The sequence below is a fragment of the Argiope bruennichi genome, chromosome 4 (genome assembly GCF_947563725.1).
Source record: "Argiope bruennichi chromosome 4, qqArgBrue1.1, whole genome shotgun sequence".
NCBI classification, from domain to species: Eukaryota; Metazoa; Arthropoda; class Arachnida; order Araneae; family Araneidae; genus Argiope; species Argiope bruennichi.
This window is the reverse complement of record NC_079154.1, coordinates 45,995,980-46,068,068: the sequence shown is the minus strand read 5'-3', so window position 1 is coordinate 46,068,068 and position 72,089 is coordinate 45,995,980. Positions and strand designations below refer to the sequence as shown.

Below are 72,089 nucleotides of genomic sequence, written 5' to 3'. Positions count from 1 at the left end.
TAGTCAATCGCGTGCTTTCTCCAGGATTAAAATTAATGTAAAAAAATTACCTCCGAAATAGGATGCTCATTGCCACTTTTATCTCATAGTAAATTCGTTTTTTATTTTACAACCCAGCAATTTATTATAGACTAATTTAATTAAATTCATGTCTTTCATTCGTATCAAATAACACATTGAATTTTTTTAAATGCTTCCCATATTAATTATTTCACTAATTAAGATGTCAGTAATGATGGCTAATCAGCTGGTCCAAAAAGCGGCTGGTTATGTAGAAGATGCCAAAATGTTTGAATGTATGAGTTTAATTAGTCATTTTCAGATTACTCTATGATTGGCAAGCTCCAATATGGGTAACACAAGAAAATGTCGCTAAACGGTTGGAAATTTTTGGTGATTTGTCGAGAGTTCGTAAATATATATATGCTGAATTAGTTAAACATCAACAATCTATATTCGGTGCAATGTTTGATTAATCCTTGGAAATTAGGGCGACTATTTCTTGCAATTAGCTTAGTGTTGTACTCATTTTCTATTTTTCACATAGCAGTTCTTTGATGCAAGGGCTTCTGTGTCGTAGATTTGCAGCCTTGAACCCTCAGATATCGGAGGGGAGATCCTGAGACTGAGATTGGAATTATATTCTAATCTGAATGCTCATTTTTCTTTCTGTCACATTTCAAACAGTTTTCTCTCTCCATTCAGAAAACAACAACAGCAATGCTCAGTTTAACATGTTATTGTTGTGTCGTGACTAATGGCACTTTACAAGCCCACTGACAGTTATCTGTCAGCGATTTAAGCCGAGTGCGCGTCTCTTGTTTTTTCAGTAAAGCCAACTAGGGCCAAGAGTACGACTTAGCTACTTCATGGGCTTGAACAACCCCTTTTTAAGAGGGGGGGGGCGCATTAACACATCTCAAAGATAGAACACAGAAAAAGAACAACCATGTCCGAACCGGGATGTCCAAATCACTGGGAAGACTCGCTACCCCTTTACCAGGACGTCGGCCAATTTAACATCTTCAAATGGTTTGTCATTTTCAATTCTTCTTAGTAAAAAGATGATCAAAAAAGTATTGAGCAATTAAAATAGTCTTTTTTCTTAATACACAAATTAATTTTACTTGCACAATTGCTGAGAATGTATTATGTGATACATGTTTCTTGGAGGGTTTTGATCATCAAAATGATGCTGAGTAGACCCTAAATTAAATGATGATTGTGCTTTTGTTTGAGTTCTGTCTGTAGCAGAGATCAACTCAGTTGCAGTCAACATAAAAACGCGCATTTTTTTTTTGTCAGAAAGCCTTCTCTAATGCTTGGTAATACCGAACGAATACACAAAAGAATTTTGAAGAAATATTAAAATAAAGCTTAATTTTCTATAAGCTGAAATCAATACATGGATCCATATTCTATTCCACAAACGGTAATACGACTTCGATTTAAAAATAATAATAATAATCCCTTACTTTTTTTACAAGTTAGAAATGCTTTCCTGTGACATTTTTATATTTCTATGTTAAAGAAAACATTATAGATGTTGGTTTGGTGCTGAAAAACAAAAGTTTTATGCAATGTTGGCAATTTAAAAAAAGATAAATTCAAGCATACAAGGGGTGGTCAAATGAAAAGGTGCGAAACAACACTATGGGTATAAATGAAGAATTTATTCTAAGTATACACCATAGGCCTGAGCACAATGACTCCATTAATTAACGAGAAGAAGGAATCCTTGTTTCCAGAATTTCTGTGGCCTTGACCTTATTCAGTCCTTCACAGCGTCGTTCAGTTCGTCGTCCGAGTTGAAGCGATTCCCTTTCGGAGGTTTTTTCAGGGAACCAAACACATTAAAGTCGCGGAGCGACATGCCGGGGCTGTAGGGCGGATGGCTGAGCTGCTCCCACTTGAACTTGGCCAGTTCCGCGTATCTGACCTTAGATACGTGTGAAAGCGCATTATCATGTAGCAGAACCACACCATCCGGGAGTAGCCCAGGTCTTTTGTTCTTGATGGATCTGCGTAGTCTTCGGAGTGACTCACAGTACACATAAGAGTTAATGGTTCTGAAAAGGAAGAGATTCAACTCGGACAGCGAACTCAAGGGCATTGTGAAGGTCTGGGTCTCGTCACAGCCACAGGAATTCTAGGAACAAGGAATCCTTCAGCTCGCTAATCAATGGGATCGTTGTGCTACGGTGTATACTTTGAATAAAGTCTTCAATTATACTCTCAGCGTTGTTTCGTACCTTTTCATTTGAACATCCCTTGTATTAACCAAGCTTGTCAGATTTGTGTATTTCGCTGAACGGGAGTATATTGAATAGAATAGAAGTCTTAATGAAAATCTTTCAAAACATAAAATTTTCAGAATATGTCCTCAGTATTTATTGAAAATTCTTTACCTGGGTGCAGAATTACAGATGTTCTTAAAATATTCAGCAATACATCGAACCTTAGTACCAAACATACATATTTGTGAATGGTAGTAATAGTTCAAAGATTTTAGTTTCAGGCAGAAATTCAAATCGGAAAATTTCTTCAAAATTTGATGGAATAAATCACAACATATTTTATTTGTATACAAAACGCATAAACTCTTTAATTGTAATATATACTTTGTGGTTTTCAGGATTAGAAAATATATTCTGGGCTATTTAAAATGCGATTAAATTTGTTCCAATAATCTTATCAACATTTTTCTAGAAAATACACACATTTATTCAACAAAGGTTTTTAATAATATTTAGAAAAAATAATTTTATAAATAATATTAAGAATCATAACAAATAGAATGAATAGTAATTAGTATTATCATCCTAATCATCATATTTGGCTGGAAACCCACAGTGGGCCAGTCCTTTCTCTGAATTCTGTTCCGCCGCATTCTATATTTGACACTTGTGTACCAGTTTCTTTCCTGGATAGATAGGAAGTCTGTCTACACTTACTCCATCCATCTCATTTTGGGTCTACTCCTTTTCCTACTTGTTAGAGGTTTATGTAAAGGAATTTTTTTAATATAGAATCATCATCCATTCTAAATATATGAGGCTCCCAATTCATACGATTTATTTTTATGAACTTTATAATATCTGGCTCTCTATAGATTTTATATAGCTCAAAGTTATATCTTCTTCTCCAAACGTCGTTGATTTCTGTCCTAACAAGAATGGCTCCCAGAATTTTTCTTTCGAAAATGGCTATTTTATTTTTTCTAGCTTTGGTTAGGGTTCAGGTCTCTGAGCCGTAGGTAAGTATTGGTCTAATTAAGGTTTCATATAATAAAAATTTTGTATTTCTTGATAGTAGTGAAGATTTAAAAAATTGTTCTTGTCCGTAAAAGGCTTTATTTGCATTCATTAGACGACCTTGAATCTTCTCGACTATGCTATTGTCATCTGTAACTGTAGAACCAAGATAAGTAAAACTTTGGACAACCTGAAATTCGTGAGAACCAGTATCTAGGTGAGATTCATGGGAGGTTCCATTACTTATTACAAGCATATATTTCTCCTTTTCTCTGTTTATGATAATGCTATGCTATTAAGAGCATTCTCTAAAGAAAGAAAAGCATCTTTTAATGCGGAAACAGTTCTTTAAATGATGTCAATATCATCCGCATAAACAAAAATTTGTGTTGATTTTGAGAATATATTGCCTCTGATGTTAATTACTGAATCTCTTACGACTTTTTCGAAAGCAACGTTTAAAAGAAAACAGGATAAAGAATCACTCTGCCTTACTCCATTATTGATCCTAATTTCTTCTGATAAAGATCTTAAGAATTTTACCCTGCATGTGGTATTAGATATACTTGCAACTACTCGTGTAATTAGTTTAGGCGTTATTTGAAATTCAGCCAGAGTTTCATACAAGCGATTTCTATTAATACTATCAAAAGCTCTTGGAAGTCTTTAAAAAGATGATGTGTAGTAACACCAAATTCTCTGGTCTTTTCCAGAATTTGCCTAAATGCAAAAATCTATCTTTAGTAGATTTTTCCCTAGCGAAAACCACATTGATAACTTCCAATTTGAGGGTCTATATATTGTGCAAGTCTTTTGTTTCAGATGTAAGACAAAATTTTATAAGTGGTACATAACAAACTGATGCCTCTATAATTAAAACAACCATTGTCACCTTTTTTATATATTGAGCATACAACGCTTGCGTTCCAATCAGAAGACAGTATTTCAACATTCCAGATATTGGTAATAAGATTATAGATTAACTTCAGAAATACAGTCCCATGACGATTCAGCAGCTCTGCTGTGTTGTGGTCATACCCAATTGTTTTGTTGATTTTTAATTTTTTTATAGCAGTTTCAATTTCCTCAAGTTCAGGTGAAGGTACTTCTTCACTATTTTGGTTTTCAAAAACAATTTCAGAAATGCTGGTTCGATCATGATTACTGAATATTTCATGGAAATGTTCACAACTATTAAAAATAGCCAGTTTTTCAGCCAAAATTAGACTATCTTTACCTTTCCGGAGGTTAGATGTTTGTTTAAAGTCCATGCGACTTCTATTAATACTACCGTAGAAAGCTCTGCTTTCATTTGTCTTCAGGCCCTCAATATTTTTAAAATTTCTCATCTCAAAAGCTTTTTTTCTTCCTCTTATGTAGTCTTTTTCCCTCTCTCCTGCGTTGTCTATATTCATCAGCATTAAATCTAGTGTTCGTATGAATCATTTTCTTGTAAGCAATACTTTTAATATTCGTAGCTGTAGCACGCTCATCATCAAACCAATTCTTATTTGAGCTCTTTTCCTTTTTACCAATAATGCTATCAGCAACATATGTTTTTTTTCAACTGTATCCAATTCGTCTCAACTGAGTCATTCTCATAATATATATTAATAAGTGAATTAGTATTATCAGCAGAAGGAAAATAAAAAAAAATATATTATTTTACATGTTAATAGTCTCAATAAAGTGCTTTATAGACTAGATTTTTTTCATTAATTAAAATTTTTATGATATTTCACAAAAAAATGAAGTGCATATTGATCTCTTCATTATAATTTACTTAAAACAACTTATACTCAGATATTTTTCTCAGAATCAGCCTAAATATACGTGTATCAAATTTAAATTCACATTTAAATTAAAGGAAAATGGTGTTTTTGTTGTTGTTGTAATTGGTAATTAAGAAATCCAGGGACTGATAATGATGATTCTGTTTTCAAAAATCTACGTGTCTGGTGCTGAGGTCTCATGCATTGCCGAATTATTTCAAAAAACCAGTGTCGATCTGTCTGATGAAGCATTGTTATTTGTTAAATACAATGAATTAATATAAATTTTTACTTTCCTCTTAATAACAGTTCGTATAATTTCTTTATATGTTTTCCAATGTGGCATTTCTTTTTGCGACTTCTTTGATAAAGCCAATAAGTAATGTTTTGAATTGTTTCTAAATGCCTTTACTTTCACATCAGAGCAATTAAATTATTTTTATGAATGGCGGCATTCATCGCATGAAGTGTTACTCAATGATACAATATAACTAATGAATTTTATCATATTTTGAAAATTATTATTACCGGTCTAAGAGTTTTGTTCCTTCCTCTGTTGGTAGAAATCAATCAACAAATAGGAAGCAAACAGTTTCGAATCCAGAAGAAAAGAGTTTTAAGTTAGATCCTTTTCCAAGACTGATTATTTCCTAAAACAATGAATATACAGTAATTCCCTGAGCACCATAATATTTCACAGCCTCCCCCCCTTTTCCTTCCTTGAAAACCGTTTCCACAAATGCAGTTTGAATCATTTTGATCTCTATTGTTGGCACTTTGGTTGGGCCTCATTATCGTTTCCCCTCCCTTCCACACCCTTCTACCCCTTTCTTCACACTTGAACTGTCCCCCACCCCTGCCCAATTCTCCTACTTTTACTTTTTCAAACACTTATAAGCCTCCTAAGTAGCGAGACCGAGACTGAGTGATGATATACATTTTTTTTTTTTTTGCTACTTCTAAGAATTATTTTTTTAAAGTGGGAGAAGTAAATGGGCCCCATAAAAGCTCAATGGGAAAAAACGGCTCTCTCACTTAACTCAGCCGCAGTGAGAAAAAAAAAGATCTAATGCAGTTCTTACGTTCGCTAAATGACTCTTTCTCTGAGATTGTGAAAAGATCTTTTTTTTCTTTTGCTATTATGTTTTTATATTAAGTATATTCCAACAGTAGGTATGAGATATCAACTCAATTTGTGAGTCGTTTCTAGTTTATTAACTAACTCTAGCATGTAACTGTTGGGCAATTCATTTGCTTTAAATCCACTTTGTCACATAAATTGCTTTGCTGTGTATGAAAAATTATTTTACCATACAAAAAATTGCCATCATAAAAAACACAATAATAATCTTTAAAAAAAGTAAAAATTATATCTTTGAGTTAATTTTTTTTCTATGCGAGCACATATATGATTTTTTTTTTTATTATTGTTATGCCTTGATCGACTTCTGAAATCTATATTTTGGAAATCTGTTGCTTTAAAGGTTAAAAATGTATTATTTGTTTCCAATTTATATTTATTTCTCACAATTTTCATATCATCCTGCTGATATTTCTCAGTAAAACTAAAAAAAAAATATCTAATTGAGATTTTATGGGCCATAGTATACTTTCTGAAGACAATAAATTGAAGAAAAGTAAAAATAAAAACAAAAAACAAACTATTTTCTAGCATTCATTCTGTTCAGTCTTGTCTTTCATCATGTCATACAACAAAATGATTTTTGATGAATAACTATTTTTAAAACATTTTTGATATTTTTAATAAATAATAAAATATGTTTAATAAATATTATTAAAATTCTCATCAAGATAATTTAAAGTTTATATATGATTTATTATTTCCATAAGTACTTCTTAGAATTTATCAGTAAATTTGAAAAAAAAAAATATATTTATAAATGATGGTGAACAATGGATTACATAACATTTATCAAATATAGTCATAAATTAAAAAAACTAGCGTGCAATTTATTGTCTAGAGCTCTCTGGCTAAACCCTTTTCTTCATAAATGAGATATATACTTTCTGACACAATTACAAATAAGATAATTTTTCATACATAACAATTTTCAAAACATTTTTGGTGGATTTTTTTTTTAAATAAATAACAAGATTGATCTGATAAATGCTATTAAAAAAACTCTAAGCTCTGGGATTTGAACATTCTCATATTTTTATTTATGGTTTATTTTCCATATCTATCCAATTTATGTTCTCAGTAAATAGTAAAATATATATATATATATATTTGTAATTGATTGTTAAAAATTAACATAATATCTTAGTATATAATTGATTGTTAACAATTAACATAATATCTCAGCATGCAATTTATTGTTAACAATTAACTCTTAGCATTCGAGAGGTGACTCATTGTCACCATTCAAGGTGGTGCATCATTTTGACGTTTTATTTAGTTATTTTTCAATTTTGATTGTTAAAAATACTTACATAATGGTAAAAAGATGCAAATTAACTTTTCGTGAAAATTCAGCTTGAAACAATTATGTATATTTATTTTTAGAAACAACAAAAAAGCCCTTGTATTAGTTGAATAATTTTGCATCGAATTACTTTTCCGATTGCAAAGGGTTTACGTAATATTTTAACATGTAATTGATTGTTAACAATTAATATAATAATCATTTAATGCCCTAGATTTAATCAATGGCCAACCAAAGGTTTAAAAAATTTAGCGGGCAATCTGATGCAAAAATTAATTGTTATTAGTTATTTTTTAATCATGACAATTTATTCCGAATTTTATAGCCAATTAAAAAATCATTTACCAGTTTCCATGATTATTATTTCTTAAATGTAATCTTTTATTACTAGAATTTTAAAAAAATACGGTGAAAAAATTCTTCTAGCTTTCATACATTTTGAATGCTTTCCACTTTTATTTTCAAATATCTTTTTTCGTCATTTTCGGTCAGGATTTCCTATTCCTGTTTTTCTCAATCATCCGCAACTTGTATGAAACGGGGCACAAGTACGTATTTGGGGTGAACCAATAGTGTGTCGCTATGACAACAGACACTTGCTGCTTCAGCGATCCTCTCGATTTTACCACCCCTCTTGAAACAGGGTTGCAGTCACTTCAAAAGGCGAGAGTCATTGTAACTCTCGCCAACATCTCTCTGGGTTTGTTTCGGAAAACAAAACAAAACAAAATAAAATGAAATTAAACGTTGATTTAAGTTTACAGATACTCCAGTATCTTAGCACTCTAAAAATAAAGTAAAAGTTGTTTAAAACAAGAGGTGTTTGGTGTTTAATCATTTTATTGCTTGTTTTAGATCAAATTAGTAGTTCTTTTTTAATTTAACTCTAAGCTCTCAGTAAAGATAATCAAATTTCGTGATTTTATAGCATTCATTAAACTAGCAGGGTCTAAATTGTTTCCATCTTTTTGTATGAAATAGGTTTTTGAAATTTGTTGAAATTCATACAATAAACGCATTTTTTCCAAACATTATACAACCACATTAACCTGATGTTAGAATCTGTTTGAGAACGGGTAATCGCAAATTCGAAAATAAAAGAACTTTTGTGCACGTGGATCTAGTTAATTTATCTTCCAAGAGAAAAGAGCAACCTCTTGCTAGAACTACTTACTATATGTACATAAATGTGGATAAAGGTATCAGATCTAATATCGTCCTCGATGTCGAGTTATGGATCAAAACGACAATGTGCTTATTAAAACTTTCGTCCATATTTCAGTGTTGACTTTACAATGACAATTTAAAAAACGAAAGATTCATAATATTGGAACAATTCAGGGATATCCAGACCAATACCATCATTGCCATGATAAGGAAATTTTCTCTCTTGGTCACAATTCAACTATTATTAGCGAAAAAATCTAGTTTATAACCTAATTGTACTGTACATTTTTTCTGAATGACATTATGTTCGCCTTTTACAAGAATCCGGTTTCTTACATTTTATGCTAGTTCGGCTCAAAGAAAACATATCTTTTTTTTCTGTATTAGCCACCATTATTATTTTTGGGAGAATAATATTTACTACCTAAGAAATAATCAATACAATATGAAGTATTTAAATTTTTAATTATGAGAGGTTTAATTATGAATGTAGATTAACAGTCATTTTTAAGAGCATATTACAGGATTCTTTCCGAAAAGTTTGCCTCCACTTTTCCCAGAAATATTTTCTCTAATTTCTTTGGATACATGCTGAATAGAGTTTTCAATTTTTTTCATTCTGCGTAACTTATTTTAATATGTTTGTAAAAGTGGAAAAGAAGAACAAAGCGAGAAGCAATCCAATTACAGAGCCCAACTTAAATAAATTTCAGGGGCTTATTTACTACAATCAGATGTCTAATTTTTCTAAACCATACGTTCCTCTTACTTATTCCTTGTTTCTCATGTTCTGGATCGAAAACTTTTTCTAAATTATTCTTTTCTAAATTGCAAGTTCCTATGACATCTTCTTTGAAATAAAATATGCTTAAATTACACCATACAATTAATAAATATTGGTTTCGAGGAGGGTTGCTACAAGATATTTTCTTACATTTGGCGATATCCAAATGCACCTGGATATTCTTTACTTTTAATCCGTAATTCAACATTTTCAATTATTGCATACAAATTGTGAATTCATCGTGTTTACAATGAAACAGATCCTTGTCCAGGCAGTCAGTAGATATTTGCAACAAGTCCTTTCTCTTCCTACCAGCAATCAAAGCAATTCATTTCCTTGTTATTGACTGCATATAATTGATACACAATTTTGAAGGATTTCAGAACTTTAAAAATGAGAAAAGCCAAACATTTGAAAAAAAATCATGCATAAATTGAGAAAGCAAAATAACTTTTAGAAAATCTATCACTGCGGAACAACAACAAAAGAATCTTTTGGAAAGAAAAACACAGAAATTCCATAAAAATTAAATGATTCTCTAAATATTTATACTATTTCGTTGGTTGTAAAATATTTTTCATGACGCGTGTAGATATTAAAGACTTCGGCACTTTAATCAAGGAAAAAAATTCTCCGATTTTATACAAACAACAAATAAATGCTTGAAGTATTTGAATTGAACAGATGTGTAGCAAGTACCTAAATAGGAAAATCAGTTTTTCACCTCCTCATCAAGAGTTAGGCACACTGCAATCATCAAGTTTCCATTCGTTTCGGAAAGCACTAATTAGGAAAAGGGTAAGTTTTGAAAGAAATTGACACGTATTGTGTGTTTGTGAAAGAAAAAGTTTTAAGCTTTTGATTACGCTTTCATCATTAAGTGGAGACTAATTGCAAGCACGTGGGCTTCTTTTATTGGTTATTTCTTTGGTTTTCCATGATTCTATTTAATCATCTAGACGGCTTACTTTAAAACTTAGAAAGCAAATAACTGGAATTCCTTTGGAATTCAATGCCATTTTGCAAAAATCTGCATACCTAATACTATCAGTAAATATTACTCGACCTGCGTTAAAAAATCCTTTTTGAAAAGTTATTTCAAAGACAATTTATATATTTATGAAATAAGTTTTCAACAAAAAATTTTAGAGAAGGTTTAGCTGGTTTTAAGACTTAGCAATATTTTTTTAATGTTTTGTTGCGATTTCTTTCCAAGTTACAAGTACAGAAATACAATTCATGTTTACAACTATCATTATTTATTTATTGCATTTTTACTTACTCATTTTGTTGTAGAATGTGATAGAATTTCAAATTTAGTTGGATATCAAATTAATATTTCTTTTATGATATATTTAAAATAATATTTCTTTTATGATATATTTAAAATAATATTTCTTTTGGTGACATATTACTTACATTACTATTGATTTTGTATATTTTTCTGTGTGGCCATAAAATAATAATTATATAAAATTTCATTATTTCCATTGCTACTGCAATGGCGTGAAGAAATTAACCCTTTCTAGGGCTTTGGAAAGTATGCTTCCCACCAAATTTATCAATCTTTGTATGAAATTATGTAGGTTGGCATAAGTTCTGACAAATTTTTTTAGTAAGTCAGAAACTTAGATGCTTCAGTTCTTTATCTCAGAAAAAATGATGTGTCTTGATGTGTTACTCAATTATTAATTAACCAAATTAATTAATTAATCAAATTAAATATATCTAATAAGCTAAAATTAATATATATTAGCTTATTAGATAAATAAGCTAAATATGAAATTAGAATAAAAAAATGAATCCCTTTTATTATTCTAATTTCAAGCTTAAAAATATTTTAACATAATATGATTAGAAAAAATGGCCCTTTAAAGGGTATATGCAGCACAAAATATATTTAAATGGTTTAGTTTATCTATAAGATATTGGTCTATTGATAATAAGTCACTGTCATAAGTCGTACAAGTCAATGTCAAAAGTCGTATTATAGCATTCCACACCAAGAACGAATGTACCAATATAGACTTTAAAATATGTTATGACTTTTTATTACAGTTTTTTGTAGTTGTTTTCCCTAGGTGATTTTTTATAGCTCATCATGCAAAATTCTTATTCAGCTTTAGAACTTCACAGTATTGCATTTAACAAGTTGAATGTCTCGAGATTTGCCCGTGAATCCCATCATTTAAATTCATTAAAACATGATTATATTACAAAACTTACCTCTATATATGATATTTCGTCATTTTATGGATAAAAACTCAAAAAAACTCATCTCGTCGCCTCTTCAAACAAAAGAAAACTCTCGCAGCATTCAACGTGTTAAAATGTATGCCAAGAATCTTTTATGAAGACGGAGAATTGTGTATAAAACATACATTACATAAGAATAATGTATGTACAATTCTCCGCTTTGTATATAAACATACATTATACTTTTTTCAATCCATTTATTGGCAAGTAATAATTAATTCTTTAATTAATTCTTTTTGTCATTTATGTCTTTCCCTGCAAAATTACATTTCTATTCCTAACGATTTAGAAATTAGACTTTGAATGCCGATTAACCCTTTAAAGGTCCATTTTTTTTTCTAGTCATATTATGTTAAAATATTTTTAGGCTTGAAATTAGAATAAGAAAAGGGATTCATTTAGCTTATTACATAAATTTAATTTGGTTAATTAATAATTAAGTAACAACTGAAGACACATCATTTTGTCTGAGATAAAGAACTGAAGCATCTAAGTTTCTGACTTACTAAAAAAATTTGTCAGAACTTATGCCAACCTACATGATTTCATACAAAGATTGATAAATTTGGTGGGAAGCATACTTAACACGGTCTTAGAAAGGGTTAAAGTGAGCATCTTGCATATATATCTGCTTTTTTTTGTATTTAAGGAAGAAGGTATAAAATATTTTGATAATTTTTAAAGCATTTCAAATTGCGCATCAAGCAATATATCCAGCTGGTGCAAGATTTCCAAACCCTTTCTAAGAATTAATATGTTATAAATCTGCTATAACATATTAAGTCATATTATTTCTAAGAATTAATATTTTATAAATCTGTAATACCGTTCATAAATATTAGATTTTCAAGACGGTTTTTGATTCGTCAATGTCCAACACTGAGGCTATATGAGTGTTATAGAGTTAAATTTGATAAATCACGTCATACTTACGCCACCATCATTAGAAAAATCATAATAATAATTGTAATAATAGTGCCCTGTCACTATTTAGTGTCATTTTATTTTTAAAATATGTTTTGGTGCATTGTTTATTAAATGATAAAACATACAGAAATGCATCGGTATCTATGAAATTATAATAAAGATGAATGTATGTGTGTGTGCACATGTGTGTTGGAGCTCAACAGACCGGATTGAGACCGTTGACAAAAGCTACCAAATTTGGCATTTGCATTTCTTGGAAGCCTGGAATGGGCACCTCTTAATGATTTTTTTAAAAATTTTAATGAGAATTTATTTAATTAAAAATTAAACTGAACGTGGCGTTTTTCCTGTAAGGACTTCTAAAATTATTATCTCACAAAACCGAATTAAATTTCAAAATTTAAAAACAACATTTCGAAATTTAAAAAAAAAAATCTTTTAAGTTATGCCAAAATGATAATCCTGCGAATTTTTCTGAATTTCGAAAAATTAAAAAAAAAAAAAGTGCCAAATTTTCAACAATAAATTACATTTTTGCCCTGAAGTTTCATTTAACCGTTTTCATTGTTTCATCTGCCATATCATTATGTGATTTTCTTCCCTTGTTGAAAGCTAACGAAGAAGGATTTTATTTAATATTTTTACAGTTTACGAGATGGATAAAATACTTCAAGGTACAATACCATGAAACTTAAGAGATGACCGGATATTTATGTTTTTAATAGTTTTAGGTTGTTATGGCATTTATCTCCATTAGAAGATTTCGCTTACACATTGAGAAGATCAACTGGTCGCTAAAGGCAGCTAGTATTTTAAAAAATGATTATAAAACAAATGAAGATACTTTCTCAATGCTCTATATAAATAGTTAAGGAAAGCTTTTGTCTCTAAATAAAAGTTTAAAGAATATAACTACCTCTCACAATCGAAAACAGCATCATTTTCTTCGATCGCGAGAAAAAAAAGTCTCAAGAAAGATTTAAATGGTTCTGCTCACAATTATCTCTCCTTTCAAAGGATGAAAAATTGTATTTCTTATCTAGAAGTGTGTGAATTTCCTAAGGGACTAGAACGGAGGAGGATGAAGCGGTGGGGATGGGGAGGAATTTTTTAAAATGGGTTTGTTCCTGAGGCATGTTGAGAAAAGTGTGCGGGAGGGAAATAAAATAAAATGTAGGGAAAAGGGTAGGTGCTAAAAAAGAAAAAAAAAGGGGGGAAGGGAAAAAAAGCAGTTGGAAATATGAAAGCGAAATACGCTGTCATATTCGCTTCTCTCGCTGAATCTCGTTTCGGGTTTTGCGGCCGGAGTGGAAATTACGTGTTTGGTGAGACTTGTTGCCTCTGCCAGTTCTGCTATCTCCTGTTGCCTTTGCATCCCCCTGCTACCACGATTTTATCCGATTCATCGCTCCTTTGGCGACAAATGTTTCCGTGTTTAACTGAGTTATTAAATAAAATGAATAGTAGTTCACTTATTTTGAGTTCACTTATTTTGATTAAAGAATTTCAATTTCCAGTCGATTTCTATAAGTTGCATTCCCTGTTTTAAAAATAAATTTTTAGGAGCTTTCTCTTCGATAATGAGCTTTTATTTGTCGCTTATAAAAAATAATTCAATAATTATTCAATTGATTTAAAATTTTTCTAACTGAAAAGATAGAATTAAATTACAATGTATATGACAAAAACCGCAAATAGAAACCTTTATATTTAAAAGCGTGTTTATTTTATAATTAATAAGTCTTATATTCCCCATTTATCATTTTATGATACATATATATTTATTTAAATGTGCTAATAAATTGTAATCAATTTATTTTTACGCTTTATCTAGTTGTGTACCTAGGCGCACGAGTTCTGAAACATAATTATTCTTTTTTTTAATTCAGTATTCTTTCCCAATCTTTAAAATAAAGGTTCCCAAACTTTAGATCATGACTCACTAGTTAGTCTCAATATTTTTCTTAGGGAGATAGGGATTCGAGATAAGATCTTGAGTGCATTTGTATTTTTTTTTTCAATATTTAAATATATGATGTGGGCCTAAAATTTTCATCAAAATATTCAGTAACAAAACAAAAAGCGCAATACACAAACAGACAACTCGTGTCAGCTCAGGTACCACCCACCGAATCAAAAACTTTTCTTCATTAAGAAAACTGAATTCAGTTTGAATAATTATTTAATTAAAAATGAAAAGATTATACACTATTAGGAAATGCATTATGGAATTGGTTTATAAAAAGAAGCAGGTAGTATATAAAAGTTTGGAACTCCCTGCTTTAAGAGAATTTCAAATTACTCTTTTAGAGCTATTATATGATTAATTTTTAAGAAGCTTTAACCGATTTTTTTTTTTTTTTTTTTTTTTTTGTATTTTTTAGATACTTTGTTATGCTTATAAAAATTAATCTTTGGAATGTATACTGAATTTTTGCGTCGAAAACTTTTTTGAATCACTTCCTTCAAACTTCATCGTTTGTTTTCAAGATAGATAATTACGTGTACTAAAACTTTTGTTCATTATCACAGTAGATTAATTTATTTATTGCAAAAAAATACCGTCAAGAAATAGCTCAGAATGTTCTGAATGAAAACTTTTTCGGTTTTATTTCTGAAATTACGAAAATGCTTTATTCTAAATTTAGCTTTAAAATTTATATCTTTGGAAATAAAATAGATTGATCTTTCTTAATAATCGAAATATGACTATGAACAACACAATATTGAACTGAATGAAGATTAAACAAAACCTTTTGTTTTTGGATTGTATTGGATAAAATGTCATATGACATGCTTCGTCGATGGCATCACTAGGCAATATGAGATATCAAGAAAATTTTTAAGGATCTTAGAAAATTTTTAGAGAAGGATAAGAGCATTAGGTAGTATCCATGTAATTACACTCAAGGGTCCCTAGCAATCAACCTTATAGTTACACGTTTAATTAGTAATCATAAAAATTTCGTTTTTTTATAATAATAACTGTTAGATGAATTGCTTAAACCGTCGGATTACCCAGAATTTTTAATTATAGAATTTCCTATCATCGCCAATAATATAAATCATCTGGTAGTAAAATTCATTTTTTAAAATTAAAATTGGTTTAAAGGCATTAGCCCACATTTATTGATGTAAGATGGTTGTATTCGTTTTTGATATGTAGGGAGACAGGTTAGTGTATTTCCAACCGATTTCAATTTCTTGATATACAATCTTTTGAATATAATTTCTTTGAATCTTTGAATCTAATTGAATATAATAAATTATAATTTTATTGAAATTTATTAATTTAAACAATATAAATAAGCAACATTAAATAAGAAGTATAAATCTAATGAACTTAAGTAGTACACGAGCAAATTAAAAGTGGTTTTGCAAGTTTCCGACGGCGTTATGACGGATGGGGGCAATGCATCAGGTGAAACTTTTTAGGAGTTGTAAAATAAAATGCTGCTACGTTTATTTTATAAGTCCGTTTAAGATTGGGTGGAATGAATAAGATGCTTTTGTTCATATTGGCATTGATTTTTTTTATTACTGGTAAGTCCTCACTTTTATATAAGACGTATGGTGCTGCTATGTAAAACCCACGATCCGCATGAAAATAATTAAAATTTCAACAAAAAAAATTTTTAACATTAGATTACTTTTACTAATTAATTAATAATCAATTATGAAGAAGTGAAAAGAGATAAATATTATGATGTCTGAGTTATAGGGTTGCTGCTAATATATAGCATATTACTAAATTTTATTTTTCAAAGCCAAATATAATGGGAAAGACGAAAAAACAACGGTTTTGAACTATATTTAACTTGCTGTTGATATAATGTGTCAAGTAAGAATCATATTGAACTTTTCAAATAGCTTGGTACCATTTCATAAGAGTGCAACTTTGAAATATTTTATATCACGAACAAGCCATAATTTAAGCAATGGACAAACTGATCAAAAGTTGATTCACACCTGTTATACATCCAAATAGTTTTATTTTACAACACTTTGTGAAAAATTTGGCGAAATTTGGCAAGAGTAGGAAACTTCGCCAGGGTCCAGCAACCCACGGAATAGAAGAGATGCCCTTCGCATTTATTCGACGGTACCTGTCAACGCCGAGGTTTCGGGAACCTGGGGCTATACGTCGGATATTGTCCGTCGGTCCCTTCCGGCACTCGGGGGGTGACGCATTTCCATCCCTCCCCTCCACTTCCGGTACACTCAAGGAAAATTTGAAATAGAATTCTGCGCGTGGCACCTCTATAGCTTTGTTCTATTTTAGTTATATTTTTGTTCCATTCTCTTCGACTCATTCCTGCCAACCCTCGTTCACTCCCCCCTCCTCCCAACTTGGTCCTCGTTTTCTGCAGGCCATTGAGTCTATTATTTTTTTAAAAACTTTTTAGGCGCTTTTTCTGGAAAAGCAGCTTTTTCATAAGATGTTTCTAGTTTCCTTCAAACTAAAGCAAGAATAACCCAAGAATGTGTTCAGAATTTTCATGATTGAATTCGAGAATCTGATGCTTCTAAAAATGTGAAATAGTTATCAGTTTTTTTATATATGGTATGAATTTTCTTTAAAATATTGTTCTTTATTTCAAAGATTGTAATAAGAAATATACAGCAAATAAAATAAATAAATATGGGAATGAAAAATTCAAAAAAATAGGAACATGAAGATTATAGTACGCTTCAACAAACATTGATTCAAATGTTTGTCTTATAAAAGAAAAGTATTCAGTATTTTACAGGAGAAATTTATATTATAATTTCTTTCACGAATTTCTCGATATTTTTAAAATATATTTTTTTCGAATCTATATTAATAAATTTCTGTAAATTCAAGAAACGTTCTTTCTGAAATTTATTTTAAGTAGCTAATGATTTATGTTAATTTTTGTCAATGAATTTAATTCCTGAATTGAGTACCAGCGAATTATGTAGACTAATTGAAGCAACCTACTGTATTATATCAAGAAATTTTTCTGTGATATTGTAGTGCTGCATATTAATAACAAACGCAGCCGTTCTAAAACATAGGCATCTTTGCAAACATTGCATCTAAATATCGATTTTTTAAGCGTACAGATGGACGCTACTCGAAGATGGCTTATGAACAAGTAACAGGAATCAAATGATTAATAAATGATAAAACTTGGATTTTTATTCAAAATAAGCCAGTAAAAACAACGTAAGCCACTTGGGAATTTTTATGCAACATACGCCAGTATTCTTCAACTTCAATATTGCTTCAGATTATGTATTAAATTAAATATTTAAGAAACGAAGGTAGAAATTTTAATAAAATTAAACTGATATGATTGAAATGGCATTTTTGTGGTTTTAAGATAATGCAAAATAGTTTTTATACGATAACAGTTTTAGAAAACATGAGCATCAATTTTCATGCGCAAATCACGGTGAACCCTATCGGGTAAAGGTAACTATGTTTACTGCCACGACTGAAACTGGACCATCAAACCATCTATCTAATTAGATGGCGCCCCTTTTTTTTCTAACTTTCAACCAAAAGAAAAGAATTTTTCCATTTAGATATGATTCATTGCAAATAAATAACACTTGAGTTTTAAGTTTTAGTTATATTTACGTCCCGTTTTAAAGCAACACTAGGGCTATTTTGGGACGGACCTCGTAATTTTGACCACGGTTAAGTGACGAGGACGACATCTGAGCTGGCACCAATTCTCCATACCACACCAGCTGGAAGACGTTTGGTCCGAACGTTTAACTTTCACTAGACCTGGTTACACGACGTTTCTTCGGTGGAATCGGGTCTCGAACCTGAAACCCTTCGGTTCCGAAACTGAGACCTTACCATCAGGCCACCGCGACCCTGAATAACACTTGAGAACCACAAGTGAAATACTGGGCTATCAAGGTATAAAACCAATTTACGAGCTCGATCAAAACTTCTGTTTACCACCTAATTTTATTATCTTAATTTCTTTTACTCCTTCTTTCCTCTAACTGGATACAGGTTTTGGCGAGTATTCCATCTAGCACGTTTATAATATTCTGAAAAATCACTAATTAGCTAAGCGAAGCATTAAAATAAGTACAGCTGCCAAACCGTTCAATGAAACAATCTGAAACGTTGCCTGTTTACTTTTGATATTTGTCATTTAGTTGACTTGAAGTGAGAAAATAGAACGAATTCTGTGCCATGCATATTAACTTTATACATAAAAATAAAGATCAATTCTTGCCTTCCTAGCTCTCAACATCAAGTGTCATGTTCACAAAGACTAAGGAGAAACACAAGCACCACAGTCTCTTATCTTACATTTGCATACATAAATTTCAATCAAACAGATTTCTCTTCGTTTTCATCAACCAAATTATTTTTCATTTCATTTTTATAACTACGTTCTCATCAACTATGTCACGATAATAATGAGTGAAAATATACAGAATTCATGTATATTTTCACTCATTTTATCTTTATGCATATTATTATTCCAAATAATTTTTCAAAGTCGAAAATCTTTGTAAACGGTTTCATCTCAGAATCATTTCTCATATGCTTGTAAATTCTGTATATAGTCATTTTTGTTTTTGTTTTTTCTACTGTAAATATTTTGGTATTAAAATGAAATTCCAGTAACATGTCCACCAAACAGTTCAATGACCAGAATCGTCACGGATACGAGGGGGGGGGGTATGAGATGGCTTTTCTATATATGTATATATATATATATATATATATATATATATATATATATATATATATATATATATATATATATATATATGTATAAATGAAATCTGCAAAGTACTTTTAGTATTACAAGTGCTGTCCTTTTGTTTCAAAGCGTGAAATATTTTTAATAATGAAGACAACATTACCTTGTTGTACTCAAACAATATCAGCAAAAGATAGAAAGGTACCATATTTTTTGTGAGGCATTGTTTAAAGAAAAAGGAGACACATTTTCTTTAATACTTTATTTTTTCACAAAAAGGAATCGAAGGCATTTGAATTCAATATTTCGTCATTGTGGATAAATATTACCAGAAGAAAGAAATGATTCTTACTCGGTATGGATACAACCCCGTCGTCCTGGAATTAAGGAGTGTGCACTGCTTCAGGCAGTTTAAAGGTGGAGGCATTAACAAGTCTCAGTGCAGCCCTGCCGCCCAACTACCACAATTCCAAATCATTAATTTCTCCGATGTCTCACTTCATCATTTTTTCTCCTCACTTTCTCTATTTGCTCCTCTTTTCATCTGTGTGCGTCTCCAAGTCGCGCAACTTTTCCTTTGCCTGCCTTTATTCCGCCTTAATAAATGATCTTTGAACAAAAGTTCTCAGTTTTTGCAATGCCATGTAAAATATCTTCAGTGTGATACCGAGTCACATTTTTCTCCACCAGCGTTGTTGAGTTTTTCAATTCGAGGATTGTCTCTGTAAAGGAAAGAAAATAATACATTGTTGTTTTGCAGACAGATTTCTTATCGTCGTAACTTATTTTCAAGGTTGCTTATGACTTTGCCAGAATAGATAGGTTTTAGGTTCTTTTTCGAGAGGATATGTTCTCTGTTTCCAGCAGTTATGAGGAGGGATGACAATATATCAGAATATTCCCATCATTCTATCACAAAAAAATGCTGCATATAACATGTTAGTAATTACTAACAGGAAAATGATATCATTCGGAGAATGAGAGCAATGGTGTCCGATTAGTCAAGTAGTCAAGTCACACGGATCATTTCTCTGGCATATAAAGTAATTGAGGATGGCACTTTGTCACTTCTCTGTCATTTGTCTATGAACTGTCCAGATTTTAATTATTTTTGAAATATTTTTCCACAGTGGAAACATGTTGTTCTATCGTGTAACTCTCCATTTTTACTAATCTTAAACCATCAGCTGTCAAATGGTTTTTTTAATAGAGTTGCCTGCACTCTAAATCAAATAGTCAAGTCACATGGATCATTTCTCTAGCATATAAGGTAACTGAGGATGGCACTTTGTCACTTCTGTGTCATTTGTCTATGAACTGTCCAGATTTTAATTATTTTTGAAATATTTTTCAACAGTGGAAACATGTTGTTCTATCGTGTAACTCTCCATTTTTACTAATCTTAAACCATCAGCTGTCAAATGGTTTTTTTTAATAGAGTTGCCTACACTCTACTGCACATATGGTGGCAAATTCAAATCTTGCGTTAATTTTGTGACACTATTTATATATATTGTATTTATTAACCCTTTCTAGGGACATAGACAGTATACTTCCCACGAAATTCAGCAGTGTATGAAATTATGTAGGTTGGCATACATTATCAAAGTTTTCAAAAAAGCAGAAATCTCACACAAATTGATGCATCTTGATTTATTATATAGATACTAAATAACGAAATTAATTAATGAATTTTATTATATTTATATAATAAATTGGATTAATTCTGTTCTTAAGTTTATCTCAATTCCGAAATAATTTTAATAAGACATTCCTAGAAAAAAAAAATGGCCCTTTAATGGGTTAAACACAAAACATAAAATCTAATGAAAGTTATGTTTTCCTATATATAAATTTTCTATTTTTACAAAATTTAATTAAAAATTGTCAAATTTAAACAAATTAGTTGTTAATCGTTTGAATCTTTTCCATTTCCAAATGATCTTCGTATATTATGCATTTAACTATTCATAGAAAAAAAATATAATTGCATGTAAAAACATTTTTCTGCATTTGTTCTCTGTAGAAATAAATAAATAATTACATTAAAAGACAGATACATTTCAATTAATAATAATTAAAAAAATATGTTACATTAAAAAATTCAAAGTGTTATTAACTCTTGGGACTATTTATTCACTTGAAAATATTTTTGCGTTTGAAACGGATTTAATTTGCTGAAGCATAGAATTAATTATATTTTGCTACGGATCTGTAAATCTTTCTTTGTTTCTAGCGATTCACTTAAGTGGAAAAGAAACAATACTGTGTATGCTGTAATATTGTTTGTCTTAGTTGGAGCTAATAATGATGGAATAGGAGCTATTCCAACACGAACAATCTCCAAATTAAAGGCAAGTAAATGCGCTTACCTTTGTTTTGTTGGTTGGAATCTCTTTTAGTTTACATACTGGTGTTGTTGTCTCCATCTGCAGCTGAAAATCTCAAGATATCTAATTAGTGGCAGGTTCAGTGACTGTATGACTCATTAACATGGGGAACTTCTCTTTAAGATATTATTTTAATAGTTACTTGATTATAGGTTACATGATTAAGAATATATTTACAAGTTAGAAGAGTATAAAACGCGTTCGTTGGTTGCCGCCAAATCGAGAGGAAGTCAACGAACCCCTCGTGGTGAGAAGGGAAAGTTCTTCACAGTTAAAACTGGTTACAGTTAAGGCCTGGTATCCAACACTCTCCCACCTTTGAGTTTCGTAAAGACTTTAGATACTCAAACCAATGAGTCTAGGAGAGCATTGGGCTTTAAAAGCCGGCCATAACGGGATCTTCTTGGTTGTCTCACATCTGAAACAGCATGAGAGTCACTAGAGGTAGGTGTACCATCAGGAATCATCATTGTGGATGGAGAATCACTCTTTGGGAGACACGGGATAGCAGATTTTTCACTTTGGCTGACCTCAAGAGGAAAAAGTCTCTGGATTGGACGTAGGAAAGACCCAGATTTGGTCTAGACTTCCACGAGACGAACTTTCTTGTCTTTTCCAAGATATAATTTGATGACTCTTCCCAAAGGCCAATTTATTCGCTTGACGTTACTATCACCGATGAGAACAATGTCTCCTTCTTTAATTTTAGATTCATTACGAATCTTTGAAAATTCTCTAAGATGTCCAAGATATTCGATTCTGAAACGTTTTCTGAGATCTTGACACACTTTTTGCCTGTAGAAGAATCTTTTATTCATTCTCTTAGCATCTATTTGATCTATATCTGGAACTCCTATTTCTTTTACATCTTGTAAAAACATAGCTTGTTAATGCTATAAGGTCCTCATTGTCTTCACTTAAGTATGTCAAAGGTCTTGAATTTATAATGCCCTCAGTATCACATAGTACAGTGTACAATTCTTCAAATTGTAAGGAGGCCTTTCCAAGAATTTTTCTTAAGATAGATTTCAACATACCTATAATCCTTTCCCAAAATCCGCCCCACCATGGGGCTGATGGGGGGTTGAATTTCCATAGGATTTTCTTTACTGAGGCATATTCTTGTATTTTCACCCAATCAACAGATTTCAGCTCATTAGAAGTACCCACTAAGTTGGTTCCATTATCTGAATAAATTGTAGCTGGTCTTCCTCTTCTAGAAATAAACCTTCGTAAAGCTAGAATAAAACTATCTGTTGATAAACTAGTTACCAGCTCGATGTGGACTGCGCGATAAACTGCGCATGTAAAAAGTACAGCCCAACATTTGCTTTTGTTTTTCAAATATAGTGGTCCGCACAAGTCAACTCCTACTACTTCAAAAACATAAGCATCTCTGACGCGATCTTCGGGTAGTGGAGCACTTGCTACTTCTAATGGCCGAGATGAAAAACGTTGACATATTACACAATTCCTTATAACTTGACGTATTGTCTTCCTGCTTTTTAAGATCCAATAATTCTCTCTTAAACTCGACATCAAAATCTGTATCCCAGCATGACTAAGTTCAACATGCTTTTCAAAAATAAGTTTTCCAATAACATCATGCTTTGAAGGCAGCAAAATTGGAAATCTAAATGTTGGTAGATCACTTCTTTGAGAAATTTTGGTCTTTACTCTTAATAAACCATCTGAATCCAGGAATGTCTGTAAGTTCAGTTTTTCATTCCCCAAAAAACATTGACTTTGAACTTGTTTTAAAATGTACTTTTCTGCAGCCTCTACTTCTTCAAAATCTAGGGTACCGAATTTTCTTTCTTTTTTCTGGGTTTTAGCATTTTTATAAAAACGAAAAATCCAAGCCGTGATTCTGGTCATTTTTCGGAAAGAAGATACCTTAGAAAAGTACTCTAATTGCTCTGTCGTGGTGTTAGTGACAGACACAATAGATTTTCTTTTTTCGGAGTTTACAACGTCGAAATCTGGCATAGTTTCCGAAACAGGCCAATCTTCTATAGGCATTCTCAGCCAATTTGGACCCTTCCACCAAAGAGATTTCACAAGTTCCTCTGCATTGGAACCTCGTGATGGAAGGTCAGCTGGGTTTAATGTTCCACTTATGTGCCTCCAGTCTTCAGGATTGGTGAGTTTACGGATTTCCAGTACCCTGTTGTAAACAAACGTGGCCCAATTCTCATTTCTTTTGATCCAATACAAAGCATTCATAGAGTCAGACCAGTAGAAGATTGGTATGTTCTCAAGTCCAAGTTCGGATATGGTTGCTTTTGCCAATCTAGCACCAATAGTACAGGACAAAAGTTCTAGGCGTGGAATAGAGATCTTTTTCAAAGGAGCAACTCTATTTCTAGCTTGTATTAACTGGCACGACGTGCTATCAGCAGATTCAGCTCTCAAGAAGATACATGTAGCGTAGGCACTCTGACTTGCGTCACAAAAAACATGGATGGAAAATTTGGAATCTTCTGCAAAGTCCTCACGTACACATCTTGGTATTTCAAGATCATTCAATTTCGGTAACTTCATCTTCCAGCGTTCGAATCTTTCAGTTATCAGCAGAGGGAGTTCAGCATCCCAGGACAGACCCAATTTCCAGCATTCCTGCAACAAAGATTTGGGCTCTAGAGTCACTGGACAAGAAAATCCTATCGGATCAAAGATTCGATGAACGGTTGACAGGATTTTTCTTTTTGTAATAGGTCCTTTATCTTCTTTCATCAAACTTTTCAAATCTAGAGATATAGTGTCCTTTGGTAAATTCCACAGAAGCCCAAGAACTGGAACCTTTCGGTCTTCTTGCCTTTCTTCAGTTTTGTCTTCAGTAGGAGAATGCTCCCACCCTCGAAGTTCAAACTTGGCAGTAGATAATAGTGCTTGTGATTCCGAAATAAATCTAGCGAGTTCTTCTCTTCTGTTGACGCTGAAAACACAATTATCAACGTAGAAGGACCTCATAAGTTGCTGGGCTGTTTCCTTGAGATGATCTGGGGCGTTTTTTAAATGAAGTTCTAATGTAGCTCCTAGAAGGAAAGGACTGGAGGAGATTCCGAACACAACTCTTTTGTGCTGCAGGATCTTGATATTTCCGTCTTTTCTTCTATCCTTCCATAAAAATCTGAGATATGGTCTATCTCGTTCTTGTAATCCAATTTGCAGAAAGGCCTTCTTAATGTCAGATATCACTCCATATTTTTCAACACGAAAGCGATTTATGAGAGATGGAATGAGTTCTACAAGATTTGGTCCCTTTTCGAGGCAGTCATTAATAGAAGGTGTATTCTTTTCTTTAGCTGAACCATCAAAAACGGGTCGAACTTTGGTCGTCGAATTCTCCTTGAAGACAGGATGGTGAGGTAAGAAATGCTGTCCTTCTTTGATTTCTTGCATAGGATCAACTTCTTCAATGATACCCTCATTCTGCCAATCCTGAAAAACATCATCATAATCGGCCAGCTTCTCGACACGTTCTAAGGCTTTAATACAACTGTTAAGTCTTCGTTCAGCTAACTTTCTGCCATCAGGAAGAGGTGGATGATCATGTATCCACGGTAGACTGACAATGTAGCGCCCCTCGTTATCTCGTGTTACACTGCGTTCAAAATGTTCCTTAGCCGCTTCTTCTAGTTCTTTTCTACTTTGAGTTTCCGCAGGGTCATTGATATTCAATGTATCAAGCCTCCAAAGATCGGATATATTTACGTCGTTGACAAGTAGCGACATTAGCGTGCTGGAACTATCATTTTTATTAATTCCTGATCTTCCAATAACTGTCCACCCTAACTTGGTGTTCATCGCAATTAGATCAGGCGAAAGTTTTTTAATTTCTCCTGTAAATAATCTGGCTGCCGTATCTGCCCCTAATAATATGTGAATCTCCTTGGGATCGTTTTCATACAAACAAAGATTTTCATCTAAGCAAATATCACTAACAAATATACCCAATTGTTTTACTTCTTCGATGTTTTTAGAATCTAATTTGGGAAGAGAAGTGCAAATTTTATTCTGATCCATTACTTCTACATTACAACAGAAATTATTTTCTGTATTACGCAATTTAATGGAATATATCTTGTGGTTTTCCCGCCTTTTCAGTCCTCCGAAAAGTCCATGAGTCACCGTTTGTTCCCCAAGACACTTCAATTTCATTACATCCGCTACGTATTTACTGACATACGACCTCTGGCTCCCGAGGTCAATGATCGATCTAACATAGTGTTTTAAATCATTATTTTCGACGCTAACAATTAAAGTCTGCAGATAAACCTCCCTGGAACATAAATTATTCGCCAACGTGAAATTTTCATTTAAAAGATTATTCTCATCCTTACTTTCATTAAAATGGGTATTATTTTTCGGAACAGAATTATCTTGATTGCATAATATGGATAAATGTTTTTTACCACAGAGAGTACAAACTATTTTTGACCTACAAAATTTAGCAACATGAAATTGCTTTGCACAAATAAAACACGCAGCTTTTTTAGACAGTATACGTTTCCGTTCTTCCAAACTTAAAGTACGTACGTATTCACAATCAACAACATCATGAAATTTATTGCAGAATAAGCATTCCGGTGTTTTTATTTTTACTTCAGAACTAATCAATTCTGAACTGCTAAATCTCTTTGCAGTGGAACATCTAGGATTATTTATTTTTCCGCTAGTTGAGTCATAACGCAACGGGTGAAATGAATACTTTTCTTTTTTCGAACTCACGGGAGAAGCATACATTAACGATCGTTCTTTTGCTTTCAGCTGAAGAGACAGGAAGTCGAGCAATTCATCTATTTCATATTTATCCGATTTCATGTTTTTATTATATTCTAAAACGAGATCGGGGGGAAGGCATTTTAACAGGATTGGGCAAAGTAGGTTTTCGTAGGTTTCTTTCAAAACATTAAGAGATTCAAGAGATCGGATTTCTGTCTGTATATTATCAAACATTTTTCTGAATGATACAATATCATCTGAGTTCTTTAATGGGCAGATACGCAGTAAATTATTCAAATGGGTATTAATGAGAACATCTGATCTTCCGAAGCGTTCTTTAAGTAATTTTATGGCGATTTCGTAATTTTCTGGTGTAAATGCAAATCCTTCTATGGTACTAAGGGCAGAACCACCTAGGTGTGCTTTTAAGTAATTAAATTTACTGACTTCACTTAATGAATCATTTTCATGTATGGCTGATTCAAAGGAGTTCCAAAATGAAAGCCATAAACTTGATTGCCCGTAGAATTTAGATATCGCAAGTTTTGGCAATTTAATGTTCGATGATTCTTTATAACAGGAACTTGGAACATTCAAAGAATCAACATTTTTTGTTCGTTCGCGAATTTTTTTGGTCGCTCTAAATTTCCAAGTTATAATTTTTTGGGTGTATTCCGATACTTCTTTTACTTCTTTTTCTAATTTGTCCTCGGAAACGAATTCTTCAATTTGTGAATCTAGATTCTTTAATTCACTTGACTCAACCGCAAGCTGCTCTAACATTTCTTCTAACATATCGACATTTACATCTGTTTTCGTTAGTTCTGTTTCAATAGTTTTACAAATTTTGGTAACAGATGTTCTCAATACTCCCCGTTTCTTTCTTAACCTGCCACTTTTATCATCCATTTTTAGAATTGAACAGTTCGAAATTTATATTCAGTAAGATTCAATAATATATAAATTCAATAATAATAATAAATCAGTTCAAAATTCTAATATATATTTTTCAGCTCTAAATTGGAATAAACCACACCAATTATCCCGGCAGGGATGCCAAATAATATTCCAACACAAACAATCTCTAAATTAAAGGCAAGTAAATGCGCTTACCTTTGTTTTGTTGGTTGGAATCTCTTTTTGTTTACATACTGGTGTTGTTGTCTCCATCTGCAGCTGAAAATCTCAAGATATCTAATTAGTGGCAGGTTCAGTGACTGTATGACTCATTAACATGGGGAACTTCTCTTTAAGATATTATTTTAATAGTTACTTGATTATAGGTTACATGATTAAGAATATATTTACAAGTTAGAAGAGTATAAAACGCGTTCGTTGGTTGCCGCCAAATCGAGAGGAAGTCAACGAACCCCTCGTGGTGAGAAGGGAAAGTTCTTAACAGTTAAAACTGGTTACAGTTAAGGCCTGGTATCCAACAGGAGCTATTCTTGCACAAATAACTAAAAGCACAACAAACTTACTGCATCCCTAATATTTTTTTTTAATTGGCCTTTCTGGTAAAACCAACGATACAATGATAACTGAATGCATCATTTCAAACTGGGTTTACGTAACTAATATAACTGATCCATGTATTTCATACTGTATTTTCATTAAATATTTACCTTTTTTGCATTTGTTGAAGAACGAGATGCAAACATAGGAAGATAGAATTCCTTTATTTGCAAACAGCGCGTACAATTCAAAGTTGTTGCTCTGTTATCACGAAAGAAAGGACTATATTAATAGCGAGATCAGAATGTCTAATCCAATAACTTTCTACAATTATTGCATACTTTAACGGATTTTCCTTCATAAATTTCCTAGATATTCTTGGGCAACAAAATTCGTTGATCCTTTCTCAGTTTTAAATTAATTCGGATAATAAACCCAAGACTATAGAATAAAAAGCTATTACTACAACATTTGGGCAAACAGCGGATAACATCACTTTTTCTTAAAAATCTTCACTATTTCCACATGTTTTTAAAGAATCTTAAAGATTTAGCAAAACGCTGTTAAAAAAAATACGAAATAAATCTATTTAAATCATATCTGAGAGTGTTTTTTTATCTGTAAAGCTGAAACTGGCGAATGAAATATTACATAAGATAAAATTAATACAGATGATCATCCATCAATCAAGTGACATCCTAGATGTTTGCTTCTTGTAAGGATAGAAGATGAGCGTCTGATAATGGGATAATTGACCAATCTTTGTCTACTGTGCTTCCTAAGAAAAAAGATTGGTTTTGTATTTATTACAAGACATGATTTGGTATTTATTACATGACATGATTTGGTGTTTATTACAGGAAAGTAAAGGAAATTACGAAAGTGAATAATTTTCTTCTCCCAAGAATAAATGTCCTCCTGTGTACTTTAAATGGAAAGCGATGGAATTTAAAATTTATTGTATTTATTTATGTACTGAAAATTTAGAACATCTATTTCCAGTTCAAATTTTTTTCGCGGCATTCGAGCAATATTTGCAGCTCTCTACACAAGGTGTTTTAGAAAGATACTAGCAGAAACAATGTTGGATTTGAAATTGCATCATATCACTTGAAGACTTTGATACAATGAGCGATATATCCTACAAGTACTTTAGAATCCAAAAAAATAAACATCTTATTAGAAAATAATGAATTCAAATAACAGGAAACTAAATAATAAGTAGTGATGGAAGTGTTCTATAGAATTTACAATGACTATTAATTATTTACTTGTTGTGCAATAATTTCTTTCAGACTTGCCCAAATTCTTTCTGAAGTAAGTTGTGAGATGTGCCTCATTTTCAATTATCTTGATTAGTAAATCTCATGTTTCTTCATTTATCTACCTGAATCTGTTAAGAATTCCTGTAATTCGTTCTTCTAGCTGTATCTTGAATATGACAAGTAAACAATATAACAGATTCGTAACAATAAAAAAAGTACAGTAGATATTTAAAAAACTTTTGAATAATGAATTAAACTGACCATCTGTAACAGCAAATGCATGAAGCTTCTCAGCTGCGAAACGTATTCAAGAGATTAATTTATTGTAGTGAAACTTCACTTATTCGAAATTGATCGAATTATAAGATAACCCGTACTAAATAAAACTGAGCATAAAAATTAAAACAATGAGAAAAAAATAAAATTTTTTGTAAACAATTGCAATAAGGAATTATTTTATATGCAACATATTTAATAAAAATAAATGAACAGTTAATAATTTTAATAGAACAATACATAGCGTTTTGAATCTATCAAATAGTATAAGGTAACTTCAAAATAAATTATGCAATTCTCTATTAACATATTAAAACTTTTTCTAAATTTTGAAAAAAAATATATTGATTTTTTTTTCTATTGGACACATTGTATGAGAATAAAGGTATAGAATTAAGTGTTTTAAAAATTATCCACGGTCATCTGAAACATAAGATATGGAAGCATTTAACCAACAGAAATAATTTTATTTTAGATTTCGAATCAACTAAATCCGTGGTATAAACGACATTTTAACGTTATATGAATAGAGAATTAAAAGAACTAGAAAAAAAATTATATAACCAATGAAACCAAACTAAAATCTTTCTAATCAGCTAAATTTCACCATACGTAAAATTTTGAAGTAGTAAAAATTACCTCTATTATTGGTCAAAACTATGAAAATAAAAATATTTGGAAGAGTTGTATATCATTTCTTAAACGCCAAAAAATCATTATACTGATTTAAAAATAATGTATGAAATACTAAAAATTACATTATTTCTTTTTTTTACAAATCAACACGATAATTATATCTTATATATATAATATTATTTTTTTCTAAAATACACAATAATACAATCCTGGTAGTAAACAAAGACTGGAATAGGCCATAGAAAAACTGAAGGAAAACTTCTACTATCAAATTTATTAACTAGTATTCAGCTCATATTGGATGAAAGGGACCAAATTGATAGGTTTGTCAAGTCCAGATGTAAAATACCCAACAAAATTGTGATTTTCCAGTCGCATCTTTTACAAAACTTTGTGAACAAAAAGGGGCTCCACAGTACGTTTACTATTCCCCGACACAATCTAATTTTTTCAAAAAAAAGCAAATCTCAACCAACTTAGTCATTCTTTTAAAGCATTGTCACCATTGTCTGTCGCTTCCCGTACTTGTCATCATTGTGTGTGGATGGTGGAATATGCAGTTTCTTTCTTTCAAGAAATGTTTTAAGCGTAAACAAGTTACTTCAGAAACACCGCCGTTGATGAAAACAATGCCCATCTGTGCATTTGTGGGCCACGAATAAAAATGGACCGACAATTAATTCTAATTACGCTTATTTAAGGCTCCGTTCTCTTTTTTCGTTCTTTTTGACTTACAGAAAGAGCCATCCTTTTGTTTTGTGTTTGCTTGTTGAGGAATTCATTCCACGGCAAAATATTTAAATGTGATAAAGAAATCTGTTTTAAAATGTTTTGAGGTTTTGAAGATAAAGATTGCAAGTTTTGGTTATCAGTGAAAAGATATAAAATCTAAGCATTTTTATGTTTTCCATTAGTAATTTAAAAGTAATTTGTGTTTTGGAATTAAAACTATAAAAGGAAAAAACTACATAAATTAAGTTTAAATATGATTAATAGTTTTGGTATAATTTGTCATTTAATGTTGTAAATTTATGAATACCATTTCACTGTTTTCCTTTACAAGCAAATTAAAAATTAGCAATCTTTCCAAATATCTCTAGAAAGATTTCCAACTAAAAATCCAGCATATTGTCCAGCTTATAAAGCACATGACTAAATTTTCTATCCATTTCCAGGTATATGTATCACAATTTCATGGTAATATTCTTTTTCCTACTAGACATAAAAAATATCTTTCAAATCATAATTTTGCAATCTTTGCTTGTTGATAAATTTCAATCCACAGCAAAATATGTAAATGTGTTAAAGAAACCTGTTTTTAAAGGTTTTGTGGTTTTGAGATAAACATTGCAAAGATTGTTTTGATTATCTGTAAGAAGATATAATATCTCCGCAATTTTATGCTAATAGTAATTTACCATTTGTGTTTTAGAATTAAAACTATAAAATGGAAAACTATATAAACTAAACATAAATGTGATATTTAATTATGGTAGAATTTGTCATTTAATGTTAGAAAGATATTAAACACCATTTCTCCATTTTTTTGTTTTCTGTTACAGACAAAATAAAAGTTAGTCAGTTTAAAAAATATTTCTAGAAGAAATCTGAATTAAAAATTCAGCACTTTGTCTAGTTTAAAAGGCATAAGCATATCTCCTTAAATGTTTTGTTCATTTCTAGGCAACACATATGTATCAAATTTCAATATTCTTTTTTATTCAACTGGACATGAAAAACAATTATGAAGTCATAATTTTACTATATATTCTTCAGAACTTTGAAAAATCAGAGGGAGTTGTCTCCCCAAAACTTTCTCGCACACTCTCTAATAAACTTGTCATGACAGAGAACGCCTTATATGCAGCCATTTACAATAGCTACGAAATATTAACTGGTGGCATGTATTTATCACTTTTACTCAATTTATAGTGTCGTCCCTAGAGATTTATGTGGCGATTAATCCCAGGCATGTGTTGATAATATTCACAAATCGAATTTGTGTTTTAGACACGTTTTCTCTCAACCGATTGAAACAAAAATTTGGCACAAAACTGCACTTGTAGTCACAAAATCCCGTACCAAATTTGAAATATTGGAATCATTGCGTGTTTGAAATTATCGCATTTCCTTGTTTCTGAAAGTGCAGACAGGCAGACCCATAGTTATATTTGTCATAGACACACAGACAGACGGATGGACATTTCCTAAAACAGCATTTTTCGAGCTCAGGGATGTCTAAAACGTGGAGATTCGTCAAAATGTCGAGTTCGAATTTTTTGACGATTATAATTTCTCTATACTAGGTATGCGAGAAAATAAAAATATAATGTTGCTTTGTCAAATTTTTCACGCTGTTCTGTAAGGCTAAGTAATTCACATGCAATATATTAATTCTTATATTACGTATAAAAATGTAGAGCAAAGCATTATAAATAATCGTAAAAGTGATTTAATTCAAAATGATTCTGTATCGATAATAATAATCATAAATGATATTTCAGCGTAATTTAATAATATGTTATGTAATATACTTTTCTTGTAATACTTGTCCATAATCCTGTGTTTATTTGGTTACAATTTTAATTTCGGAGCAAAATCATTTAAGTTTATTCTAAATATAAACTATCCTGTTTAATGGATTATTCCAGTGTATTGTTTAAATATTAATTATTATGACTATATAGATCTTTTTGTAGGGTTGATTTGGGCCTTAATGGTCATTTTACAGAGTCTCAAATATCAAAATTTAACTAAAATTCTCATAAATAAAAAAAGCATTCTTAGTTCTGAAAATGGTTAATATAAGCATATTTCTTCCATCAAATTGCATCATAGTATATTCTGCTAATTTCATTTATTTTTTTTTAATTTTATTGAAACTGTCATTGATGTAAGGTGTTTAATTCTAAATCTACTTATATTTTATCGGTACATTAATTGTCTATGTATGGAACTATCATCAGAAATTGTCATCTGACCGTTCACATCAAGATTAATGGTAAGAATGTTTGCCCATAATGTTTTCCTATATAAAAGAAAAACATCATGGACAAATATTTTAATCAAATTTATTATAATTTCTCTGATTATAAACATATTTATGAAGAATATCTCAGTTATATAAAAGTGAAGATATTTGTGAAGAATATCTCAGTTATATAAAAGTGAAAATATTTGTGAAGAATATCTCAGTTATATAAAAGTGAAAATATTTGTGAAGAATATCTCAGTTATATAAAAGTGAAAATATTTGTGAAGAATATCTCAGTTATATAAAAGTGAAAATATTTGTGAAGAATATCTCAGTTATATAAAAGTGAAAATATTTGTGAAGAATATCTCAGTTATATAAAAGTGAAAATATTTGTGAAGAATATCTCAGTTATATGAAAGTGACTCGGAGCTCAATATTCGGATTTAGAGAAGGAAAAGAGAACACAGGATTCAGAATCGCTACAAAATGTATGATCAAAAATGATCACATGGGTTCAAGATGCATGAAGAATACAATACGAAAAGAGATGTAAAGAGCTAAAATAATATTAATAATAATAAATCCCGATAGGCCAACAGAAAAGGGATGATAGATTCAATTGTTTCTCAGATAAAAAGGAAAGAATAATTTATTAGAAAATGATTTGATTTATCTTCAAAAGTGAAATAAAGAAAAAAAAACTCAAATTATCACTTTAATTCTGATAAAATATAATCAAATTAATTAATGAATGAACAACTTTTTGATCATTAATGCACTTTGTAGCCAGTAAATTTTTATGTTCCTTTAAATTTATTGAGTAAATTTTCTTCAAACAATTTATTTCAGTCCACTTTATTTTAAACAATTTCAAGATGAGGAAATAAAATAAGCGTTTTCTATGATTTTTTTTAAATTTTTATTTTTTTAAGTGACAATATAGATCATATTAAAAATAGTCGATAGAAATTAGAGTTAGGAACTGCAACGGCCGAAAATCGTTTAATGAAAAAGTTGTTCGTCTTAATGAGAATGCTATTTCTTCTAGTTTTTTAAATGTCCAATTTGAAAGTTCAATTAAATGTAAGTAAACTATTGTGTAATAAAGGTTTCTATTCCCCATTCTTTCCACCCTCTTTGAGTTGAATAGCCCCTTCTATGATTTAATCCAGGATTTTGAGCTCCTTGCAACATAACCCATTTGGTAAATAGAATTCTGCTGGATTATAATCAGTGAAGGTCGGCATAAATTTCTAGAAATCGAGTCATGAGAAAGATAATTAATGCAATAAATAGTTTTCTCATAGCAAACTACTTTAAAAAAAAGTGCAGTAATCACTGCAAATCACGGGGGGGGGTGAAATATTACCCATTGGCTTTCATATATCTCATTTGTTTCTTTCTTTTTTTCCATAATTCGCAAATTCATTGTTGTTAGTATAACGAGAAATATAAATTTTAAACTAGGTTAGTTTTTCCCCTCCTCTTGACATTGTAAAAGCAATTATTTCGATGTGACCTTTCTTATTGTTTAATGCGACTCTATTCAAAGAAAAGAGATGTCAATTTTGCAATATTTCCAAGAAGAAAAGACGGCCCAAATTATCTGCTTCAATAATGGTCTTTAGAATAATAATATAAAATGCAAAAGGGATTTCTATATGCAGTTCATATTTTCCCATGTTTTATTTTATTCTTTAGTGATTGTTACGTATATGCGAGTTTATTTCCAAATTAAATTTAACCCTAATTTACAAACATTTTATTATTCAATGGAGATATACGAATTAAATATTGTTTGAATTGAATTTACACCACTTCTCTTATTTCAAATATATTTTTACAAGCTCCCTTTAGCGAACAGCTGATTCGCCGGGAATATCAACTGCATTTTCTTTCAGTTAAATCTGTTATGTTTAATTTTATATTCTTAGTTCCACTAAGAGACTATTTTTAAACAACAAATTGACACTGGCATTAAAACGATGTCAATTTAATAATCTTACACCTGTTCCATTCACTGCGTTGTAATATAATCAAGCCATATGACTTCAGAGTGCTTTTAGTAACACTGTAGCACTCATCTGTCTTCAAATTTTCGCAGTATTATAAAATATTTCAATATACTTCATATAAACTACTCAGATATTGAACAAAATCTTTTTTTTTTTCTCTTTTTTTAGCATTAAAAGAAAATAACGCGATTAAATTTTTAATGAAACAAAGAAAATCGTATGGATTTCGATGCAACAATCAAATCTGTTTTAAAACATTATGGGAAAAAATTTAAAGAAATTAAAAAATTCAAAAAAAGCTTTTGCAAAACAATTAAAGTAATATCATAAAAAATTATTTAAATATTAAAAGGGTGCAAAAATCAGCTTTTAGAATATTTTTAGAAATTATTAAGGAAAAACACTATGATTTCACCTTGTGTGGAATCAGTTCGAATTGTTAATTCAAATTGAAAAAATCGTTGCGAAGTGGATATTCTTACTTTGCAAAATATATCTGTGCCGAATTTGATAGCTCTTTATCAAACCATCTATGTAGAGAGCTCCATTCATCTTTATTATTGATCTTCAGAAAGACTGATGTAATACTCGAAAATAAGCATATATTTATTAATAAATATAAAATATTTATATTTTGAAGATAAAAGAAACAAGCACGCAGTCACAAAGATAACCACAAGCCATATTGTTTTTTATGCCTCATTTTAATGAGCCATAAAATATCTGCAGATATTAATTAAAAACTGCTGATGAAACCATTAAATAAAACTTCCATTAATGTATTTATTAATAGCATTCAAACAAATAGATTTGGAAAATAGGGTCATTTAAATTTCAGTTTTCCATAAAAAAAAAATCCCATACTGCACAGTTCCCATTTGTTGCATCCTATTTATGAGGCTCCAGTTCCTATCAATTAAAACAAACTTGTCAAAAAAATATTTCTTTCCCATCATTTTGCTGTTTGAAAAGTAATAATAAAAACAAAAACAAAAAAACTGAGACTAAAAACTGCATGAATTTAAGAAAATAAAATAAAATAATAACAGAGGAAATACTTGAGTCTTCCTGCATACATTATCGTTAACAATAAAGAATTGTCTGGCGGAGGCCAATAAAGACAAGGGAGGTAGGGGATAGATGGAACACGAAAACGAATGCAATTATCGCCTGCGTCTTGAGCAGCAATGAAAAGGGACTTTTAGGATGACGTTCCCTTAGCTATGTCGTTAGCAGTTTTCAGATAATTGGAGACAGTGTGAGAAAATGCATGAGTGTACAGTAAAGAAAAAGACAAAGAGAAAAAATATAGATATAAAGCGAAGGAGAAAAAGAGAGAAAATTAAGGAAATAATGAAAAAATAAAGGAAAAAAATAAGTGGTCTGAAACCAGAGGCAGAGTAAAATTAAGGGAAAAAAATTGGAATGCAGGGGATCGCGTTTAAAAAAGTAACTTTGCTTTTTTAGGTCTGTATGTAGCATTTAGGATTTTTTTTTATCAGATTTACTGTTCTGTGTATATGTTTACATTTCAAAATTCGAGATTTATTTTCTGGTGTTTTTGTTTGTTTGTTTTCTTTTCCTCTAACTAACCTCCAAGTAACCTGGTTTCACTTATATACGTCATGAAAATTTTGGATTGACAGCGCACATGCATTGATTAAAAAAAACTACAAAGAGAATTCAAAGTTCTAGCATCTTTCAAATTATTAAGGATAAATTATCACGTAAATTGTAAAGGAGAAATCATCTAAGAAATTATAAAGTTGATTCAAACTTCTTTTATAATGTACATTAATAAAGGAGAAATCATCTAAGAAATTATAAAGTTGATTCAAACTTCTTTTATAATGTACATTTATAAAGGAGAAATCATCTAAGAAATTATAAAGTTGATTCAAACTTCTTTTATAATGTACATTTATAAAGGAGAAATCATCTAAGAAATTATAAAGTTGATTCAAACTTCTTTTATATTGTATATTTATAAAGGAGAAATCATCTAAGAAATTATAAAGTTGATTCAAACTTCTTTTATAATGTACATTTATAAAGGAGAAATCATCTAAGAAATTATAAAGTTGATTCAAACTTCTTTTATAATGTACATTTATAAAGGAGAAATCATCTAAGAAATTATAAAGTTGATTCAAACTTCTTTTATAATGTACATTTATAAAGGAGAAATCATCTAAGAAATTATAAAGTTGATTCAAACTTCTTTTATAATGTACATTTATAAAGGAGAAATCATCTAAGAAATTATAAAGTTGATTCAAACTTCTTTTATAATGTACATTTATAAAGGAGAAATCATCTAAGAAATTATAAAGTTGATTCGAACTTCTGTTATAATGTACCATAAATTTTAAAGTAGAAATTTTCTTATAAATTATTAAAGAGATTTAAATCTCTTGTATAGTAAATATTGTGAATTAAAAAAGAGAAATTATAAAGGAGATTTCAACCTCTTGTACAATAAATCTTGTAAATTAAAAAAGAGAAATTATAAAGGAGATTCAAACCTCTTGTATAACATATTTTGCTCCTTAAAAGAGAGAAATTATTTTGTAAATTATAAAGCAAAATGTAACTTGTAAATTATAAAACAGAAATTTTCTCAGAAAATATAAAGAAGATTCTAATTTCTTGTATAATATACTTTATAAGTTACAAAGAAGAAATTTTCTTGCTAAGTATAAATGAGATTTGAACCGCTTGTATCTTCTTGTATAATATATCCTGCAAACTTATAAGAATGTAATTATCTTGCAAATTATAAAGGAAAATTTAGCTTGTAAATTATAAAGGAGAAATTGTATTAAAAATTATGCTGGAGATTCGAATCGCTTGTCCAAAGCAGATTAACGGGATAATGTTTTAGGTCTAGATCGTAGGCTCAATTTTAGGCCTAGAGTTTTCTTTAATTTATTATTAAAATTTGAGAAAGCATTTGACTTAGTTATGAAACAGCGGTAATGTGAGTGCAAAAAAGCGCATTTAATATCATCATAGTTTTTGTAATTTTCTGTTTAATAAAGTATAAAATATATTACTATAAAGTATTAAAAAATGTTTTTAAAAATATATGAGGAATAAAAAATAACGACAATCACAAAGAAAGGATTTTTAAAATTTTAACTGTAGGATTTTTGTGAATATATTCGGAGCATATTTTTTCACAAAATTCATTTTTAGAATGTTCTTTAGCATCACTGAAAATCATTTTTTCACTAATGTAAATACCCTTATTAAATATATTTTTGAGTATAATTAACAGAAATAATTTTAATTCTTCTAGATACTTAATTCATATTTACATATAAATTATTTTAAATTTCTTCTGATTGTGAAGAAGTTAAGCCTACTTTTTATGCATCTTCTGACAGTTTGAAGGATCAGCGATCTTCCTGAGATTATGTTAGTATCAACGATTCATAATCTCTGCTGTGGCAGTATAACAGGAATGATGAGGAATTAAAAATAAATTATAGAAATCATAATTAAAAACTAAAATCAGAACAAATTATTCTATTTGTTTTTAAAATATGATTATAAATAGAATGTTCCATGCAATGACTTTTCATATTCAGAAGCATCTGCAATTGAAGTAAATTAATGGAATGAAATCTAATTTCATAAACGGATTAAAGAAAGTATAAAGAGATAATTATAAATAGAATGTTCCATACAATGACATTTCTTATTCAGAAGCATCTGCAATTGAAGTAAATTAATGGAATGAAATCAAATTTCATAAACGGATTAAAGGAAGTATAAAGAGATAATTATAAATATAATGTTCCATACAATGACATTTCTTATTCAGAAGCTTCTGCAATTAAATTAAATTAATGGAATGAAATCTAATTTCATAAACGGATTTTTAAAAAAAGTATAAAGTGACAAATTCTCCACAAAAATTTAATGATAGATGAGATTTCGGCACTTTTGAAATAAAAACGGAACACTAATTGCAACGAACGAATGAAAAAGGAATATGCCCAATTTCATTTTTGTTGATCAATAAAATTTCCCTGACAGGAAATGACTGATAGACGTACAGAAAGTTACCTCTTTTAATAATTATAAGAATTCTTAACCTATATAAAACATTTTCAACGTGATGATTTTCACTACATATTAAGCAGTACATCTGCAACTTCAAGCAAATTTTTATAATATATATATTTATATCTATCACAATCTTAGTAAGAATCTGATTTCATTTTGTTCATTATTTTAAATGCAGATGGTTCCAAACAAGAGAGCTATTTTAAGGCCATCCTTTGTATATTTTTGACAAATACATTTTAATATAAAATTAAGTTCCCGAAATCAATTGAAAGGGGTGCAAAATTCTGCAAAAAATAGAGTTACATCTAATTCGGTGTCTAGTACACTGAAATTCAGATTTCTATATTGCAAAAGTATTTTTTAATTTCAAATATTTTTGCACTAATACGGAAATAGCATATTCATTCTTTGGACTAAGAATTTTATTTTCATAAAACATTTTATTCTCATAAAAATTGTGATATTTCCTTATTATTACAAATGAAACCAACTGTGAAACGTATCAATTATCATGCAGCTATGTTAATTAATATGGCTCATGTATGAGTCTAGTGTAGTCATAAAAGATTCTAATTATGAAAAATGATGAATTCTTGCATCTTCTTTTAACACAGTTGTTTTCTGTTTTCATGCAACCATCAATGAATGTAGGGTGCATGCAAACCTTTACATTAACAGTTAAAAATAATTTGTTGTTATTGCACATTTCCAATTACAGCACAGCTATGTAAGGTCTATGAAACTGGGCTCCCTAAAGAAGGCTAATACTAACAATGGATTGTCTATGAGATCCTGCCTGAAGAGGCCTAGACAAGTAAGAATATAATCAGGTGAAGCCTCTTCCGTAAAACTTGGGGCTGACTTCAAAGCTCTTAGAAACCTCAGAATGATTAACAGTTCTAATGTGCCCACTGAGAAAGTGAGTAAATATAGTCTGATCCTACCTACTACAGTCAAGAGTCAGAGATCCCGCTGAATGACTACTATTATACCAGTGATGTACTGTTGGGACAAGCCAAGTGGTTTTATTTTGGCTTTTGGTTCTGGAGAAAATGTTCACACAGGTAAGAGTTTGAGTAAGCACAAGAACATCGTAGATGGGGAAAAATGGTCAGCGTCTATGTTCTAAGGCTGGAGCACCGAAAAAGCCATTAATAATAATAAATATTAATTATAATTACCATTAATAATAATAAAAGTAATTTGTACCATGTTTTTAAGAAAACTACAAAAATTAACATATCAAAGGAAAAAGACATTCATTATAGTGACAAACGAAGCAACGTAATTCACTAACTCCGTCTCCACTTTACAGAATAGTCAGTTCAATCCCTCCTCTAATTCTTTTTACAATACTTTCTAATTTGAAAAAAAAATCGTTGTGATAAAACAAATGCGGTGGAATCCAAAGAGAAAAAAAGCTTCATTTTGTGAATCACAGAGGGAGAGGAAAAAATTCTCAGTGTAATGATAAAAATACTAACAATGGATTATCAATAAGATCCTGCTTGGAGAGGCACAGATAAATAAGAATATGATTAGATGAAGCCCTTTCCGCAAAAGAATTGAGGAAGACCTCAAAGCGCTTAGAACTCTCAGAATATTTCATAAATCTAAGTTGCCCACTGAGAAAGCGAGTAAGTGTAGTCTGGTCCTGCCTACTATAATCAAGAATCAGAGAGAGAGTCAATCAAGAGTTAAGAGTCAGCCCCCTGGACGGTGACTTAGGTTAGTGAGAAAAGGTCAGTCAGAGAGCCCCCCATGGTCTGATGGGTCAATCCGTTTTATCTTGACTTTTAGCTCTCGAGGAAATTTCCACGTATGTAAGTAGGCATAGAGGCATCTCAGATGGGGAAAATGGGCATATTCTGTGTCCTAAGACTGGAGCGTTGAAAGTGGATTAATTTGTACCATGTTTTTATGAAAGATACAAAAATTATCATATAAAAAGAAAAACACATCCATTATTATGACACTGAATTCCAAGGAATAGCAATGGCATTCAATAACTTGAAGGTTCCATTTCATAAAATGGTCAGTTCAATCACTGCTCTCGTTCTATTTACAATAGTTTCTAAAACTTGAAAAAAAATCAGTGCGATAAAAAAATGCGGTAGAATCGAGAGAGGAAAAAAAGCTTCATTTTGTGAATCACATGGAGAGGGGGGAAAATTCTCAATGCCAAGTAATGATAAAAAAAAATTTAAAAAGTTGATTTTTTCAGATGAGAGTTACTGTAAGAACCTTCTCTTCTTTGGGGAAGGGAAATCATTTCCAGGCTTAAAAAGCAGACGAAGTGTTGATGAAGTTAAAAAGTCGAATTAATTCGTGAACGCTTAGATACCGCTAGAACGGAAGATCATCTTTTCGGGAAGGGGGAAATGCAAATGTTTTTGCTCCTTCCCTCCACCCCCAAATGCATTCTTTTTCACTTCTTTTTTCCCCCTTCCTGTCTTTGTTGCTGCCGATAATGGTCTTGGAGCAGGAAGTAGGGAAAGGAAGAATGCACCCCCCCCCCCCCCCTTTTTTTTTTCATCTTAATTTCTCTATTCTTTTAATCTGTTGAAATGGCTGAGACAGTAGCACAGGAGAACTTGAGCCATCTCCCCAGAATTCTTCCTTTGCGTTAACGGTCATTGATTTAATGTTGTCTGAATGGCAACATTAATGTCATGATTCGATTCGCGTGAAAGAAGACGATAATATTGATCGTAAATTTAAACGATCGCTTCCAATTGCATTAACATATTCTATAACATAAAGCTGAGGGAGAATCTTCTTTCTTATAGATGGTCTGCTGTCTTGGTGGTAAGAAAAAATTTTCAGGCGGTTTTAAACGTGTTTTGAACATGTTAAAACATTTATTGCTGCTTTTGAAGAATTATTATTCCGAGAAATATTTAACTAATAAAGTTTGACATGCTATGTATTTTTCCGATAATGATATCTTCAAATAGATAGTTATCTTAACGTTTTTCATTTAAAATTCAAGCATTTATAATAAGGTAGCTAAATAAAATTAAGTTTTTTTTCCCAACAAAATCTTAGATTTGAAATAAAAGCTATTTTTTAAAAAGAATCTTCGTTTTGATTTTTACCAGAATGAATTCTAATCGAATTTGAAAATAATAATAGCGAGAATGTATTTTTATAGATGTTTTTCTATCTTGGTGCAAAGAAATTTAAAAAAAGTTAAGGGGATTTAAAATTGTGAAGTATTTATCGCCACTTTCGAAAAGTTTTTACAACCTATATTACATTTAATTACTAAATATTGACAGGATTTATATTTTTTCAGAAAATAAGTATTTTAAAATATATTATTATCCTTATATTTTTTTTAATTTAAATCCAAACACTTATAAAAAAGAAGAAAATCAAAAACATATTTTTTCGACAGCCACGAATTTTAAATGAAAACATATCTCCAACCTGAAAACATTCTTGCTTTAATTTTTGTCAATTTATTTCTACATTTATTAAGCGTAATAAATTGATAACTACCAGTATTTAATGTTTTACAATTTGAAAGAAAAAGCGCATTTTACTAAAGAGGGATTCCCCTCAGGTGGGGCACCTGGGAAAGAGGATGAGATGCTTCCGGTATGATGGTTGGATCTCTCCGCCGTGGAGGGTGCATAAATAGATAGGGGTCTGGCTCCTCCCATCGATGATGGGACTACTTCCTCCAGGAAAGGTTGTACCTTGGCCGGTGATGGTCTTTAGAACTCAACCACAGTTCCCGCCAAAGTTTGCTGTTGCGGCGGTCCGATCATTCAGTTTTCTTTATCCGTGTGCCTTCGGGCGTGTCGGAGAGTCAGGCATGTGACTTACTAAAGAGAGATATAGAAATTCTACCTACATAATAATTTCACATCAAGTTTCTGATAAATTTCACATCAAGTCAAATATAGATATTGCAATTATCAAAATTATTAATACCCCTGAAAAGCTTCTATTAGTAAACTATATAATGATCACAATACTATCAATTGTAATTTAAATTTCAAATAAATATAATTCATCCTTCCTCATTGAAAATCTTTACTCCTCCAAACTGAGAAAATTCCATCCCAATAATTAAAAAAAGATTCTAAGGATTACGGGATCAGAAGTGACAATGACAATCATCGAGAGAGGTCATCTCAACACTTCCTCGCATATTCTCTAATAACCTCGTTGTGGTAGAGAACGCTTTACATGGCAATAGTTACGAAATTTTAATTTTGGACGTGAATTTAACATTTTTACTGAATTTATCATGTTATCCTTGGCGGATTATTTGGCGATTAATCCCTGGTATGCGGTTTATAATATCCGAAAGTTAAATTTGGGGTTTAGACACATTTTCCTCCACCCACTGAAACAGAAATTTGACACAAAATAGCATTTTTAGCCATAAACTCCCAAACCAAATTTGATACAGTTAAGTCATTGCGTTTTTGAATGATGCGTATACATGTTTCTGAAAGTACAGACCGACAGACAGTCAACTCGTCGTTGAATTTGTCTCAAAATTTGACAGGTGTCCACTTTATAGATTTTAAATCTGTGTAACGAATCTTATCTATCTCTCTTCGTTTTACAATTATCATGTTAACCTATATTCGAACATACGGAAAGACAGACTTCCTCTGAAAAGATTTTACTCAAAATCTAATAGAAATGTTAAATGTTGGTGTAAAAACCGTATATCAAATTTCAACCGTCTGTCTCAAAGCGTTTTTTAAAAATCTATTTTTCGAATTCAGGGTGATCTAAAACATGGAGATTCGTCAAAATCTCGAGTTCGAATTTTTTGGCGATTACGATATTTTCTCTATACTATGCATGCGAGAAAGTAAAAATGCATTGGGCTCGTTTCTCAGTTCACTCTATTCGGTGATAAGTCTTGTAATAACATACACCCAAAAGGACACATATAAGTAGCTACCGCATTATAAGAAAAAGTAAGTCTGCAAAATATATTTCAAAAATTATGACAAACCTCTCATCAACAGTAAAACAGTTATAAAACAGTTTTTAATAAATTCATTGATGAATAAATGTGAAATATTGATAACCAAAAATGGCATAATTTCCAGGAAACTTTAATTTCAAGGATTATTAATTATAAAACGCAAAATGGAATTTCGGATGAAAACAGTCTTTTGTCTCATAAGATTAGTATTTTCAGACAAAAAGAAATTTTATATATTCAATCAACTTTTGGAACATCGTTTGAAGTAAACAAAAATAATAGCAAAAATTCTGCAGCAAAAATCAAAAACTGAGTGAATGTACATGCATTTCAATAGATTTCACAATTTTTCGCAGCAAAAGAATAGGTTCTGCTTCAATAGCATATATAAGAAAGTGTCTAGAACAAATAAGGTCCCAAACAACACTATCAAATAAGTACGTTGCGAAGCTATAGGTTATTTTTTCAAAGTTTATAAAAGATGTTGAATTTACTTTCCCATGCATTAGGAAATTGTTTTAATTATTATGATATTGTCACGTAGGTACTTTAGTGTGGAATGCAATGACACACACAAGAAGTAGAGTTAAACGAATTTATTAACTCAACTCTGAACTGAGAACACAGTGACTGACAGAGCTTCTGCTTTTATACTAGCAGGGAAAGTTCCAGAATACCTTTTTGGAGACAGTAAGAAAAGTCCAAAACACTTGTCTGGTAAACTAAAGAAAGGTCCAAAATCTGGAATCTCTTGATTAAGAGACCAGTTTTATGACCATTCGGTCATGGAGAGTCGACTGCCTCTTTTCAATGCGGCAATATTTTCTTTAACTTACACAAAATTACAGGCCAATAAATTTTCTAACACAATATTTTGAAAAATCCCTGCACAAATGTCTTAGAGGTCATTGCCACTTAAATAATTTTTTACTATCTGTGAGGTTTGACTTCTGAAGGGATTCGTCTGTTAAGCGTCCGATCTTGATAATTGTAAGCACTTATATCTTAAACCTTCCATATGCGAGAAGGTTTATTTAATCAAATAGGAATAAACAGTCCCATTTAAGGAATAAAACCGTGATTAAAGAATAAATTATAAGAAATTTGTGATTAAAACTTTCATATAACGAAGGGTTTAATTACAGTTTTAAACAGAAAGAATTATTTCTAGACATAAAAAAATATACCTCTAATAAGATATAGTATAATATCCTTATTCATTTCAAATGTATTTAATTTAAATTTTTGAAGTCTATGTTTCTGGTTATAAGACCATACCTGTATGAAAGAATCGTCAGAATATATATCCATAGGAGAAATCCGACATTCGACAAATATGTGCAGGAACGCTTCAGGACATATCCTCAGCCCTCTTCTTTATTTCATTATAACTTATGATTTTCTTAAATGTCAGCATATTAGTACCTGCTCTTTGCTGTCGACATAGCTGCTCTGGCACAAGAGAGAAATGTTCTGTCCTAATAACATTACAAAAGTTTTTAATTACTTTGGAAGAGTAGTTAAAGATTCGAAGAATTGCTATGAAGACTATGATAACTAAGACTGTTTTGTACAGAAAGAATCACAATTGATTAAAATCAAGTTATCTATTCTTGTTGGAAAATAGGTGAATCTTATTGAATGGATTGTTAAGGTTAAATCTATCAAATAATTGGTACAATAAACTTACGATTACGAGCATATGTCGTCATAGATCAAATAAAAATTTTGGGTTATATTTTGTTTGATTCGATCTTAGAATAATAGGTATTCCAAACTATCGCTCAAAAATAAGAGTTTTATATAAGCAAATATGTCTTATCTCTTGTATCTTTTGTTTTGGATTAGCAGTTAAAAAAGAGATGAAAGGTACAAGTAATTTTTTTAAAAAACGCTGTTCGTATTATTTAAAAAAAAAAAAAAAAAAAAAAAAAAAAAAAAAAAAAAAACGTATCTTGGTGCCTCAGAACTCAGTATCAGGTTATGATCTTGAGAAATGAGACGATCAAAGATTATATCAAGAAAAATGGTTTTAAAAAATCCAAATCCGCTCATCCCCTTCCCCGAATAAACTACGAATGATCCTTTTCACACAAATTCCTATCATTTTCATACCCTTTTGCATTGCTTTACAATAATTTCTTGTAAATTCCGCCAACAACCAAATTAATACATTTTTATACTATTATTTACTTAATTGGTATATTTTTATTACTTGATACATCTCATTTTCAATTTTGCATTTCTGGTACCTTTATCCACTGAGTTTACAGCAATAATTGAGTTTGGGAAAGTGTTTGATGTTGTTATTCGTATATGCAAATTTATCTTCATCTATAAAAATTATTATGAATTTTACTAATTGGTTTAGCGAAGTAGTTTTAAAAGATATCAACAATATTATGCTTTATAAATAATTTATAAAAAAGCCAAACTGTTGGTTCGTGTCAAGAACGAATAAAAATAATCTTCGTTTTTCTAGCAAGGCAGATCTTTATTTTAAAAATCTTATTTATCCGAGTCTATTATTTTTCAAAGGGAATGTAAAATAGTTTTTTTTAATAGATATTGCTTAAAAATAAAACTTTGCAAACGACTGTTTATGACGTAATTTAAATATGTAATATTCAAATAAAATAAAAAGTTACTGATTCCCTGGGTTCGGGAAAATATGTATTTTTATTTTTATTTTCAACTTATTTTTCTTTCATTTTTCTAATATTATGATTACGATAAAATTAACTCAAATAAAACATTTAATTTTTCAAGTTAATATTTAATTATTTTAATGTATTATTCAAATCAAATAAAGTTAGTTTTTTCTTTAAATTTAAAAAGTGAAGTTTCATCTATATGAGAAAAAACCAACAAAGGATGAAAAAAAAGAGCATTCTTCCAAAGATTGTAAATATTAAATCTGGAACGGAATAACATGCCAGAAAGTAAGTAGTAAATGTTTCTGTGTATTATTTATAACAAATAACTAATAAAAAATTTATTAAGCATTTTAACTCTATTCCAAAAACTAGACCCTATTGATTATTTTTCATTAAAAACGCGATAGGAGCAATTTTTCCAGAAACTCCCTCTAGCATTTCGCGAGCAAGGGTGTTCCATCAAAACCCGTCGTGCCGATGAACAAATCAATCTTGTTGTCCGGACCGTATTCGCGTCCGGTACGAATATATATAATCCCAGTTTTCCTGATAAGGTCTACTGAGGCTAAGGTGCAGGCATATCCGATGCATTTGAATATTAATTACGAAGCGAGACGTTAATTATCGTTACATGGGGGGAAGGGTAATTAGCTACCTTGTTGCTCTAAATCAATTTGTTTCGAAGTATAAGAAGAAGATTAGGCTTAACCGCCGCCGCTCCATTGTTGCTGTCCGACAATCAATTGTCGGATAACAATTTGCCCCAGTTACGTCACAGCGGAGAGCACCGATGGTTGTGATTTCGAGCAAAGCAGAGAAGGTTGCCATGCTTTAATGTTTATAGCACGTTTGGCGAGCTTTGGGGGCCGAAAATGCTTGTAAAAGAGTTCAACAGATTGTATGGGAAAGATTTAAGTGAAATCTTCATTTAAAGCAGGTATTATCAATCAGAAAATTTCATTTAAAGATTAAAATGTCTGCATTTGTCTAAAAATAAAAATGCAAACTATCTGAATAAAACAAATCTTAACCATTTATTAAAAAAAAAGATTCAAAAATTATAAATAAGTGGCCTAATCACAGAAATTAAAGCTGTTTTATTCTTAATAATTTGTCTAGAGGATATTTCCAATTGCAATTTTTTTTTTAATATGAGTCAGCAATTTTGTTAAGAGCGTGTTAGAGATAATTAAATAAAAATGTGGAAATTGAATCAGGAAATAAGAGAGCATTTTAGAATGGTTAAAATTGGCTTATTTAAGATAAAACTAGGAAATTAATTAGGATTTAAATTTATATATATATATATAATAAAGTCCATCTAAAGATTTTTTTTTCATTTAAAGATTTTTGTCGCATTAAAAACAATAATTTTTAACATTCAATATTTTTTTATTCACTTCTGAATTAGAATGCGTGTAATGTATGTATAATTTAAACATATTTGCTTTCAGAATGTTGTTTAAGGACATAATTTGTTCATGTGTTAATTTCCTATCTTAATCTCTAGTATTAAAGAAATCCACAATTTGTGTATTAACTGCAAACCATTAATGTACAATAGTTATAAAAGAGCCTATAATCGAACCATCTTCACCGATTTTTTTTAGCGACATCTTTTTTTTCTGGCCTATTGAATGCAACATTTGATTCAAAATTATAACTGTACTCACAGAATTGCATTCTAAATTTAATTTAAGTCATTGCATTTTTTAATTATCGTGATTAGATTACATGTGAAGATACAAACCATCAGACATTCAGCCCTTTAACAAATTTGGTTCCAAACTTGACAGGAATGTGCATTTTAAACCTATGAACCAAATTTTGTCTAATCTATTTAGCTTCTTAATTTTCGCAATTGTCGTATTTTCTTGTAATCGAACAGCCGAATTTCTCAGAATGGATTTGATTGAAATTTTGGTAGATATTTGCCAATTTTATGAACTTTTCATGTATTCTGCTCACTTTAAAGATAAAATTTCGGAATTAGTAAATTTTAAAATTTCTCAATTCATTAAAATTAAGCTCGAATTTGTTTTAACAATTACAGAAATATTACAATGTGTTTTTATTTTATATACAAGGAAATAAAACATTTTGATTTTTTTCAAACATTTCATATTATTCCAAACTAAATCATATAATTTATCTGTTTATCTTCCTATTTTTAGCAACTATCGTGTTTTCCTGTAATCGGACAATAATTATTCTCGGAATAGATTGCGTTGAAAATTCGGTAGATATATACAAATTTTATGCATTTAGTTTGAATGCCTTAATTTTTGCCATATTCTCCGGACATTTCACATATTTTAAACAAATATTTTAGTTTTTTATTTTGAACCATGTGTGATAAAAAAAAAATTTGCATAGTAGATCTAATGAAAGAAGTTCAAAGGAAATCTATAGATGAAAGCTGATATTCGATTTATTGGTTACCTAGTTAAATTTCAATTTAATTTTACACAGAATGAAGTATTCTTCTTAATGAAAATTTCTACGGAACATTGAACGACAATTTACGTGTTATTTAATCTCCATATTAATATGGTCTCTATATTACATTGGCTGCCATAAAAATGGTAGCATTAAAAAATAAGGGATTTATTGGAGAGCATGTAGATTCGTCTTTCTTCATACTGGGGGCATTATAAAGCGCGTCTCAAAAGTATATGGACAGGCGACTTTTGAAGTAATAATTCAAAAAATGAAGCAATTATCATGAAAAAAAATAATAAGCATCTGTAATCACAATATAAGTTTATTACAACAAAGAAATAGTGTATAGATTTTATAGAATATGTGTAAAAAAATAATTAAAAAATTGACTGTCCCGAAAATATATGGACTTTTGAAATATTTTGTATTTAAATTCAAATTTTGGATCCATTGCTTTTAATTATATTGAAAATCCTATCAGGCATGCTTCGAACTAAACTTTGAAGAAAGTGCGGCTCTAAAGAGAACCAACTCTTCTCCACTTGTTGCTTTAATTCCTGAATAGTCGAGAACTGACGACCATGAGCATACACATCCCGTGCAAGTATTCCCCAAAGAATTTCCATGGGATTCAGGTATGGGCTAATAGCTGGCCAGGCTATAACAGTCACTTGATTTTGAGTAAACCAAGCTGTTGTTGAGTGCGAGGTGTGAATCGACGCATTATCCTGTTGGAATTTCCAGTTTTTCTCTCCTAGAATATTTCCAATTGGAAGTAGATTGCTTTTGAGGACATTTTGATAATCTTCAGAGGTCTGTCGACCATCAAAAAAGTCAATATCGGTTGCTCCGTTGAAGCAGCCGATACCACGAGAGAACCTCTCCACACCACGAGAGAACCTCCTCCTTGTTGTCGACTAAAGAACACACTAGGTTCTCGTCATAAATCATGCCAGTAGTATACCCAGCCATCAGGGCCATCTAAAATTGAATTTTTTTTCGTCACTGAAAAAAACATGGAACCATTCCTCCGTCCAATGCATGTACTTTTAAGCCCAAAGGACACGTGCTTTTCTGTGGTGTAATTTCAGCATAAGTGTCCGACATATTCTGCAATATCTATGAAATTTGCTTGACTGTATGCGACGATGAACAGTAGATCTTGAAATTGGAAACGCTAAAGTCCTCGTAATTTCACGAATAGATTTCTTATGGGTTGAAACTGCGAGCAAAATCTCTCTGTCTTGTCGCTGGGATGTTTTTCTTGGTCCTCCTGAACGCTTTTTTACAATAGAATTTGTATCTTTCGACAAAATTTCATAAATTCCAGATCTGCTACGCTTCATTTGTTTAGCAATATCAGAAACTTTAACATTTTGAGCTTTTAAACGCCAAATTTTAGCTATATCAGCAGCAGAGAATTGAACGTTGCGAGGCATTTTTCAACTACACGAGAATTGATGAACGAGCTGCGATTTTATACTCTGAAGTTGTTACGTCAGATGTATAGACCGCAGAATATGCAATTTTTTTGGTACAGGAAAAATAAAAGCGATTTTTTTTTCATTGTCCATATATTTTTGGGACATCATATTTTGAATTTTATTTTTTTACACACAATCTGTGATACAAGTATAACATTTCTATATTGTAATATACGTATTTTATGATTCCATGTGATAATTATTTTTTTCGTGATAATTGCTTTATTATTTCAAAGGTTACTTCAAAAACTCGTGTGTCATATACTTTTGAGACGCACTTTAATAGCAGAATGATGTATCATAAAGTTTAAAAAAAACTATTGAAGACAGTGTGGTCAATGATGAAAATGATAGTGAAAAAGTTATTAAAAAATCTTCAGAAAAAGAAATATCAACAGCATTCGATACAAATCGAAGGGAATTGCTTCAATCTATTATTTAAAATAGATTGGTACGCAAAGCAGAATTTTTCTACATTTTAGAATGTGTTAAAATCAATTAAATAAATAATCAAAATCAACCTTTATCTTTTATCGTTTTGATTCTAAAAATTTCTATTTAACAAATTTTCTTTATGATGAATTTTTGAAGTGGAATAATGAGACGTATTAAATCTTGACACGACTGTGCGTCCATTTGTAAAATTGATACATAATTCTAAAATCTTTTTTTTTTATCATTTTGTATGATCCCGCTTCATGTCTGTTTTTAATTTATTATTTAAGTAATTTATTACTTTTTTTACTATTAATTACTTTCATTATCAACTTACATTTTTGATTATACTTTTATTTTTATTACATATATAAAGATTTCAGTGATGATACAGGAGAAATATCCTTTTCTAGAAGACTTATAGCACAAGTCAATTCATTTTGATTTCATGAGTTTGTCTAGAAAATATTGTTTTGGGAATTTGCAAATTCAAGGACTTTTGTTGCAAACACATAAAGACGTCTTTATGGAATAAATAACGTTTGAACCTAAGGGAATTATTAAAACTATTCTGTTATCCAATTGAAAAGGGAATAACAATAAAAAGGAATGTAGATGGCAAGAATTTAAAAAAAAAGAAACATTATTTGGTGTTTGATTTTGAAACTCGTCATCCGGATAAAGTAGGTTGTATATAATTCCAAAGTAAATTAGTAAGTTTTAACTTAAGCTCAAAATATTATCGATTTCTATTGATAATAAAATATGCTAAACTAAATAGGGGCAGAAATTCAGAAGAATTTTACTAGAGTTGCTATATTTCAGACTGATTTATTATATATTAATCAAAACTAAAGTTAGTTTACATTCTCGGTCGGTACGGAAAAATTAAAATATTTTTATAGGAATTACTATTTTTTTCTGTTCTCAGTATAAGTCAGTTTTAAAAAATAACAAAAAAAGTTGCTTCCTCTTCATTTTATTTTTCAGCTGTTTTTAAATTATCTCTGTAAGAAAAATCTGAATTAAACTTAATTTGCCAAATAAAAACGATTTTTTTTTGCTTTATTTAATCAAAGTAATGAAATGATTGCAATATTGTTGGTATATTTTCAAGTCTGGATCAAATGTTTTTACTTCCTTTAATTTCTTTTCGCAGTTAACACAAGCATATATTAATACATGCACATGTTGTACATGCATATCCTATTGCTAAAGTGCAAAAATGATGCATTATGTTGAATATCTAATACTACAGACAAAAAAAAATCCGAAAGCTTCTTTCTTAAAATATAAATATTGTTTTAGGAAATCGGCTGGTAGATATGAGGTAAGGAAATTTCAGTACAATGGATACTAGAAGATGACATTTTATTCTAAGTACATTCAGGAAAATACAAAGTACGGGTGACAAAACTACAGTCAAGATATACAATAAGATTGTACAACTTACAGACATTAAAAACACATTAATAAATAGCAAATAGCTGATTAAATAATTGCATCGCAAACACAACTGAAGAGCATTTTCCGAAATCTTCAAAAAGAGAATTTTATTCGCTCGTTTGAGCACTTTCGTTTATATAGTCTCCATGACAGGGAGACAGAAGGATCTTTGGATCTTAACTGTTAGCAGAAATATTATTAATATCCTTGCATTTTCTATAGCCACCCTTTTTGTCATTATAGTAGTCACCAATTCAACAATTGCTCATCATTGTCATAGAATCAGTTTGCCTTCCATTAAAAATATTTGTGAAGCTCTTTCTTGTACTTTGAGATAAATGCACAAAATCTTATTGATTTGTAACAATACATATAAAACTTGCTTTACTCAGTGTTTACCCTATGCAATTATGCATTTTTGCCATCATCTATACAAAGAATCAATATAAATTGCAATCCTCTTTTAATCATCGGTATATTTCATGAGAGTAATAATAACTGAATTTTTTTTATTTGAGAAAAAAATATCAAGAGGTGAGATCAAAGTTTGCGGACATCTGCAATTTGATGTTTTGTTCGAAATTTAGTTCAGTGATTCACTTTTGTATTGCAACTTATCATAACGGAGATCCAGCTTGAAATATTTTGAATGCCTGTAATTGCGAATTAAATACTTCCGTTTTATGTATTGTTTTATCTGATGATTCTTATTCTCACTAGTTAATCATATAATTCCTCGCCTTTTCTAAAAGTTATGACAAAATTCATTTACACTTGGGAAATATTTGCACAGTTACACGATTTGTTTAACTAAATATTATGTAAACTAATAATTAAGACTTATCTACTGAAATTGCGACCTTAGAGGAGAAAAGAACATTCTTTCCTTCTTCTGAATAATTTGCAAAGTTTTGATTGGTCCTAAATATTTCTTGTAAAACTGCTCTTTTTTCCACTCAGTGGCTTTCAATTTCGCTTTTACACATGTGACAGTACAAAAAGATATGACAATAAAACTATCTAGACAATGATTTTAATTTTCCAAAAATTATTATAAAAAGTAGGATTAAGAATCCTGATCGGTAATTGATAAGAGATTGAAATCAGCCTGTAAAAGAAAAAGAAAAATTATTTATGCAATATAAATAAATATCGATATTGTACATATTAATCATTATAATCCTCTTTATTAAATTATTTATTATTATTTCATGGAAAACAATGTTAATAAATCAAAAAGCAACATATTTAATTAAAAAAATGAAAATAATTGTAAACATTTATATTTATTAAGATCTCTAAAGTTTCCAAAGACACATCCCTCCCCCTTATTTTCTTATTGAGATTCACTTTTAGGAGCAGCCGTTACGTGCAAGCAAGGCAGATAATTTGCGATAACTTTAGAGTCACATTTTTTTTAAATGTAATTTATCATCATCATTACCTGAAGATCGATTTCTAGTAATTACAATATATATATATATATATATATATATATATATATATATATATATATATATATATATATATCACTTATTAACAGAAGAAAATTAAAATCTTTTTACATTTATATTCACTGTATATTGTATATTTTTGTTCGTGAATACAAAGAAAAAGAAAATCATTCGCACTTGTATTGACTGCACATTGCATATCTGATTCACTAAAAAAACGGAAAATAAATCTTTCAAAATTGTATTGACAATATGTTGCATAATTGGTTCATTAGCAAAATGAAAATGAAAATCGTTCATACTTGTATTGACTACATATTGAATATTTGGTTCGTGATCACAATGAAAACTAAAATTATTCACACTTGCATTGACTATATATTGTATATTTGTTCCACTAGCACAACGAAAAATAAAATCAATCACAATTGTATTGACTTCTAAAGCTTTAGTAAAGAGTGATTTTTTAAATTTTTTTAATCATTTATCAAATTAATCGGAATCAGAAATGTTATTTAATAAAACTTAATAGACTTTTATGTTATCTGAAGGAATTATTAATAAGAATTATTGAATATTACTTAGTAATCTTATCAAGAAATTAAGATCAAGAGATTAAGAAAAATATTAATTTGGTAAATATTTATGAGGCAATATTTCTGATAATTATACATTCACCGCATAAATAATTAATTTTAAAGCACGTGAATTGTTTATTTTTAAAACAAGTATTATCACACATTTTGTGGCATCTCATTACAAATGTTTCTAAGCACATTTTTATTCCACAATTTCTATATAAATAAGCTCTCGAAATAACCATTTTTAACTCGTCGATTGCAGCATGACTCACCTGTGATTCACAATCAATATTTTATTAATTCATCCTAGTATTCAATTAAATGACGCTTTCTTACTACAATAAAGAAGCAACACATTTGGGAAGTCAAAAAGGGGGCGGGGCAACTGGTCAATATTATATTACGACGCAGTAACCGGGAAACATTTCTTTTGTCCATTTTAAAATTAATGCGAAATCAATTTCCAAATATCACCATTATAATCTGTTGAAGAGAATCAGAATTTAAGGCGACGGCTATCAGCCGCCAAGTTGGCATGCTTTGAAAATGAAGCAGCAGATATGAGTGGCAACCCCTCACCTTCGCTTAATCTGTGGACAAACGGGATCAGCATCATTGACTAAGCTGCGTGTCTATGTGTAGGTTTGTGTCCTGTGTAAATGTTACATAAGACAGATAAGGCTATCGGCTAACTAGGATCGCGTGACCTCGACGCTTATAATCTGCTAATCACTTATTTTTCTTCTTTCCATGACGCCCCCCCCTTCTGTTGGCACATGCACCTTCCCCTCCCCCACCCTGTCAGATTTTGGAAATCTCGATATATTCCTTTCTGGGCACAAAATCTATTTGCTGATTATAACGGATGCTATAATTCACTGTCAAGTGGCGGGAAAAATTGGTAGAGCTATCTGAGGCTTTTAATCGCTCTTGGCGTTGATTAATAGGCGAATCTTACGAACCTTTTAAAAGCAACGGTATTAAATTTGGTAGTTTAAGCAAAGATCACGAAAGTGAATATTAAAAGGTGGGGATTTTACACGATGATTATGATGTATTTTTATTGCTTTGTTTCAGCATTTAAAATATTGAAACGCAAAATCAGTAAAAAATTTTTTAAATAATATTTACTTAAAAATTAATTATGAAATGTTTTATAAAACAAACAGAATTGTAAAACTCTCCAAAATTCGAATTCGTTTCAGGCATTGGCTATCTGAGTATTTTTATAAACATGTTAAAAGCATAGGTATTAATTACATTTTAAAGATTTAGAATTTAAAAAAATATCTTGTAAATAAAGAAATGGAACTTTGCCTTAGAAAAGAAATATTTTTATCCAAAATAAAAGCACATTTTATTATTTATTATACTAATAACATAATAAATAATAAAATGTACCTTTATTTAGGAGTTCCTAATAATTTTCTTTTAGTTGGGCAGTATTTTATAATAAATAATTGGCAACTTTTCAATTTTTCAGATATAGAATTACGCAATTTTAGTTAAACTATTCAAATGAGTCCGCAAAATACTTGATAATTATATTAAAAATTTGTCAAACGTGGAATCTCTTATAGATAGATATTTTGCCATAACAAATTAATAAAACGAAACTTAAAATTGCTAATTCAAACATAATTAGGCAACTTTTTTTCAAAACAACTTTAAGCAACAACATAAACATGAAATTTGTACTAAGCTTTGTAGAAACACTATATTTATATCTATATAGAATTTTATTTTATAAAAAAGCTAAAAGTTTTCATCCAAATCTGGCCCATTGGTACTTCAAGATTAGAGAAAAGTCCTTACTAAAATGTATTAAATAAAAACTAAACTATTTTTTTTGGTGTTTTCCGTTACATCTTCCAAAAATATTATCTCACAAAAATATTTCTATAGTTTCTTAAATCTCAAATAATTACGTGCTTAATTACATCTATTTCCAGATGATCCTTTCCCATATTTTATTGTTTTCTAAAGTAATTAGATGTATAATCTTTTTAAAAAATGTTTTTTATTGTTATGATGAAATTCGAACTAACTTCATTGTTCTATTAACCCTACAATCCCGTGCTTTTGCCAATATTAAGAATTAGATTTTTTTTATTACTTTTTTTGCACATAAATTCCGAAGTAAGATTTTAAATTCCTGTTTCATTTAGTAACGTTTTGTATTTTTTTTTTATCTGTATAAGAATTTTTATTTAAATGATTCAATTAATTTCATGTTCTTTCACCTTATTAAGGAGCAGCGTGAAATTTTAAATAAATGAGTTCCATATCAATAGTTTAATAGAAAGAATAGCAAGTATTCAGGCTGAATAAAGAGATATCCAAAAGCAGTTAGTTAGTTAATAAAATATAAAGTAAATATTTTATTAAATTTCTAAATAAAATACTTCTTTGTGAAGTTAAAAGCTAAATTAAATTTTTCATTTTAAGAATTATCAACTTACTTTCAAGTTAACTTCAAGATAAGATAGTGATGTGTTCAGTTTCCCAATCTGGTGTATATTTAATCCTTTGGAAAGAAGAATTATCAACTTACTTTCTGTTACCGCTGGTATGATAAAGCAGTTTGGTAAGATGGTTCATTTTCAACTGTGCTTTTTCCTTTAAGAATGATAAGTTCCGATTAGAAGTAATTTTCATGAAATTTCAAACTCAGAGGGATAATTTAGTTGAACTAAATTTATAAATCTAATATCTATAATATAAATTGAATTAGTTGTGAATGTTTGAGCTATGATAAAAACCATTGTAAAAATGAAAATTCGGTCATAAACATTTTTAATAATAATTTAAATATCACCGTAAATCATGAAAGAATGACAAGTAATAATAAATTGAATATATATTTATCATTACAAAGTGAATTATGTAATTTTTTTCTGTTTTATTTTTGAAAAAAAAACTAGCATTTTTATGTTTTGGAGTAGAAAATCAAAATATTGTATTATTAAATGATAAATTCCTTTGAGAAACTAATTCACTCTGATGTGACTCTCAAAATGTTGAACATTATGCATTTAATTTTGCATCTATATATATATATATATATATTACTTTTTTTCCTCCTGTATTCAAAGTATATAAAAAAGCATTATAATCGTTAGTAAAAAAAATCGGACTTGAGATTTTGACAAATTTTCCCGTTTCACACCTCTTTCAGACTGAAAACACATTTTCGGAATTATATCTATATGTGAAGACTAGAACACAAAAAAAAAAAAAAAAATTTGAACGGAATTTTCTATATGGTGCATTTGTAGATTTTTTTTTCTAATCTTGAAAAAATGTGTCGTTTATGCTTCTCAATACAAGATAATACGTTAACTATAAAACGAAGGCAGTTAAATGACTATAACTTGGTACATACATTTAACAGCAGAACAATAGATACCAAATTTATTTGGTATCTCTCTATAATGAAAATGACATAAGATAATGAAAATGAGCAACTTAACAAGCATGTAAATGAGATAATTTAAGAACTCGGAGAATTAAATGTACAAAATTCGATATCAAATCTTAGTACCACAATTGCAGGTCTGTACCAATTTTTGATTTTAGTCAGTTGGGAAAATATGTTCGAAATATTTGGTGCTTTGAGGGTTGTATATTGCCATATACCAGCGATTAATTGATAAAAAAATCAGCAAAGATAGTACGCTGATAGGTTCCTCACAATTACTATTTACCAGTTCCCTATAAATCATCATACGCAAGTATATTTATTAAAGAATGCACAAAAAAATTTCTGGAAGAAAACTTTTGCAGATTTTTATATTTATTTTTGAAATATAAAATATCTCCTCCCCCCCCCAAAAAAAATATATAAATTCTTCCCAATAAAAAGTTGGGAAGAGTTTAGAAATTAGAGTTCTTTTAATTGGAAATGGTGTGCATATAAAATAATCCAGGAGTTCTCAAACTTTTAAGCAATTAGTTCTTCCTCTGTGCATTCAGCTTTTTTTATATATGAACAATACATGTTGTTTCCGAAAGAAGTTTTGTAAGAATAAAAGGAAACTTTGTAAATGAAAGGATATGCATAATTAACTATATATTCACAAGAAGTATTTCTTATGTATACCTTCATGAAGTTTTTAAACTCATATTACGATTTTGCAAACTGTTAGAAAGTTATATACTTGTGGTCCAGCAAATTTTGAAAATAAGTTTTAAAAAAAACGATGGCTTATAATAGAAATGTATTGTTTGTGGCCTTTCGCTTTTTTTAATACACCAAATTGCAAATGTAATCAAAATTGCCACTGACAGGTGGCGTTGCAGGCAATCTGCAGTATGTATAATTAATACGGGGAACTTTAGATCGCATTCTGTATTGCATCATGTTATTGCTTCAAATGGAGACTACATTGAAAATATGATTATTTTTTACAAGACCTTGCAGCATTTTCGTACCGGTTTTATTTTTCCTGTATTGCAGCACCACCAATAGTCAGCAATGTTGACTAAATTTGCAATGGGATAAAATTCTCTGATTTCCGAAGCATAAAGCGCAAACATACATTTCTATGACATTCCTTTTATATTTTTTATTGATTTTCAAATTTCATCAATCATTTTTAGGACATTCAATGAAATTCAATATACTTTCGTGGTCTACAAAAATTGATTCGCGATTTAAACTACCCAAAATCTTGCCAAAACGAATGATTGCATAGTAATCTATAAAACTTTGCTAGAACAAATTTGGAAATATTTCTATTTCGAACTATGGAAAGAATGAAATCAAACTTCATATACATGATGTGGAAGACGAATTTCGCAAATGTATGAGAAATTTCTATAGCATTATCCTGTACGCTGAAAATGTTGCGCGTGAGTCAAAGGTTCTTGATAATGGTTAATAAAGGTTTATTTTCTGTGATTTTATACCGTATAACATTCACTTCTGAAATGTACATTTCTTATCACTAGGACATTAATGGAATTTTGCATAATCCAATTTTCTTCTGTTTATTGGGACCCATTTTGTTTAGGAATTTTTTTTTTCAGAAAGACTTTCCTGATAATTTCCCTGATCTTTAAATAATTTTTTTTCATCGCACTTTTAGCTCTTGATGCCTCCAAATGGAGAAAGTTTTATACTTTGTGTTTTTCAAATAATTAACTTATTTTAAAAAAAATCGATTTATTTCAAGATAATTTCGTAATTTTTGCACTAAATGTGAATTAACTTTTATAGTATATAAAAAATTTAATATATTTATATGCATACTTTGAATTGAAATTTTTTTAATGTGGAATTATTTTTTAAATATTCAAAAAAATAAACTTTGAATAGATTATAATAGAACAAATATAACCCTTTTTTTTGCAATATTATTATAATTAAGCATTCTTAAAGAGCACTCAATCGCACAAAAACTAGGTAACGACAAAATAAAAGAAACTCTGTCTCAAAAATTTAATAAAGTTATTTCGTGCAAACAAAGAACGCAAGTTCCTATTGGCTGCATCGAAATTTTTTCTAACCCGAATCAAAAAATTCATGAATAAATTTTAGCAAACATAAATCCGCCCCACCTGGTGGATGCGTGCGGGAACTAAAATGGCGGTCACGAACTCGGAACCGTTTTACGTTCTCAAATTGCCCAGCAAAAACAAACGACAAGAAAATAAGAAGCTAACACTTTTTTTCCTACACTTTTATAAAACTTGAAGAACGTATTTTTATTTGCATTTCTCCCTTGTTCGCACCTATTTCTTTTAATGACAATGCAAAAACAAGTTGAGCAAAAATGACCGAGATTAGCATTTTGACGAAGATGTTTTCTTTAACGACATACCCAAAGAGATCTCAAAGCAACAACCTTTTTATTCCTCGCTGGATATGTTCTGATGATAAAAGAAAAGGCCATTAATATGGAAAACAGCAAGCTGCTGAGAGTTTGTCTGGGCAATGTCTCGTGCTGCTGAATGCATAGGAGTGGAAAGTGTTTCCACTTCTAATTAAGCACCTAGCGTGGGGACATCACATCAGATAAAAACGACAGTTTTTCTCATTTATTTTTTAAGCATGTCTAATCATGGGTTTTAAAAGAAGTGAAATGGAGTCTGGATTCCCTAAATACATAATTTATACGTCTGTAGCAAAAATAATTTTAAAATGTTTTCTTATAGTTATTTTAAGACATCGTCTGAATTAAATTAATTAAAAATTAATGAACTCAATTATTAATTTTATTTTATTGGTATAATTAATTTGTTATCTGACATTAATATTGTTATGAAAATATTATTTAAAAAAATGAATGTTTAGTTTAATAGTTGTTCGGTAACAGAGTTCAATATTCTCAATAGCAAATACCATTTTTTTTTTCTACACGAAAACAAAACCAAAATGTACACAAGAACAGGACTCGCAGTAGAAAGCAGTACACAATCAGCAAATCATTACTAAGTTGAAGTAACCATATTACTCAGAGAAAGCGTGCAAGAGAGAGACTTCGCTCGTACATTCACCTCTCTCGAATCGTCTGCTACTCTTAACAGACTACTGTTTGAGCGGAATTCGACAGCTGACTCATTAATAATTCAATTCTTATTAAGTGCAAATCTGATTTCTAATTTTTTAGTCTCGGTGGCAAGTCACAGAAATTATGGAATTTATAGTAAATTACGGAATTCCTATTAAGACCACCTAAATTCGAATCTCAGTTGAGCTATAGCCGCAGTTCCTGTAGTTTTTGTGATCTTCACGAATAATATACGAATTTTCAATTCTATCAATTTTTGCAAAGAATTATAGGGGAAAATATGAAGCTGGATTTTGTTTAAATGTATTATTAGTATTTAGGTATATGTAAAGGACAGTAGATCTTTCAATTATGGAAAGAAATTACATATGCTTAAATCAATTTACAACAGATAATTGGAAATTTTTAAATTTTTTTTTAATATTTTTAACAAGCCATTTTTTGTTATAATTTAGTACATATCAATAGTATTTGGAATGTATCAAAATAAATTGTAATTTGAAAAATTATTTTGCATTTAATGGATATTTTTCTACTTACAGTCTGCTATATTGTTTAAACATTTCGAAAAAAAAAACTCAAAATGTTTAATATTAAAAGAGAAAATAAGAATAATGGTGATAGACTAAAAATAGAGGTAAGAATAAATTAAGCATTTTATTTAAATAAAATTGTTGAATATTTTATAGAATCATTCTCAGGAGTTTAATAATTTTGTAAATAGCAAACTTTTTAACAGTGCAGAAATCCCAAGTATACAAAACTGTCTTGACTTTTTTTGTTTTAATTTGCATTGTAAGTGTTATTATTTAATGTATTATTTTTAATTTAATTAATTTAATTAAAACACCTAAATCTCACTTAATTTTTAGTTAATTAAAATTTAAAAATAATCCCTCTGACATGTATATTTGTATTCTCCAAAATTTATCTGCTTAAATTTAGTAATTCTAAGTCAAAATATTTGGCCTGTAAAACTCAAGCACATGTACACTCTGCTATATAGTATATATATACTAACATATATACTATCCTAATTTACTAATGTTTTTATCATCTCATTGAGTTTTAGAATTCAGCCGATTATCTAGAATGACATTTGTATACAAAAGGATATTCTTCATTTCCTGAATTTATAAAAAATGCTGCTTTAAAAGTTATTACATTAAATCAATTTATTTTTATATTTTGATCTTAATTTTGTTGGCTACTTGACTCTACCTACAAGCACTAACCTTTTTTTCATTTACAGAATTGTCCATTTCTATGCCATGATCTATCAAATTCATCTCATTCTCTTCGATGCTTTATTCGTATTCATAGGATAGCATAAGAGCTTCAATATGCATTAGCAGGCCAAGCTCATATTATTAAAATTAATGGCCCGCACAATAGTTACATGTTCTACGATTACGCCCATCGAAATAAAACAAGCCCTTTTGACACTTTATTACGTGATCACGAAAACTAACTTAAAAATTCTTTATTTTATCTTTCCGTAGGGCCCATGTTTTTTTGCCTTGATCTTCTTCAGGAAGATACCTGCTGACATTATTCTTGTAGAAGAACCGCACCCTTGCCATCCTGGATGAATGCCAGTCGAATCAGAAAGCCCCAAACGAGATCTGTTGCCAACTCGCGAGCAATTTTTTCCTCTCTCGAAGAATTTAATAAACCCCCCGAAATGTCGGAACGGTTTATCTTCGCAGTTGTACTCTGTGGATTAATCTTGGGACAAGTTTGTCTGGAGGGGAGGATTCTAGGGGGAGAGTCGCCTCGTCTGGAAGAACTCTCCTCGTGGAATGACACTGCAATTAATGGGCTGTTGAATGAATTGCCTTCAATGAGAACAACTCCCTTTTTAATTGTTTACACCAGTTTAACCCTGAAGAAGATGGATTGCATAATGAAACTCGGAATACATTAAAAAGCAATCTGAATCTACTTATCTTTATGTCTCCTTTGGTGCCTGCGAAATACAAGACAGTAACCTCGCAAATTGAAACAGTGGCAGATTATTTGCCTCCATATATTTTTATTGAATCAGAAAACAACAATTAATATAACAGCAAATTAATAGAGAAACCAGATTTAAAAGAATGCTAGCTAAAGCGACAGAAATGAATGTAATCAATTATTACAAAAGAATAAGTGAAATGTTGTAAGTTTTATAACTCTTACTGCTACATATTCTAAACTAAAAACTTGCTTATTCTATTCAGCTTCGTTTCACCATACAAGTAATCTGTACGCTTCACAAATCACAATTCTTCACTGGACAGTATTTCTTATTCGAAATTGAATTTCTTAGAAGAATTGGGGGTGATGACAAAGGCAGATAAAGACATTTTCGGCCTTAGGTAGTGCATATCATGATGTCCTTTCTTTATTAAACGGATTAATTTTGGCTCCAAATTTCATCTCATGATTTGTTTCAATTGTTATTTTTAATTTTTCAATTTCGAGGAAATATACACCCTTTTGGTTATTCGTAATGACTCAAAATTGTGTAGCATCCACATTTATTGACAATATTATTTCAGTAGAAGTGAAATTAATGATCACTTAGTAATATGATCTACTATAATTGAAAAAGGGTTAATATTTTCTTAATATTTTATAATTCATAATGTCTATTTTTTATAAATATTAATTATTTAGTAGCGAGGAAAATACGCTTTTTAATCGATCTTCTTGCATCTCATGGCATGATCCTTAGTCTAGTGATCCAATCCCCCCCCCCTTTCGGTCTGCCTAGTTGGAATTCCGCAACTGGTCCATGCCAGTCTACTGTCGAAACCAGAGAGCTCCAGGTTCAAAACTCATTTCAGTAATGATTCATGGGTATGTGGATCTTGTGATGTTAAATTTGATGTCGTGGGTGAATCATCTTTTCGCTGATGAAATTAAAATTTTGGGAAGGGAATGCAGGCTCAGATGTCACCCTTATCATCTGACCACTTTTCAAAGTATCGAAGGGTGTTCTATAATAGTCCTTGAGCTGCTTCAACACTGAGTGTTAATGTACTAAATTAAATAGAATAAGTAAAAATTATTAGATCTTAAATTGCTATCTGAGCAGATTTTTGTGGGAAAAAAATAAAATTGCCACATTCCAAAACAATGAATTTCAAAAAATGGAACATAAAATATAAAATTTATTTTATGAGCGAAATAATTAATTCCCCTCTATAGCATTCTTTTCATTCAATCATTTGATAAATTCATATATTTTTTCTATTGCAGAAAAGAAATGGTTTTTAATTTCGAGATTTTTCAAACATTTTAGAATTTTTGTAAGCCAATAGAATAATTTATCTATTATTTTCATTTGTGATTCTAATCACAGTTGTTGTTGTTTTTACTTAACTACTTAATAAATTATATAATTTCACTAAGACAGAAGTCTAACTTTAAATAATAGATCCAATTTGCAATTAACCATTTAAAAATAAATATAAAACTTTAAATAAGACAAATCGCCTTGATGCATCTTTTCTTATTAATAAGACATAATTTTTTTTTCCATTTATAAAAAAAATCTATGTGATTGAGAAGATATCCTAAAAAAGGATTAATATGTGATTCAAATAAAATGCAGAATGCATTGAAATAAAAAAATTATTTTGAATTGTAGTCGGAAATTTCACAGCAGATTAAAGGGAGCTTAATGCAAAATATATTAATTAAAATTAGTATTAATTAGTAATTAGTATTATTATTATTAATTAGTAATTAATTTTTTATTAATGTTTGGCATAATTTTGCATGTAATCTTAGAAATTGATCAAAATTAAAATAGAAAATTTAATATCAAAATTCCAATAAGATTTTTTAATACCATCCGTTTAGAAATTATTTAACTTCCGTTCAAATTAAAGCCATCTCTATAAAATAAAAGTGCCTGCATGTCTAGAGTGGATCAATGTGAATGATGTATATATGCATTGGTAATCTGGTATTGTTGGTGTTCTGCATGATAGACCATTAAGCAGACAGCTACAAAATTTTGCGCAGGCATATATCTGAGGACATAATTATTTTTTTAAGATTTAATTTAAATAAAAGATAAGCAAAGATTAGGCATTTTTTCTATAACTTCCAGTATTTATTCCAGAACCAGTATTTATATATTTTTTTCAATAGCAGAAAAAAATATTTTTACCTCGTCATAAAGTTTATAAAATTACATTAATAATTATACCAATATAGTTGTCGTCTTATTTTTTCCAAAATTTTAATAAATTTTCAAATATCTTTCAATACTTTATTGAAAATTGAGTTTTATTTTGTTTTTCTTTGAGGCGACAAATTTCCTATCGCTTTCGTTGTTTATACAAATATTTATTAGCGTACTTTTCGCTCATTCTTGAAGTCTTGTGATGATTAGGGGCTTTGCGAAAAGTGATGTTTACACCTGTAAAAAGCACATAACTAAATGAAATAATTAGAATTTAGATAACTGTCAAAAGACTAACCAATAAAAAAAATTGTGTGCCCATATGTTCTTGGTATAATGGAAGCTACAGACTGTCAAAGATAAAAAAAATCAAAAGAAGAAAAAGATGAAAGCATAAAATAAAACACGAAAGAGATCAGAATAACACAGATAACATCTTATATAATATGACCCGGTAACACTATCATTCCACCATGATTTAACAACAACAACAAATTTAACAACAACAATGATTTAACAACAACAATTCTTAAAAGATAATATCACAATGAATTTTGCTTTTTTTAATTCACTGATTTTCCTTTTATTTTCAAATTCCATGTTTTCTAATTATAAATAATGTTTTCAATGTTTATTGAAAAATACTGCGTCATTTAACTATTTAATTATTACAAAACATACAAAAAAAGAATAAAAGAATAATATCTTATTGGAAAATAGATCTTTTTGAAGTAGCGACGTTATATTTGGAAGTTTTATGTTTACATTTACATTTCCAACTTGCCAAAAATAAATATACTTCCGATAAAATTCATAAAAAAGTTTTTAAAACTTGGATTTAAGTATAGAATTTTTTAGCACTAATTAAAAAATTTTATATTAAATGCACCAATTAAAATTTCCATTTCAGTAATATGATTTTATTAAATATAAATTTCGAATTCCTAGCATTTACAGCATTGTCCATTGGTAGAAGCAGCGACCACAACTAATTAACTTTGTAACTACGAAGCAGTCATTATCGCTATTAAATTAAAAACATTTCATCACCCAAAATCACCCAATCTGTCATTACAGAATTTAAAAAAAAAATGTGTCAAGACTACACCGATCCGTTACAGTGCGGAGAATCGTTCCTTTTCGGCTATTAACTAGTTTAATCCTCAGATCAAAGACTGTACATCCATTAATGTGAATATATTTTTTTTATTGGGGCAGCAACTTATATAAATACTCAAACAGTCAGCTATAATATTGAAAAATACTCCTTAATTTTATTTTATAAATAATTATTAATACAATCAATAGCAGTTGAAGTAATTAGTATAGAGTTAGGAATAATTCTTCATAATAATCAACAGTTTATGTATGAAATATACTATAAATATTAAAAACAATTTGCCTGCTAATCACTTAAGAGAAATAATCACCTGATTGTAAACAAGAAGTTTTGTAAATTTGTGATTTATTTATTTATTGATATATAAAGCCTTTTAATGATACGGATACCATTCATGCACACATTATCCAGATTAAGAAATACTTGTTTAATAGAATGTATTCTGCAAATTTGTGATTCATTTATTTTTTGATATATAAAGCCTTTTAATGATAACGGAAACCATTCATGCACACATTATCCAGATTAAGAAAAATTTGTTTTATAGAATTTATTCTGCAAATTTGTGATTCATTTATTTCTTGATATATAAAGCCTTTTAATGATACGGAAATCATTCATGCACACATTATCCAGATTAAGAAATACTTGTTTTATAGAATTTATTCTGCAAATTTGTGATTCATTTATTTTTTGATATATAAAGCCTTTTAATGATGCGGAAACCATTCATGCACACATTATCCAGATTAAGAAATACTTGTTTTATAGAATTTATTCTGCAAATTAAGCGGATAATTTGCAGGTTAAGTAGGTAATATCCTAATTAAATATTGGTTTCTGGAATAAAATAATAACATATATATGAATTTCAGAACCTATTTGAGATTAAAAATATTTGATACACGATTTCAAATCGTGACAGCTCTAATGCAATATTCAATTACTTTTCGAGTTGAAATTTCGAATTACCTTTTCGAGAATCATCAGTGTGCCACTCTTCACAAGGCCCCGAGTCACTTAAGGCAAAAGTCCTAATAAATTATTTCTTCAACATCCGGTACCCAAAAACCCAAAATAGGTTACACGCAACGCCCATTAAAAATTCAAATAAAAATTACTTTTCGGGTTAGGAGGTTACGTATAAAACTGAATTTTGAAAATCTTTTCATCAGTGATGGGAAAAAGAGCATCTTGGGAAAACGACTTTTAGGTGGTTTAATTTATGATTAAACTAATAAAATTGATACCGGGCCAAATCTATCTTCAAGTTGCGTGACATTTTTTCCCCGCTGAGGATATTTTTTGGGAAGATGAAATCTGAATTCTTCAATTATCGCACACGAGGATGAAGAACTTGGTGGAAAAAGCTGCATGTGACTATTTATAGAACGTTCCTGTCACGGAACGTTGTGTCACAAAGCAAGCAATGGGCATGAGTGATTGTAACAAGAACGGGTATCGGTGATAATCTTCGTGGTAAGTAATAAGAGTAAAGTAGGCTTATTTTAAGGGACAGAAAAAAATGGAAAATGGATTTATTGGTTCCCATAATAATATTCTGAAAGATAGCTTAACAGTGATGTCTGAATCTTTACATGCGGAATCATTCTTTAGCACAATGTGTGGTGTTAATTAAACATTCATAGTCTGAATTACAATATTCAAATTTGGGAACGGTCTTACTTTAAGATACAAAGCAATGGATTTATTGATTCCCATAATAATATTCTGAAAGATAGACTAAACATGCTGACAGAATCTTTAAATATAAAATAATTTTCTAGCGCACATTGTGCATTATGTTTCAAGCATAGATAGCTTTAATGACGGTTTTTAAACATTTAAATGTTGAATTTAATGACTCCTTAGGAAAATTTGGTCAATAGAAATATGTATTAGGCATTTTTCATGATTCTCTTACAGTTAATTATAGATAGTTAAATTTTTAGGGTAAAAAAAGACTTTCAAAAGTTAGTAGCATAAAAAATTACCTTAAAGAATATACAAAAATGCATGGAAATTATTAAATTTTTTTCAACGTTTTAAGAATATAAGTTAGAATAAATAAATAATAAAAAAGGAAAAAAAGATTCACAGGAAGAAGAATAATTCTGATTACTATGAAGGATTTCCAAACATTTGAATTGAATTTTTAATTAAAATTAATCTGAATACTTTTTTTAAAAAAGTATTAAAATTAATTTTAATACTTTTCCTTAATATTTTAATTGGTAAAATAAATTTAAATAAAAATTTTATTAATTTTTTAACTATTATTAATTTAAATAAATTAATTTTTTGGCAAAAAATGAACTTTTGTGTAATAATATCCTAAGCAATTATTGTGAAAAAACATTAAAATTCTTATTATTTCTAAATTGTAAATGTAGAACCATTTTCTAGCATAATATGTACTGTGAATCAAATATTGATAGTGTTACTGATGACTTTTAAATTTTCATAAATTTAATTTGATGGTTCTCAAGGAAACTTTGGTCAATATAAATATTTATTAGAAATTTTTCCTTATTTTTACCGTTAATTATGGTTAGATTATAGGAAAAAAAAGACTTTCAAAAATTATTAGTACAGAAAACTATCTTAAAGAATGTACTCAAATGTATGGGATTTTTCAATATTCTAAAAATATAAGTTCAAATAGAAAAAAAAAAGAAAAAAGGCATTACAAGAAGCAAAATAACTTCAATTACTACGAAGAATTTTCAAAAATTTTAATTGAATTTTTAATTAAAATTAATCAGAAAATTAATGTTATTTCTCAATAATTGCTTAACATGCTAATTCACAAAAATCAATTTTCCTCCAATTTAAAATTTAAAATATAAGTTTTTTTCATTATACATATTTTATTTAATGTCATTTTCTCTAGTCATTAATTTTTTTAACACATTTTACAGCAATACTTTTTCTTGTATTTGTAACTACATTTATACCCATTTGCAATGCGATAATTTTAAATATATTCTTTACATGCATTTTATTATAAGGAAAAAATTTTAAAAATAAACTGAAGTTAGATAAATCAAGCCTGAAGTATTTTCATGTTACGATTTATTATATTAATTCTTTATAATTAATGACACGGGACTTTAAACAGTGCTTTTTTGAAACATTTTTAAAGAAACTTTAGATTGTTTTGTTTACCGTTGCAGTTTAAACAGCTTTTATGACTTAGTTAATGGCAAGAAACGTTTTGCAGTTCCTGTTTTGAAAGGTTTATAATAAAACTTTACATTTTATGTCTACATATATTGTTTATATTGCTTTATTACAGTAATATGAAACTTGCTGCAGCTTCTGGACATAAAGATACGTTTAAAGAATCTGTAAAAAAATCTTTCAAAAAAGATAAAACCTTTCTTAACATCTTGGCTGCCGTGGGGATCACCGGTAAACAGCAGGCCCCTATAAATTACATTGTAAGAAATTCAGAGCGACAAACAATATGTTAAATATATCTATCTTCATTCTTTGTATTTCTTTTGAATCTGTAAGAATTTATGCTATAGAAATATTTCAAAAATCCAGTAAGTCAAAATTTTAAATTTTCTTTTTAACCCTTTAAAGGGCCATTTTTTTCTAGTCATATTATATTAAAATATTTTTAGGCTTGAAATTAGAATAAAGAAAGAGATTCATTTAGCTTATTAGATAAATTTAATTTTATTAATTAATTAATTTGGTTAATTAATAATTAAGTGACAAACCAAGACACATCATTTTGTGTGAGATAAAGACCTGAAGCATCTAAGTTTCTGTCTTTCTAAAAAAATGTGTCATAACTTATGCCAACATACGTAATTTCATACAAAGATAAAGAAATACTTCCCACGTCCATAGAAAGGGTTAAAGAACAATTCCTGCTGTTTCAGAAATATTCTTTACCAATTTACATTATAAGAATAAAAATTGTGACTGCTTTTACCTTTGATTTGTATGAAAATAACTTATTTTTCTTTAACACTTTCATATTTGTACTTTCAAATTACTTAAATACTACTAATACAATAAATGATGATGGAATTCAGGAGAATTGGCATTTCTTATTTCAGTAATGAAAACATTTATTTAACTTTCTTTTAGGTATTATTTTTTCTTTCCTGTCAACAAATACATTCCGCCAATTCCAATATCTATTCAGCAAGTTACATCTTCCTTATTTGGATGGTGACATTTATGACATCAAACTGCGTTGCTTAAATCAGGACAAAGCAATCTGTCATAAAAGCGTAAGATGAATGCCACGTCGTCACGTTAGGTGTCTGTTAAATAACACAATGTGACACATTTCACCTCCATATTTTGGCTACTTCTCAACAGCCAGTTGAGTGATGGACGGTCCATCCGGAGCGCCAATGAATAACGACGACGAAAAAATGAATTAACGTGCCTATCCAGAAATGAATTTGGTACAAAAAAAAAATTCTTCGGCTTGTCGTGACCCAACCCCTGGGGGGATTTCGTGTAGGCTAGATATAAAAAGCGTGTTAATGCCAAAATAGCGCTAGTAACGATTCTTCTTTTTTTCTGAAACATAATTTATATTATTAATAAATGCACAATATGACCGAAACAGATGGAAATGACTCTCATTTTAAATAAAGGATGTATGTCTAATGGTTTGATCTCATGTTTAAAATACTTCATACAAACCTTATGCAACGTTGCATAATTTACACAAGTGGCATTTGCGTAGAGTTTAAAAGAGCAAAATTTAAAATAATATTTTTAAAGCGTTCAGTTCATCTCTAAGACCACGCCTGTAGAGTCCTTCTACGAAAATACTTTAAGTATTTATTTATTATGTAAATCAACCAGAATAATGAAGTAGTAACGCAATTACCCGAAAAATTAATCATATGACTTAAAATGAAAAGACATCTGTTTATTATGACAAATTCAGGTGTTTCATTATTTTAGACAGGAAACAGAAAATACAAATCTAAATATATGCTATTCTTGCCTATATTTATATATTTAAAATAAATAGAAAACCAAAAATCTAATCTTCCTGCCTCCAACTACTGATCCGATTTCGCCAAGTTTTATATCGTTTGAGAGCTTATAAACCTTCGATATTTCCTAAATGCCTGCTTTTATTTATGAGATATTTTGCAATTGACACCTAGACATAAACTCAGCCGCATCATAAGGACCGATTTTGCCAACTAACTTAACCACTTTGCCTGTACTCTAAACAGTCAAGACTCACTCCGTTTATCAGACAAGCATAATCTAAAATAGTACTTTCATTTAGTAGTATAAGATATAGTTTATCAAAGTTGATTGCCACTATTTAATTGGAGAACGAATCGTTGCACACCAAGAGTGGCTGTTGAATATTGATTTCCTAATAAAGAACTGCATAAATCTTTCATTTCTTCAGGAACATTCATTTATGCGTAAATAACATTCATATGTTCATCTTTTTTAATACTATATATGCACCTGCAATATTATTTCCCATTGAGTCATAGAACAGCATTGGAACCCCTCCATCCCTACTTTATCTTCTGTAAATAATTTTTAGATAGAATAACTAAATTAGGTATTTAGTCTCTAATGGCGTTATCGATGGTTTCATAAACATTGAATATAATTACTTTCTTATATATAAGTACTACTTTAATAAGTATAGTTCTGTCTCTTTAAACAGAAGGC

At 29.8% G+C, this 72,089-nt stretch overlaps 1 protein-coding gene across 1 annotated transcript; it reads right to left on the bottom strand.

Annotated features, from left to right (window-relative positions):
* Positions 1-22,045: 22,045 nt before the first annotated feature.
* LOC129966238 (uncharacterized) lies at positions 22,046-50,296 on the bottom strand. Its single transcript, XM_056080652.1, has 4 exons — positions 50,237-50,296; positions 49,722-50,106; positions 23,598-25,690; positions 22,046-22,189 (listed from the first exon to the last, which is right to left on the bottom strand). The coding sequence occupies exons 1-4, from the start codon at positions 50,294-50,296 to the stop codon at positions 22,046-22,048; spliced, it is 2,682 nt and encodes an 893-aa protein (XP_055936627.1).
* Positions 50,297-72,089: the final 21,793 nt, after the last annotated feature.

Excerpts from the sequence above, each read along its gene's own strand:
- LOC129966238 (XM_056080652.1), bottom strand. The coding sequence starts at position 50,296 with ATGTCGGACACTTATGCTGAAATTACACCACAGAAAAGCACGTGTCCT. Across the intron at positions 25,691-49,721 it reads AAAGCAACAAGTGGAGAAGA|ATTCTAAAAACATCGAAGAA; the intron begins GTTGGTTCTCTT and ends TTCCCAAATTAG. Across the intron at positions 22,190-23,597 it reads AATTAGAGTACTTTTCTAAG|AGTGATTCTCCATCCACAAT; the intron begins GTATCTTCTTTC and ends TGTCTCCCAAAG.